At 39.3% G+C, this 71599-nt stretch overlaps 3 protein-coding genes across 3 annotated transcripts; 2 read left to right on the top strand and 1 right to left on the bottom strand.

The window, feature by feature from the left end:
• The first annotated feature begins 20908 nt into the window (after window positions 1–20908).
• LOC134842078 (uncharacterized) lies at window positions 20909–27994 on the top strand. Its single transcript, XM_063858237.1, has 5 exons — window positions 20909–21116; window positions 21457–21644; window positions 21707–22238; window positions 23881–24741; window positions 25523–27994. The coding sequence occupies exons 1-5, from the start codon at window positions 20922–20924 to the stop codon at window positions 26423–26425; spliced, it is 2679 nt and encodes an 892-aa protein (XP_063714307.1). The 5' UTR covers window positions 20909–20921; the 3' UTR covers window positions 26426–27994.
• Window positions 27995–28098: 104 nt separating this feature from the next.
• LOC134841288 (transmembrane protein 184C-like) lies at window positions 28099–40129 on the top strand. The gene is made up of 7 exons (XM_063857176.1): window positions 28099–28627; window positions 34392–34428; window positions 34616–34900; window positions 35306–35493; window positions 35661–35766; window positions 38931–39105; window positions 39304–40129. The coding sequence occupies exons 1-7, from the start codon at window positions 28203–28205 to the stop codon at window positions 39756–39758; spliced, it is 1671 nt and encodes a 556-aa protein (XP_063713246.1). The 5' UTR covers window positions 28099–28202; the 3' UTR covers window positions 39759–40129.
• Window positions 40130–45642: 5513 nt separating this feature from the next.
• LOC134842060 (uncharacterized) lies at window positions 45643–54890 on the bottom strand. The gene is made up of 7 exons (XM_063858215.1): window positions 54399–54890; window positions 50659–50731; window positions 49844–50027; window positions 48393–48709; window positions 47710–48023; window positions 46422–46866; window positions 45643–46088 (listed from the first exon to the last, which is right to left on the bottom strand). Exons 1-7 carry the CDS (start codon window positions 54708–54710, stop codon window positions 45787–45789), a joined length of 1947 nt encoding a protein of 648 aa, XP_063714285.1. The 5' UTR covers window positions 54711–54890; the 3' UTR covers window positions 45643–45786.
• Between the last annotated feature and the right edge of the window lie 16709 nt (window positions 54891–71599).

Raw genomic sequence — 71599 nt, 5'->3', positions numbered from 1 at the left:
AGCTACCCGGCTCCAATTTCTTTGCTGACCCGGGGTCGCTCGTCCTTTCGCTTGGCTCTTGCATCTGGGGCGTGATTAGCTTATGTAGCACACTCAACTTCGCCAGATCTTCATCTTCCGTTGGTGCTAACCTCACTCGCTCGGTGGTTTCCTCGATTAGACTCGCATGGGGATGTGGACACCAGGAGGGTCTTAGTAGCTTCCATATCACTCCCAAGTTCGTGGTTAACAAGCCATTTCCACCGCCCATGTTCACTTCAACTCTCTTGTTTGAGCGCGGTATGCTTATTACCTCTGTTGTTTTCTCAAGAATCAGGCCCAGGCTCGGCCCCTCTTTTTCCACCGCGTCTATTTCCATTATTCTTTCTGTCCAAAACTTCAGTAGCTCCGCTACCTCATGGTTTCTGTGGGCTCCTCCAGCTTCCGAGTCTAAGAAGGGATTGTAGGCTATTCCCATCACTCCAGACACATATTGGTATTCCCCCTTCTCACTGAGTCTCGAGTACTGTTCTGACGAGGCCAGGTTACGGTGAACATCATGTTCTTCCTCGAACTTCTTATTAGAGAACCTCCGTACCTCGTCCAGCTTTCGATGGTTCTCTAAGGATAGTCTGGAACCATCTTCTTTCTCTATTCCTGTACTCTGATATACGTTCAAGATGATCGTTGAGACTCTTTTCTCCATGGTTTTACTTCCACTTGCTCTCTGGTGGCATGCCAGGATGGTGCTATCAGACATCATTGACATTATCCATCTCAAGAAACATGTGGCATCTTTTCTTCTAGCCAGGCTCAAGCCTGAATTGTCCCTGGCCACGTGTTGCATCAGTGCCTGATACACCTCTAGCTTCTTGCTTCCCAACTTCAGCCTGTCATACGAGGTCAATGTCTCCAACTCTATTCCCACCAGACTCCAGGTGAACATTAATTGTCCCGCAGTTCTAACGAAGGGATTCGCCATTAGTGGCGGTGCTGATGAGGATGTTCTCATCGCCTCTTCAAAATGATCCTTCAACAAACTCTGCCAGGACCTCTTCAGATGACTTGCCATCTCTATCTTATTAACCTCGGCTTTTTGCTGGGTGGCCCAATTGCGTCGCCTGCGAGCTATTCCACTGTCCAACTTCTTCAAGCAGTCCTCCATTTCCTTCAATGTTTCGAGGGCCACCCACCACGTCCGGGAAGTGTTCCTCGTCTTGTTCCTCTCCAATGGATCACTCGTCACTTGTTTGCCCATGTCCTGATGTGCCTTCGAGATCCATTCTTTGCCGATCTCCACTTCCCCTACCTGTCCGTTCGTTGAACCTCTCTTCACGTTTACCTTCTGAGGCTTGAAGTCTTCTTCTGACGTCGAACTGGCGGAAACCTCTATTTCCTTTTCTACTTCAAGTGGTTTCCTGAGCTCCGAGCTGTTCTTGTATGCCGCCGTCTTGCATCGAGCCAAAACGATGGGCGCCGTCTCTCTCAAGTTTCCTTCCGAAACAGCATCCACTGAAGGACTACCCCATCCTTCCACTTCTCTCTTCCTCTTGCGAGTCTTCACATCTCTGCTCGAGGGTGTTGTGGCTATCATCATTGATTCGACCTCTCCATCCACTCCTTCCAACTCTTGCCTCCCCCCTGCTCGAGCCTTAAGGATATTAGTACTTTTAATCATATTACTAGTCCCAACCTTATCCCTTTTTATATCATCAACCATTTTATCCACAGTTTTTTGTTTCAGAGTAGAGCTGTCCTCACATTTCTCTTTTCTAGTCTTCGATCGTGCATTCCTCAGCTCCACTAGCTTGTTCAGCAGCTCTTTTCTTGCTTTCTCATCCAGGCCCGTTCCTATCAGGAGCGGTTCCCCGAATCTCACTACTGCGTCCCACAGTTCCTTCTTGAACTTGTCCAGCGTCGTCTCGCTGCCCACTTCTCGATTGAATTCCTCCAGGAATTCCTGCCAAGCGTCATCCTCGAGAGATCCCAAGAATATGTCCCTGTTCCCTTCGAACGTGTTCTTCTCCCTTTCCTCCGAGCTCAAGAGTAACATCCCCATATTGAAGGTCTCACCTGCCAATGGCAATTCCAGATCCTTCCGGGGAGACGGGATCAGGGGTGGTGTGGCAGTATCTGCCCAATTCTCCTCGCTCAAATCTTTCAACAGCTCTTGAGTGGTGAGCTCCTCCCCTGATGGCCCTGGTTCAGGCGTATTCCCCACTTCCATGTCTTCACCGGCTTCACTGAGAGTTTCATCCATACTCTCTTCTTCTGACTCATGTCTCCTTCTCTCGAGAATTTTCTTAAATCGGTCCTCGACGGGTCCGCTCCTCTTGTCTCCAGGTGTGTCCACGGACAGTGGTGATGGTGTCGTAGGATCCAGCTTCTTGTATTCCGTCAGTGCTACATACAGTTGACCTGCTGCATCTAGTTCTGTTCCTTCCTGTCTTATTTCCACCTGTTCCAAGCCATAGGGCGCCTTATATTTTCTCGTGGCAAATTTCATGTCGTCCACCAGTGCGACGTGCCCCTCCATCACGATCATCCTGCCATCATCCCATATGGGTAACATGTTCTCAAGTCCCTCCTTCTCAAGAGTTCTCAAGACCTTCCGCACCTCATACCCTGGGGGCTGCGAACCTCTACTCTTTTTCGCTTGCGTCGTCCACGAATTTACCTTCATCTCGCTGGTATGGAAGTAGACCGCCGCCGTGTAGCCAATGAACAGGGGGTCCCAGCCATCAGTGAAATCCTTCTGCATTTCCTCCGCCGTCATCCTCGCCATTATGGAGGGAACTACCAAGGGACTATTCATTCCTAAGGTCATCCTCCTGACTATTGGGAACTCAGGCATGGTGGCCGGGAGGATTTCTTTCTCCATTATGGTCTCCAGCTCCCTCTTCACCAGTGCGAAGCACTCCTTCCAGGCAGGAATTCTCAAGATTTCTCGTCCGTCCGCCGTCAATGGGTTCAAGTTCCAGAATTTGGGATACATTTCAATGGGACCCTCTCGCTTGCCTCCCATTCTACATTGCATTTGCCCCCTGAAGTTGTACACTATCAGCTCGGCATCTTTCACCTTTCCAAAGAGTACCGTGTTGCTCATTCGCCCTCTGAGCACCTCCTGCTGACACCAATTTAACGCCGTCCCATCCAGTATACTGATAAGGCTCAAGTGCGTTACAGAGTGACGATACGTTGTCACCAGGGGGTCTGGGAACGCGTATGTCACTGCTGGACCATAAATGCAGGTCACCACCTCCTCTAGGCCCCGGATTATCCCCATTGGGTCCGACCTCATTGCCAGGCATAGGTCCGTCAGCAGAGGCATCCCTCTGTTCGTCTTCTTCCATTCTTCTCTCGAAGTTGGATTCTCATCTTCACCCGTCATGTGCCGATTTTGCATCATGAGGTATTGCACTAGCAACGTCTTCAATCCTGCGGCACACTTGTAGGAACTGGTTTCAATGCTCGTGTGGACTCTCCCCATAGACAGAGGCTCTCCATATTCCATTAATCGATGAAACGACACCAATTCCCCATGGGTCAAGAGCACTAGTGCCAGGTACCCATCAACTCGAAGTGTCTCCACTCCCCGACTAAACATGTATGCTGGACCCATGTTGAACAAGTATCTGGGGTAGACCAAATACAGGGCCAAGAGCAGGCTGATGGGCATGCCCAGTATCTCCTGCACGAAGGCTCCAAAGATAGTCGCCGTGGTACCGAATACTCTTGCCAAGAATTCCTTCTCCCAGCAAGGACTCAAGAACTTGAGAATCTCGTAATCCCTCCGAGTCTTCAATTCGCCTTTGGCGTGCTCTCTCCAGAACCCTGCGATCGTCACTTCATTGGCGGCCGAGACAAATCTAGCCACCGTCATGTCTCTTACTTCGGCCAGCTCCAGTTGCTTCTCTAGGAAACTCCAGACTTGCTTCACGAGGAGTGGTGCTTCCTCCCTTGTCTTATTCGTGGCGTTCTCCAACCTTGCTGTCAAAAATGGCCACCAGCCATTCTCTTGAGTCAAACGATATTTCAACGATCCTAATTGCTTTTCCGTCTCGGCCACATTTTTTCTCTCGTTACTGGGACCTCTAGACTTGCTGGTGGAGTTCGTGATCTTTACATCCATACTCCGAAACCACAGGCTGGCCGTTAATTTGCTTATCGCCGGGTGATCGTCCCCGATGACTGGGCTGAACTTGAGCTGCCTGGCAAAGTTCGATATCTCTAGCAAGAGCACCTCGTCTAATACGATCAGGATGTCGGCTAGTCCATAAAAGCCCCTCAGTGCATGAGATATGTCCGCCCATGCCGCCGCCAATTCTGACTTGCGAAGCCTCAGGTTCGATGGCTCCAACTCCCGATTGGGGGCTGCCATTAGAATCCGCCATTCACTCCCTTCTGCTATCAGGATCAAGACCGCGTACACGAACTGTAGGGCGGGTGGCATATTCGCGTATCCAGGGGATGTGGTAAACACCACCTTCGTCTTGGACCCGAATCTCGAGACAACATTCTCTTGCACTTCATTCATCGCCGCAAACAACGCTTGAATGGCTTCCCATATCTTCCTCGATGTCGGAATTTCATCGCCCTTTAGTTGCTCAAGAAGTCCCATCGCGTGCAGGTGATCATTCATCCCTGCAAACAATAGCAGTTCAGGTTCACAGGGCATCTCCGACTTTATTGCCACTACCAGAGTTAACATCTGATTCAATTCAGCTCCTGGCAAAGAGTATATCAAAGTCTCCGGCCAGAACAACTTGGGAGACGTTCCTTCGAAGTCTGATCCCGCCACAATGACTACTCTCGCAGCAGCTGGGTCTGCTCTATCATACACTGCCAGGGTTTTGGCCAGCTGGGTACTCCCACAGGGCTTCCCGTACCTGGGATCTTCCGCCAATTTCGAGCCTTCGTAAGCGGCATCTGGCAATCCCGTTCCTCCCGGATTGAGTAGCTTGTCTACCACCTTCAACTGTGCCGGGGTTGCCAACCTGATTCTGGCGATGCTAGTTTGGTGCTTGGGAGGTTCTGCTATGAGTCCCGGATTCCCCAGCAGCTTGAGAGGTCTGTAATTAATGGGTCCCATGATCGTTTTTGTGGGAATTCCCGTCAGGTCTGTGGTCTCCATCAACTTCGCTCTCGAGAAGTGCGCCTCATGTGCTTTCAACCAGTCCACACAATGATGCCTATTCAAATCCTCGTGTGATACTCGTTCGATCCCCAGGGTTTCCGCCAATTCTTGCCTGCATTCCAAACTCTCTAGATCCAGTTCTTTCACCTTCTCAGGATATCTCAAGCGAGCGGTCTCCATAGACTTATTTTCCCGTTTGCTCTCTGCCACTACCACTGAGGATATCGCCGAGCTTGGAGGTGTTGATGACGTCACCTCCTCAGACTCCATTGGCGTGGCACTCTGCAATCTGGTCTGGCTGCTCCTTGAGCTGTCTCTAGTGTCAACTCTCGGTCCCAAGCGACTAGACAAGGCCCTTGAGGCCAGGAATGGTGGGTTTGGAGGTGGTCCCAAAGTGAATTGGGCTGTCTCTAGCAGATCCGCCTCCAGCGCATTCATGTGTTCTTGGAAGACGTCGTTTAGCCACTCTGCTCCCCTCGGTCTATCAAAATGGATTCCATCACTGGAGGTGTCTTCAGGGAATCCCTCTTTCTCCATGCGCTCTGCCACGTCCAACAGTCTGACAGGGAGCACACTCTTCCGGTGGATGTCTCTTATCCCCTTGTTTAGGTTCCGCACCTTCTCGTTCATCTCCAAGGCGTGCTGATCAAACATCATATTGTAGGGGACAGTACATATCGTCAACAGGATGGGGTCCATCTGAATCCTCAGTTCCTCAAGAAGGCAGCTCACCTTATCGTGCAGCCTTGTTATTTTCCTCGCTTCACCCCTTGACACATCGTTGGTCCCGATCATCAGGGTCACCGTGTATACTTTGGTCATCCCCAGCATGTCAAGCGTTGCTAACATCTGTGGCGTGGCAGCTCCAGCGAAACTCAAGATTCCCGTCTGCCAGTGCGATCGGATACGGGTCAACACCCGCACCAGGCTGTCCCCTATGATTAGATGAACCGCACCTTCTGGTACCCGGGGTGGCGCCATGTATTGCACCCAGGCCGCATCATGAAAGCAGTCTCTCCTAGCTTTCTGCTCCGTGCTCCAGTCCAGCCGATTGTGCCTGTGGTACCTCCCCTCTGTGTTCTTCTTATAACTCAAGATCACGACACTCCTAACCGGCTGCTCCCTCCACGTCGGGGGAAGCTCCGGTCTTGCCGAACTCTCACGACTCTTTTGTCGCAATCTCTCGCCCAGTTCTCTCAAGCGCGATGAGCCGCCGCTCACCTGACCGTCACTCGAGGTCGAGGTTGGGGTATATCCCGGCAGCTCCACATCCATCAGTGGGCGTATGGGTTGCGTCTCTAGGCTACGCAAGGAAGACGTTGCGTCATTCGGTATCCAAACTTCCAACCCTTCACTCATGTGTTCACGGGCCTCGCGGTCAAGGTTGAACCGTGCTCTTGCTCTGGGGGCCTCATCCACCTCCATACGTGACTCTGGCCTCGAGCTGGTGACCACTCGCTCCTTCGGCCTGGCTCCCTTCTGTACATCAAGCTCGCGTTGTCGTTGTTCTATTCTATCTAATTCCGACCTCAGTTGATCACGATTTGCGGCGTTCTCCCGCACCCTTAACTCCTGTTGATGCTCAGCTTTTTGTATCTCAAGCAACCTCAGAGCCTGGTCTCGCTCATTGACCGCCTGGTCCCTTTCCAGCTGAACCTTCTCCCGATCCAGATTTGCCTGATCCCTATCGAGGTTCGCCTTATTCCTTTCCTTCTGCGTCTTCTCGAGCTCTTTCTTTAGAACACCTAGATCCGGATATGCCTCGGTCGTCTGTTGCATTCGTGACATCGATGGCACCCTACTCGAGCTCTGGCTGGTGGACCTTACTGTTGGCCTAGTCGGTAGTGGGAATTCCCCTGCGCCATATTCGGTATTGTTATTCAGGCCAGGATTCCTTGCCAAGTCAAAACCCCTTACTCCTCCATCCACATTCCAAGACAACCATCTGGTCTGTTCTCGGTTCGATATTCCCTCGGTGGTGTAGCCGATCATCAAGACAGCCTCCGTTGCAGACTCCCTGCACTCACCCTGGTCCTCCAACTGGAGGATGGCATTCAGCATCACCGCCATTCTCTCGTCTATTTGGGTATAGTCCAAGTCCCTCAGTCGCCTGTACAGCTCATCAAGAGTGGGCTTCCTCAGGGCCGCGGGCACGGAGTTCCAGAATCGGTCTGCCATTCTTTGTAACTTCGGGATGTATGTAGGTAGATGTTAACCAGCTCAAGAATTACCTTACCAACTCAAGAATTACCTTACCAACTCGAGTATTACCCAATTCAAGAATTCTCTAGAAATGTTCTCTTGCAAGTACTTGCTGTAGATTCGGATTATCGCGTGTTCAATCAAGATTCTCTCTTTCTGTTTCTCGCTTGAGTGTAGTTGGATTTTCAACTTTGTTTTTCAAACTTGATCTGAAAGCAGAAAGCTCATTAAAACTTAGCATGTCACGTTCCTAACCTAGAGACCCCCCTTCTACCCATATGGTTAAAATCTTATCATTCTCATATCACTTAAAGCAATTCGATTGGATTTCCCTTAAGAACATGCAGATACATTTTATGTTTTAGCACCATCAATTCTTTCTTTTAAAATTCAATTGTCATGCCAATCACATCTTAAGATCCCTTTACCTGCGCCGCACCCCAGTACCTAACTCAAGACTCCTCCCTCACACCCGACCTGATACCTCCATGTACCCGACTCAGGCGATGCTCAAGTAGTACTTCTTGTGAAGATGCACCATTATCTCTGTTTCTGCAAAGACCACATGTAGGATAGCATACAATTCCCTCGAGCTCAGTTTGCCCCTGTTTGGGTCGTACACCGGCATCGAGACCTCCACTATTCCTCTTTCAATCATGAAGTCACGTAGTCTTGTCAGTGCCAATATCACGTGTTCGGGATCAATTGTGTTTCTGTCGTTGACTCTCGTTACTAGGAAGCAGAGGTATTTGCCCGGGACTTGTGCCACTGACGGTGGAAGCGCTGCCATGCCTCCCAGTCCTGGCCTCTGTCTGAACAGAAACTCTACGTTCTGGTACTCTCTTTTGAAGTCAGCCTCCAATCTTGATTTGAAACTCATGTCCGCCGTGATGCAGATCGCGCTGGTCCTGTTTGACAGGATGAAGTCGCTATCCGTTATCATGATGTTCTCTGAGTATTCATTGGGTATTTCGAATTTCGTTTTGAAATTCCTTCCTATGGTAGGCTCTGGTTCTTCTTCCTCCAGTTCCAATCCGCTTGTTTCCCTCACTTCCTTGAGCTTCTTTATCATCAAATTTTCGGTGTGGGTAAGTCCTACCCCCACTCCCCGGACAAAAATATTTATCGACGTCCCCGTCGATGTAGTCGGGTCTGAATTGTCCTTAGGGATGTCCAGTGGCCTGTCTGTTGCTGTCCATCCGAAAAGAGGGTCCTCTGTCTTCATGTAATTTGCTGTTGATACATCGATTTGCTGAATGCTTTGTCCTTCGCGGCTCTCGTCTTTGACATCACGCATCCACTCTAGAATCCTCAAGTTCGTGTTCTCCCTCCTTTCTATTTCACTCTGCTCGAGATCCGTCTCCAATTCTGGCGTCGAGTAATCATCCTGCGGATAATGTCCACCATCGTCAATGACCTGCCATTCCTCTTCGGCTTCCAGTTCGCCTGCGCTTAGTAGTTCATCGCCCAACTTGTCTGGCTGTATCTTATCGATCAAGAAGTCATCCCCGTACCTATTGTACCTCATACCTGTTCGTTTACGATTGCCAGTCCTGGTTTCCGGTGGTGTTGGTCGATCCGGCTCCATCCACTTCGGTACCTCGTTTTGCTCTGGGTCGTTCCAGTCTTCTTCTACAAATGAACCTGCATCCGATTCCACTTCTATCTTTTCGTTGTCGTCCAAACTCAAGTTCTCATTACCATCATTTTTCTCTCTAGTACCTTTCTCATTCACTTCGCACGCTGGTTCCACCACCAGGTACTCAAGACCTTCCATGTCTTTTGGTAGGCACCAGTCCTCCGGGGACGGGACGTGAGGCTTCAGATTTTCGTAATGTGCTGCTCGCCCTGTACTCAAGCGATAGAACCGTCCTTGTTGATGTACTTCCGTAATCATGAACGGTCCTCTCCATTTCTTGAGTAGTTTTTTTGTTCCCTTGGGCGGTATGACATTTTGGAAGACCCACACGTACTGGCCCACTTCGTATGGCTTTGCTCTTAGTATCTTTTCGTCATATTTCTTGCGTTGCCTCATTTGCGCTTGCGCCGTGTTTCTCCGACATAGCTCGTTTAGCTCTTGTTGTCTTTTGATCGCTTCCCTCACGTATGCTTGAGGTGACGTCCTCTTCCCCTCGTACTCCGGGTAGAAGAATGTTATAGGCATTGCCCTTTCCCTGCCTGTCAACATCATGAAAGGACTGATACCCGTCGTTGAGTGCTGAGTACTATTATAGGCTCCTACTACCTGTGGCAGGTATTTGTCCCAGTCCGTCATGTATCTCGAGCAGTACACCCTGAGCATGTTGACCAGTGTCCTGTTCTGTCTCTCTACCAACCCATTGGTCTGTGGATGATAGGTCGTCGAGTGTGCTTGAGCAATGTGTGATCTCTTCATCAATTCTTTTGTCAAGTCCCCCACAAAAGCCTTGCCGTTGTCCGACTGGAAAGTCATTGGACAACCATACCGCGATATCCAATGCGTTATCAGGTGATCACATGTCTCCTCTGCTGAGGCTGTCTGGCACGGAACCGCTTCCGCCAACTTGGTGAAGTGATCTATTATAACTAGTATTTGGTTATAACCCGACTCCGTCATGCAGATTTTCTGATGGTCTATCTGCACCACCTCATTGAATTCCGAACTCTCGACAGACTTGAGGGGAAACTTCATCTTCCTTGGGTCTTTTACTTGAAGGCATGCTAGGCAGGCATTCACCCATCTCTCGCAAGCTTTTCTCATTCCCGGCCAGTCAAACCTGTGAAGTATCCTTTGTTGTACTTTATCTATCCCCTGGTGGCCCATCTGGTCGTGTGATCTGAAAAGCACCTCCGTTTGGTACAATTGTGGTAGTATGATGAGGTTGTGTTTGTGTAATATTTTTTCCTCATCTCTTCTCTTGCACGCTACCACCCCTTCAGCTGTGTGATAAAGTAAGTCTCTCTTTTCTTTGTAGAACTGGCTCAAGATCTTGTAGCTGTCTTCCTCAAGTTCCCCCTTCTCCTTGACTCCCGAATGGATCCATTTGGAGAGGTTACTTGTCATTTTGTCATTCTTCTGGGCCCTTATTAGGTCAGACAGCCTGTATCTCGCCTTAACGTGCTCCTTTAGCGCCATGATCTGTCCATTCATCTCACCAGGGTTGTGGATGTCATCGCTCAGTTTCACACATATCATCCTTTTCACGATTTTCATGTCGTCTTCTGGTACCAGATTCGTTCTGACGTTTGAGTTGCACGATAGTTCCCTTAGTGGTTTTCTTGAAACTGCTATTTTCTCGAGCTCTTCACCACCTCGTACCTCTTGTATTTCCAGATTGTACGTCCCTGAAGATGGATCCGTCTGTAATTCCCTGTCGTGCTGTCTTATCTTCACTTCCGCCAGTATCATGCATAGACTGTCTTGGTCTTCGCTGCTCTCATCCGAGTCTTCATCCCATTCTTCACGCTCCCCGGACAATTTCCCTTCTCCGGTTTCGTCTTCTTCCATGAATCTGGACCACTCCCCGGACTCTTGATCTAGTCCCAGGTGTTCAACTTCTTCTCTGAATGTTACTTTCTTATCCCTGACTTTTGTCTGTTCCAGAATTTTTTCGGGGATTTTTTCAACTAGTGATCGCACAACTTCCTTGCTATCAGTGATGCTTCCTTTTGAGACGTCAGTATTGTTCACTGTTTCTTCTCTCCGAAGTATGGTTAGTTCCGGTGCCTCCTGACCTTTCCCTTGGATCACGGGCTTGTCATCTGATAGTTTCTCAAGCAACCTCATTAAGTCTTCATCTATTCGGACCGTTCCCTCCTCTACCTGGATGAGATCATAACCTTTTGCCTTGAGTGTTTCCCTCACGATCTTGGACTTGAGCATTATTCCTATCGGAATCCCTCTGCTTTTCTTCAAGATGGTCTTTTCAAGAGGCTCTTTCGGCAATTCGGGATGATCTTCAATCGGTTTGCCTGATTTGTCCAGCCATCTCGTGAGTGGAAGACTGTCGTACGTTTCTTTGTCCATAAAGGAGAAGCCGTCTTTGATCTCAGGTCTGTCCGCCTCTCTTTGTTCTTGCCTCTCGTAGAACTCCGTCTTCTTACTCAAGCTGTCAGCATTTTGATGTTTATCTCGTGTTCTGTGCTCAATTATCATGTTGTATCCATCCAAGCGAACTATCCACCTCCCAATATAGCTCTGGTCCATTGAGTACGTTTTCAGCCAGCTTAGTGCTCGGTTGTCGACTCGCAGCTTGAAGGGCTCACTGCCTAAGTATGCTCTGTATTTTTCGACAAAGGTGACCACCGCGAACATCTCTGCTTTCGGTGCTCCGTACTTCATTTCTGTGTCACTTAGGACCTTGCTCCCGTATGCTATTGGTCTCAAGACTGTCTTCCCATTCCATTCTTGTTCTTGATGGAGAATCCCAGAAATAGCGACTACTGACGCATCCGTGTCTAGCACGTACATCCCCTTCTCAGTCGGCATACCCAGTACTGGTGCCTCACACAGCTCTTTCTTTATTCTCTGGAATGACTCTTCTGCCGCGTTGTTCCACGTGAACTTCTTGCCCTTATGTCTCATTAATTGTTGCATCGGGTATACCTTGTCCGCATAGCCCTTGATGAATTCTCTATAATAGTTGGCGAAACCCAGGAAGCTCATCAGCTGGTGCTCCGTCTTCGGTGATTTCCAGGTTAGGACTGCTTCCACGGCGTCTGGATCAGGTCTGATACCGTGTTTATCTACCATCCTGCCCAAGTATTTAATCGAGTCCTTGAGTATCTCGCACTTTGATGGTTTACACTTCAGCCCCGATCTTTTCATGCACGCGAACACCTCGTCAAGCCTCTCGATGTGGTCTTCTAGTGTTGGCGTTGCTATTACCACGTCGTCCACGTAGCACATTACCAGGTTGCCGTACTTCTTCGTCACGCCTATCAACGCGTGTGCCATCAGCCGCTGAAACGTGGCGGTTGCATTGCAGAGTCCAAACGGCATCCGTTTCCATTGAAACAGACCCAACTCGCAGGCGAACCCTGTCTTGTCCCTGTCTTGCTTCCTTAATGGTACCTGCCAAAAGGCCGAGCCTAAATCAAGAGTCGTAAAAAATTTCGCATCACCTAACTTCGAGAGGCTCTCATCAATTCTAGGTATGGGATAGGCATCCTTCACCGTGACGGAGTTCAGGTATCGAAAGTCACAACAAAACCTTAACTGGTCGCCTTTCTTTTTGGCCATCACTACTCCACACGCCCACGGTGACTTGGATGGTTCTATCATGTCATACTCTAGTAACGTTTCGATTTCTTTTCTACACGCGTCCGATTTGTGTGGGGTCATGCGCCTCGCCCCCTCCCTGTGTGGTACCGCGTTTTCCTCAAGTTCTATTTCATGTTCAACAAAATTACAACACCCGATATCCGCCTTATGCCTTGAAAAAACCTCCTCGTTCCGCTCTAGTACGTCCTTGATAGCTTCTAGCTGTTCATCTTTCAGTTTGCCCCTTAAATGTTCAATCTCCGGCAGAACCGGTTTATCAGTTTGCATTTCATCTGGTGTGGGTCGCTCTGGAAAGTTCGAACAGCTCGAAATCCCATCGTCCGTTTCTGACTTAAGTGATTTGATAAGACCTGAAGAATTTTTTATTCTCTGCAATCGTCTCAAGATACAAATTTTGTCCCTGTGATTGGGACAATCAACAACTTCATTTTGTTTTGAGTTTTCAATTGTTTCGTATCGAGTTTTAACTGGTAAAGCATATCCCAGCTTCCTCCCTCTCTGTATCGTGATCGGTATATCAAGGGTATTCAACAAGACACTGACGCAGAGGCCGCTCTTCGTTATCGAAAATGATCTTCCTAAAACAGCAGCGCTTTGACTATTGGGATTTGGAACTATACACACTTGCTTGTTGTCACTTAGTTCATTATAATTTTTCATCCTCAAGCTTACGATTGCCGCTTCATTAGCTTTTAACCTCACTCTTCTACTCAAGAATACCGGTGCTTTGTTTTCATTTGCCATTATTAAATTTACCGGTTTGATTGCGTACCTCCTATCCGGGTTCCGTATCCTGAACATTGCATTATTTAGATCAATCGTTACGTCGAAATTCCTGATGAAGTCTCTGCCCAAAATGAATTGGTCAGATTCATCTAGGTTTTCTACCACGATGAAGCTCATCCACAGGTTACGTTCCCCCAAATTGAGGGCTATTATCGGCGTCCTGCCCAACACCCGAAGGGCCCCTTTGTTTGCAGCTGACAGCCGTATTCTCGAGTCTATCAAGTCACCTTTGTCAAAGCCCATCTTTTCCCATGTTTCGATTGGTATGACGCTCAAGACTGCTCCCGTGTCAAGTAATCCACGTAACTGAGTCTTTTTGCCATTTATGTCTAGCACGTGCCCTGTCACGTCTGCTTCCGTCCCGATGTGCATTGCATCTTCTTCAAGCATAGCACAGTGTCCAATCGATCTTACTTTCAATTCCTCTTTCCCTACATAGATTTGTCCAGTTAGGTCTTCGTCGCATGTTATCATCGTCTTGGTATAGATGTTGATTCCATCTATATTTAGCATGACCTTGTGTGGACCATAAGCTTCAGTGTACCTATTATCAACACGTACCGACTTGCTGCCCCCTTTCGTGAGTAGTGCCCTGAGCGCTCTAGAAGTCGTTTGTGGACTTATTCCACTCAAGTAGTCTGCATACACGTCAATGTGCATTATCGTCTGGTCGCTCGGCTCGCTCAAGTTTCTGGTTACCTCGTGTCCGCCCACTGTGATTATCGACATTATTCTTGCTCCGATTTTCGATATTCCAAAAGGTTTACCTGTCACCATTTTCACGGTGTTACAATTCCCGGTCTTCATTGAGCCCGTTCTAGCCTCTGGTATTGAGTTCGATCCGGTTAATGCTTCGTTAAAATTCTGTCTTTCGATCTCCAACTTTAGTCGTTGCTCTATTTCTTTCGCAGCCAGATCTTGTTTCACTTTGGCAATTGCTTCCGTCGCCGCTTTCTCATAATTTATCTCTAGAGAGCTTCCGGCCGCGGACTCTAACGCACCGCTAACATGTGTAACAGCTTTCACTGTCTTCGTCGGCAATTCGGTGTTTGGTGCCCCCAAGTTCCTAGATTCAAACTCGTTTTGCCTGTTCCGCTGATTCTGCACCGCCGCTAATGCCAACTTATGTTTGGGGTGATTCTGGTCCTTGACCGCTTCCCAGAACAAGGGACAATCCATTCTGAAGTGCCCCTCCTGGTTACAGAAGAAGCATCTGGCGCCTATCTTGATGATTAAGCCATTATAGTACTCGTGTTCCTCCATCTGACTCATATCCTCCTCATCCGGTGCATAACCTAGGCTCTTCATGCCTTGTTTGTACGTTGTGCAGTCAGCCACATGATGATCCGCTGACCCGCAGTTCGCGCATGATCTGCGCTTGTCCATATCATCTCTAGGTTTGTACCATGATGACCTCTGGGGTTGGCTTCCCCCTTGCGTGTTCCTGTTTTCAGAATATGAGTACTTCTTAGGTTTCATCAGCATGTATTCTCTTGATTTCTGTCTCATTTCTTCTGGGGTGGGTGCGCTGTCCTTCGACAATGTGTAGTATGTTGCTAACATTGTCCTTAAGTCATCACTTTTCACCCCATCAATGAACTTCGAGGCAATGCTAAAGTTCCGTCTGTTTGTCGACTCCTCTGGGTCACTCCTCCTTCTCAAGCTCTCGAGGTCATCTAGGAACCGATCTATTGACTCGTCGTCCCTCTGCCTTCTCTTTTCAAATCGCATCATCGCTTGGTGACCCTTCATTCCTGACCCGAATCGATTCAGCAATATCTCGAAGATCTTGTCCGCGGTGTCGCGTTCTTCCTCCTTCTTTGCGACCACGCATTTTAATGCCGTTCCTTCCAAGTTGCTGAGTATGGCTGTACATGCTTGTCTTTCGTCACTCAAGTTATCTTGTTCTAGATGTAATCTCATCACTTCCACCCAAGTGTCAATGCATCCATCGGAGTCGTCTTTGAATTCTTTTGGCTTCTTGAATGTCTTTCTTGATTTTCCCTCTCTCCTGTCGCTCGAGTCAGTGTTCCTCGTGGTGAAGGCCTCTAGAGTCCTGTTCATCATCTCCCAAGTGCTGGCCCATGTCATAGCATCCGGTCCTGTGTTGCTGTTAGCTGTTGAATCTCCCGGACCAGTCGTTGTATTCGACGTTCCATTCTTCATTATTGTTTTCGCAGCTGTTGGTGCTCTGCTTATCGCATCCCTGGTTATGGGCAACGGTGTCGATTGTCGTTTGTTCCTTTGTGGTTCTACAAAGTCAACTCTGGTGCCTTGCGTACGATCCGCTGCCGGTCTTTCTTGTGGAGTAGAACCTCTCAAGATTGCATCCAACTTCGCCTGTATTGCACACGAACTCTCGGCCTGACTCTTGCTCATTGTGTCCATTCTCCTTTCCAGGCTTCCTAATTGGCTGTTGACATCATCATATCGGTTCTTCAACTGTTGCATGTCTGTTTTGATGTTCTTTTCTCGTTCTTCATTGGTGGCTTCTACCTTATCTGACATTTCCTTGAGTCTCTCATCTGTTGCCTTAGCTAGGTTAAAATAACTGTCTAGATACTCGTGCTTGTTGTATCTTATCTCCTTTTTTATCACCTCTCTGTCTTCTTCACTGTGCTTAAGTCTTTTGTCAATCTGATTTAATTTCGCCAACAAGTCACCCAGCTCAATGGTAGTCTCTTCATGGTCAGCCGTCGGTCTCTCTTCGGCCGTAGCCTCTGCTTTAGCTTGTTCCTCTCTTGGATTGGCTTCTGAGGTCTTCGTGCTCACTGTCCCAAATGTTCGTGCTCTTTCTGCTTTTGGTTCTTCAGTCACGTTTTCTTTCGTTTTTATTCCGAACATTATTCCCAATTTTTTCCGTAAAAGATGTCCTCTTTACTTGAGAGTCTTCTTTCACCGTTTCTTCGGTGTTGCCTATTGCATCTTCCGCGTCATCTATCGGTGAGAACTCTATGGGTTTCTGGTTCGGTTCCTCTGCATTGGGCATTGGAGTTGACTCTGTCGCCATCTTCCTTGTTTCATCCACACTTTGATCGGGTGTCTCTAGATCAATCTCGATGGTGGGTTCTACTCGCTCCCCTTCCGTGCCCTCTTTCGCCCTGTTCTCCGCTGTACTCCTTGTGCTGACCATGTTAACTGAAAAGTTCTTCTTCGTTATCTTTGGGCCCGTTGATGTCGTTCCGCGCAGCGATGAATTATATTTCGTGTTTGATCCACTTGACCTTTTTTCGAGCACCGGTACCCTACTCCGCCTCATTATTTCTATTTACAACTGCTTCTATTTACAATTTTATTATATACACGATTCTATTCTAAGGGTAAATAATAAAAAAAACTAAAAAAAAATTTTTTGTGGTAACAAATTCTGTACAACGTGTTAAAAACCTTATCCAATTCTCTTTCTAAAACCTTCGAAAAATTTCCCTTAATGTGGTCTTAACCGTACCTATTTCGATTTGTCTTATTCTGTCTTAAAACACACTTGTTGTAATTTGACTTCAATTTCTATACCGTCCCAAGACTATTCGTCACTATCACAGTACTCTCCGCTAGTGTCCTAAGACCCTTGTACCAAGGCCACTGTTCCAAGACTACTGTCCCAAGACTAGTGTCCCAAGACTACTGTCCCAAGACTAGTGTCCCAAGGCTAGTGTCCCAAGACTACTGTCCCAAGACTAGTGTCCCAAGGGTAGTGTCCCAAGACCAGTGTCCCAAGGCTGGTGTCCCAAGACTAGGGTCCCAAGACTAGTGTCCCAAGGCTAGTGTCCCAAGACTACTGTCCCAAGACTAGTGTCCCAAGGGTAGTGTCCCAAGACCAGTGTCCCAAGGCTGGTGTCCCAAGACTAGTGTCCCAAGACTAGTGTCCCAAGACCCTTGTCCCAAGACCACTGTCCCAAGACCACTGTCCCAAGACCCTGTCCCAAGACCCCTGTCCCAAGACCACTGTCCCAAGACCCCTGTCCCAAGACCCTGTCCCAAGACCACTGTCCCAAGACCCTGTCCCAAGACCCTGTCCCAAGGCCCTGTCCCAAGACCACTGTCCCAAGACCACTGTCCCAAGACCCTGTCCCAACACCCTGTCCCAAGACCCTGTCCCAAGACCACTGTCCCAAGACCACTGTCCCAAGACCCTGTCCCAAGACCCTGTCCCAAGACCACTGTCCCAAGACCCTGTCCCAAGACCCTGTCCCAAGACCCTGTCCCAAGACCACTGTCCCAAGACCCTGTCCCAAGACCCTGTCCCAAGACCCTGTCCCAAGACCACTGTCCCAAGACCACTGTCCCAAGACCCTGTCCCAAGACCACTGTCCCAAGACCCTGTCCCAAGACCACTGTCCCAAGACCCTGTCCCAAGACTTCTTCGGTCTTGTCCCAATACTCGTCGCGGAGTGTCTTCCTCGTTGTAGGGTCTTCTTGAATCACCGTACCTTGTACCACCACTCAAGCTCTAGTAAAATTTTCTCAAAAACCCTCTCTTAAAAGCCAAATGCTGACCCCCCTCTTCTTTTTGGTTGTTTCTATTTCAATGTAGGTGCGCAGGTATCTTGTGATCACCTGTTCGTATTAAACCAAACACAAATCCTCACTAAAATGCAACAAAAATCTAAGTAAGAAAAATAATAAAAACAGAAAAATGAGTCCACCTGAAATTCAAAGGTGACCAATGTCTACCTTTCGTCTAAAAAATATGTCTGGTACCTAATTGCCACGCGTTTTCCTCCCCCCACTAGTGATCTTATGGGGTATCACAAAAGCTGTCTATATCCGGTCCCCCCTACCAAACCAACCAGCGTACCAGTCTTAACTCGAGTTGAATTTTGGATATTCACCTATTATCACCAACGCGTGTTGTGGCTAATGTAACTAAGTCGACGATGTCGATTAATTAGTTACTCTAGTTTCTCCCTTTTTACAATTTACAACCGCCAACCTCTAACTTAACCAGCCCCCTTTCTAACCTCTCCTCTTTTTAGCCCCCCTTCCTAAGCCTAAAATTACCTTAAGCGCCGGGTGCTAAACCTCTCAAGAGAAAACCGTAGACCTGTCTCCAGGCCTGCTCAAGTAAAAACGTTCCTCAAAACCGGGGGATGTCGCTTATCCTATTTTACGCTTATCTCCTATAATGTAATGTGGATTTTAACGATACCCGTTCTGCCCAACTTGAGAACTCGAGAATTGCCAAATCCTTCTTGGCTGCTTTCCCACTCGACTGGTCACCTGTTCCAGTCCAGTCTCCTATTGGTTCAGCTCAAGTGTCCCTGAACCACTTTCCCACTCGGCTGGTCACCTCTTCCAGTCAAGTCTCCTATTGGTTCAGCTCAAGTGTCCCTGAACCACTTTCCCACTCGGCTGGTCACCTCTTCCAGTGAAGTCTCCTATTGGTCCAGCTAAGTTCCAAACTATCTGAAAACCCTTGACAACGCCCACACTCGGGCACTTTATTACGGTTACTGGGTTAAATTGCTAGGTTGATCGAAACGATCGAACTTATAAAACAGTATGGGTATACTATTTGATTAATATAAAGGTTTGATCCAACTGATCTGGTGTCAAAGTCACTGTCTTTTTTCGTTTTATGGTTTTTGTTCCTTTTTCTTTTCTTTTTTGGCTTTTTTGTTTTGCTTTTTGTCTTTTTGCTCGTGTTTTTGTCCCCCTAGTTGCCCCCCTTTACTCGGTTAGCTAAGCCTCGTTCGGAGAGCGTACCAGGAAATTTTCTCGAGTTTTCTTAAAAAGCTATCACGGTACAACCGGAAGGTTTGCACGTTCCTGTCGAACCGTACCGCCGGTACTCTAGAATGGGCATTCAGCCCGAAGCTGTCTCAAGTGGGTTCGACTCCGTAGTCTTGATGTCGTAAACACCCAGGAGCGCCATAAAAACACTATGTAACATTCGTCTACTGCAGTCACACATGAGGCTTAAGAAAAATAGGCCCTATAACCACTGGCTCAAGGGTCAGGGACACTATCTCTTGTGTTTTTCTACCTCAAGAACGGTCGGAGCCAGTTCGGTTCGCTTGTGACATGAGACTACGACCCGTTACAGCTTAAAGGCTACTACTAAAATATCCCACCACTCTAGAATTAGAAACGTCCCCATACTTAGGTCTCTAGATACCCAAAATACATGAACGCCGTTAAAAACCGGGTTGGAACAATCCGTTAAGTTACTTTTTATTAGACAGTGGAACTTTGATCCATTTCAGGTGGATCAACCTAAAACTCACCTTACCTCAACATAACAATCATAAAACACACTCTAGAATTTAAATTTGTACTCACATAGTAGCACGCTCAAGAAGTGGGAAATAATCCAGTCGGTAGTTAACTCAAGAATTAATAAAGTAACTAAAATGAGTTTAACGTTAGTCAGTTTTAATAATAAGAACAAGTTTTTACTCTAGACTGTAAGTTCTCGTGAACCATTGGGACACTCTAGCTGTCCACCTTTCCACCGAAGGTTCACTCTGGTCCAGTTAATAATAGTTCTCCAGTCACAACAATCCAGTTCGTGGGAATGCTCTCGTCTCTGTTTTAGATGGGACAGCTCTACTCTTGTTCTATTGTGACAGAAATTGCGAATAGCAATTTCCCACTGTTTTATTTAGTAACTTTCCCGCGATTGTCACTCGATCGTTCTGAAATTGTTCTGATTTCTTTTTTCTGATTTTCAGTTATCGCGAGAAAATCGTGCATGACAGGTTCCATTCGAAATTTTGAAAAATTATATTTCACTCCAAAATCAAGTGTTTTTTGCTCCTCTCAAGGTCAAACTTCCAAATATGACCGACTGGCACATTGAGGTGCTTGAAAAGTTTAAATTTCGGCCTGAAGTCCCTTCGGCTTGAAGTACCGTCGGCTTGTTGTCCTAGACCCCCTATTTGCCAATGAAATCACTAAAAAGTTTTCGAAATTTGTTAGCTATCAGGCTGTTCAATCAAAATGAGTCTCAATTTAGTAGTGAAAAGTTTTCCTATTTAATTTAGTTACAACCGGAGGTATTTTTTTTCGGCTATCAGAAAATGCGGCTCCGTGGGTACGCGTGGGTATGCATTTTGTAAATAATTATCAACATGACGCGCACTAGCAAAATGATTTCTAATCTTATTTAGCAGTTTAAGGGTTTATTTTTTTCTGATTTTCTTAGATTGCAGTTATTGCGAAACAATGCGTTGTTCCGTGTCACACCACAGTCAGTCGGGTTTTTTAAAATTTATTTATCATCTTTCTTCAGCCTTCTCTTTCCTTCTCTTCTAATGAACAACGCTCTTAAATGCCGTTTCTCCCGCGCAATTTTGATTATAACCGTCGAGCATTCTGGTCGGATGGCACTCTCAGCTGTTGCTATGGACAGATTTAAGAAACCGTAAACATTATACTTTGAGTGAACTAAAATAGCGAAATCAAACTCTCTTAAGTACTTGCCCTAATTTCTTTGTTAATTTTTTTAAATTATTTTTATACTATTTCAAATGCTTTCTTAAAATATCGTGTGTTATCTTTTTGAATGTTAGCTTTTCCAAGAGTCTCTATTTTAGATTAGATGTAGCTTGAATGCCCCGTGGACGCACCAAAGGTGTTTTGCCTGGTGCTGCACAGAATTATACTTGCAGAGAATGCGGCAAAACTTTAAGTTCATCTTCGGCCTTACAAAATCACGACCGAATCCATACTGGAATTAAACCGTTTGCCTGTGACATTTGCGGGAAGTCTTTTTCTCAAAGATCATCGCTTTCAGTCCACAAACAGGTAGGTAATTTGAGCGATGTTTAGTTTGATTGCCCGATTGACTTGAGCGAAGAAACTCCTAAGCAAAGAATCATTTTTTGTCAATTTTCCTGTTTTTACCTAATCAAATCAAACAATGTAATTCAGACCACTTGACATTTTTTGTCTGGGACATGTTTTTCGAAGTTTTTAGAATACGAATTACGACCACTAGGGCTTTAAATGGTCGTTTAAATAGTAGGGCTTGTTTGAGGTGGTCCAAATTGGCTGAAAAAAAAAACAGACACTACACTATAATTTCTTCCATACGTCGGAGGTAGTCGGAGCAAAGCAATAATCATACTGGAAGTTTATGTTTCAGACACATAGCGGTAACAGACCTCATGTATGTGCTGTTTGTCGAAAAAGGTTCTATCAGAGTTCAGACCTTAAGAGGCATATGCAGTCGCATTTGAAACAGGTTGCCAATAACAACTCTAAATTCATCAACTTAGGAAGTCAGCCTTGCTTGAATGTATCGATCGATTTGGAAAACCATCATAATATTGAGTAAGTTGTATTTTTTTTTAATTTCAAAGACTCAATTCTTATTATCTCTATCTTTTTTTAAGAACTGACGCTTCGGTGACTGAAAACAGTGAGCATCTTCCATCTAAGGCTGCTAGTGATGGAACGTTTTCTACCCAGAGAGCTTCGCCAGCTCAATATTTGAACCCTGTGCAGGAATTGATCACTTCAAGTGGCTATCAGGCCCTGAAATCTTCAAGCGGATTAAATTTACACATCGATGAAAGGACTGAAATTCTCAGAAGACACGGAGATCTGTCAAACGAACCTCTGAAACTTAGTCCACCGGCTTCACAACAACTTGCTTCTGTTTCTGACGGATTCACTGCGATCACAAAGACAAATGGAATTCACTCCCCAAGTACAGTGAATAGTACTGGGCCTTCATCAAGTGCCTCAAAACAGATACAGCTTTATCCGTCTGCATGTCAAGTACCCTTTAATACTGCTAAGATAGAGCACCCAAATGCTTCATGCAAGCAGCTAGTAAATGTACCAGCTGTCAAATTCAATAAGAATGCAGGGTCAATGAATTCTAACAATTTGGAACGAACTCAAAAGTTGACAACTCTGCAGGTAATTTCTCCATTAAGGCGTGCGATAAAAGTGAAAAACCTTGCCAAAAAAAACTAGTAAACCCAACTTTTTGCATTTCTTGATAAAAGAAAACCGGGGGCCCAGCTAAAACTGGAATTACGTATTAGATATTTTTTGAATGTGTTATACCGATGTGGGATGAAATGGGTAATTTCGAATTTCAAAAATTGGACTTTGCCTTAGTTGCTTCTCTGCTAAAATAAGTTTGAAACTTTTTTTCAAAAAGTTAACCAGTCATCACTTCTGCAGGACAAATTTTTGCAACCAGTTCTTTTAATTGAACCCATCATCTCAAATTTGATGAGTTAGTTTTTCATAAAAGTCAAAAATATTCTAAAAAACAGCCAGAAGTTTGAAAACGTGACTTTCCGAAATCCATAACTTTTTTTCTGCAAAAAGTATATGGTGGCAGCTTAAGCAGATAAGATGTCTCTAACTGGTTTTCTCGATTGAACATTGAAGAATCTAAGAATTGGCAGGGTAGTTTTCCCGAAAATTCAAACGGTTTCCAAAAAATGGTCAACTAACCAAAAATTTGAATTTTCCGAGAATCATAGCTTTTGCATTTAAAAAATGGGTGTAGCCGCTTGTGCAGAAGAGATTCACATGACCTGTTAGTTCGAGTGGAGCCAAAAGTTCAAACCTGGGAGGGTAGTTTTTGAGAAAGCTCAAATAACTTCAAAAAAATTGAATATTTGACTTTTTCAAGGGCCATAAATTTTTGTGTAAAATTATTTGGCGTAACCGCTCATGCATCGAAGCTTACTACAATTCCTCAATGCAGGGGAGCTTCTCATGACTTGTTTTGTTTTTTGAATACAAAATCTCAGATCTGGAAGGGTAGTTTTCGAGAAAAGTCAAAAAAAATTGAAAAAATGATCAAAAAAGTTGAAAATTTGACTTTTCCAAGGGCTCAAAGTTTGTAGTAACTTTTTTTTATCAATTAAAAACTCTTGGAAAACATGCGACGAAAGACATTGAAATTTCAACTTAATAACGGAGCAAATCTTACGAAGCGGAAACAAAGCTGAAACCAGTTGAGCCGAAAAAAAATGATTTCGTAGAAAACACTTTAAAAACTCCCGTGAAACTTCATTGAAAAGCAGTTGCAACCACCTCGAAACTTGCTTATAGCTCAAGAAAACGCCGTGATGTGTCACTTTAGCCGATAAAGTATGAGTCTCACATTTGATTTTTTGAGTCTTACAATTAACGGAAGTCTTACAATTATTTTTTTACCTGAAAAAATTTTCAATTTACATACTGAAAAAAATTAAGGTCCTACCGGAACTCAAACCCCAGACCATAGGGTGCAAAAGCAAATGTGTGACCTCCAGGTCAAGTAAGAAGAATTCTGGAAGCTGTTTCGGTTCAATATTATTGCAATTTCAATTTCTTCTTAGAAAAGTTGTTTACGGGAAGTCTAGTTCCCGATTACAGTACAAGACTCTTGCTAGTGTAAATATGTCAATAAAGAACTGAGAAACTACAATAATATCCATTGTCCCCATTTTGGACGCATGGAAAAGCAACATGACAGGAACTAATTAGCCTAAGCTTGTTATAATTTTGAAATGATCAGTAATTGATGTGATATTCACTGGTGCGCTTTGAAATTTAGGTAGTCACCCGAAAAGATGGATACCAGCAGGCCTCGAAGTACGGAACGCAAATAACACCAACTGGTGCACCCGAAGTCAGATTCCAGTTGCCTCCTTCAAATAACGAGGGACAAAATCTACAGCACCTAGTAAATGACAGCAGCTCGAATAACTCTGAAGTACCGTCGCTCATTTTTCGAGAGCATCAGCAAACACCTCAGCTTGTCAACTCATCGTCTGAAAGTTTGCAATCTCTCCCTTTCTCGCAATGTGTTTATTTAACTTCAGCAAATGAAATCCCGAGGAGCTCGGGTAGTTTACTGCCAAATCAAAATGTAGTGCTTAGAAATATCGGGCCTGGTAACAATTTAAGCCTTCGATGTGTCCCTGTGAACATAGTGCCTCGTGTCATTCATCCGCCTTCGCCGTCTAAAACTGTGAACGAATCAAGTGCTACTGTGCAATCAATTGAACACCAAACAAACGAGAACTTTGGACCAATGCTAACGCTGTCGCTCACTCCTTCAATCAAACATGTAAGCAGAACTCTGATTGACATAACCTCCTTCAGAGAACCCGATCATACCACCCTTTCGGAGAATCTTCAAAGACAATCTGATGCACTGACAAAATCTATCACAAATTTAGCTCCACTTGGCTCCTTTATACAGTCGAATTTCAACCTGAGTTCAAATGAGTGCAAAATGAATACGCAGTCTAAAAACTTTGATGCGAACTCGAGTTTGAGAAGTGCAAACAACCACGAGATAATTTTAAACGATGGCCAGTACAGGCAAATGGACGAAGTTGATATTGTTTTACGCCAGCAGCATGACATTGACAGAGCTATAGGAACCGGAAAATCCTCCACGGGCCAATGTGTAAGTTAATTTTTTATCTTAAAATACCCGCATTCACGATTGGTTACTACACTTTCGAGAGCAAATGTCTCAAAATCGGATACTAGATTTTTTTATGGCTCAGACATTCTGATTCTATTTTTAATGCCACTTCTTTTTTGGCCTCAAGAAATGGCTGAAAGTCTTGAGCATACAATTTTCAGCCATTTATTGGAGTTGCGGTTTATGATATGGGTTTGCATCTGCTGCAAAGGTTTTTGTTCCTGTTATATCATAAACCGAGATGATCAACAAGAAAGAGATCTCATCTACGACCGTGTCGCATATTGTGGCCGTACAACCAGCTTGCGAATTGTCCATTCCGGTTTTCTAATGAAGTGACCCAAATTCTCGGTATTTTCGTCTTCTTGCAATTTTTGACTTTTTAATTAGTGAACTGAAAGATAATTTTTTGATACCATCTGAAATATATGAATGTCCTGAGCCAAAAGTTAAAAAATAGTTCAGACCAAATTTTTCATTAATTGAAACAAAGAGTTTTAATTGAAATGTTAGTTTTTTGAAGAAAAAAATTGTCTATCAACGAGGATTGTTGAAAATCAAAACTGGTCGGAACGTTTTGTGATAATTCTACAGCAAACGGCTAGTCACAATGTTCCGATCACAATGTCTAAAAAAAACTGATATGAAGTTGTTAAGTTTTTCTTTGTTGGGTGTCTGATAGTAGCAAGAAGTAAGACAAAAATTGTATATTGTGGTACCCCTTTGCAAATTGTTGAGTTTGTTCGAAATTTTGTTTAAGAAGCGAGAGAATACGCATCTAGGCCAGATGGAATACAGAAGGTTCGAAAGTGACACAAAACCTTATCTACTTGATGGCAGCAATCATGCAGCTCACAACAACAGTTCGCTTCCAAACTTGGACGAAGCATTTCACCCGTCGAACTCACCTGTTAATAATAGTAATAGTAATCAACCTATCCCTGTTCAGGGATTCATAACAAATGGAAATTCTACGAGCAATCACCTGATTGGCGAAAGTAGAAACGGGCCTATTGTAAGTTGCTATGATACGTCTCGCTACGTTCAGAACTACCAGCCAATACAAATGGATTTTGGAGATGCTAGTGGCGAAATGAACTCATCTAACCAAGGTATTCAGTTCATGGCTCATGAAAATGATTTGCCCTCCATAAGTCCTGAAGATTCGATGTCGCAAATGTCAATGGTTTCTAATTTCAACCAAAATAACCAGAACTTATATGTCACGGAGAGTCCGAGAATTGAGAAACCGGATAGCACGACCAGCTACTCATCTGTTGGACGAAACATTTCGATTGATGGCAACAGCTCCTCTCAATTACAGCAAATGTCGGTGATTGGATATCGAAATAACATAACCAACGGCGAGTCTTCCTTACATAACAGCAGAAGTTCTTCGCCAATGACGCCGCCGAATACAGTTGCACCAGAGACAGAGGACAATTCGCCACCCGGACCCATATACAGAGAAACTGCTCACAGTATATTTAGGTCTACTTGTGTAGAAAACGATCATGAGAGTGTTAACACTGCCGACGTGACTAGACCCATGGGCTTAAATGGGAATGTGATTCAACAGCAAAGTGGGTTTCCGATTACAGAAGGGACTAAAAAGTACACGTTACCACCACGGTTTATGGGAAAAAACAGTCGATACTTTTGATTTTTCAAGCATGTACTAATGCACACAATGATGGATGTACCCTTCAAAACTTGCATCCTCTGTTGAAATTGATTGAAAATATTTATTTAATTCTGATTGAAATTTTTGAAGACCGTTTGAGTGGTCTATGATAGCGTCCAACTAATTTTAACTATTTGCAGTTTTTTTTCGGTTGTTTTCAGAGCCGATTGCGTGTTTCTATGTGCTACTGGTTTTGGTGCTAAAGCCAAATGTATACAATTTGAACCACTTTTAAAGGAGATTGTCCGTTTTTATACTGCAGGTTATAATAATAAGTAATGCTTCGAGAGGAGACGGGTGTCTCAATTTTGTTATCGTCAGGCGATCATTTTCATCAATTCTGATTAACTGCAACATATTTTCAATGGATTATGTATTATAACCTGCTTCTAATTTGATAATTGGCATGGAATTGTTGCTGGAAGCAAAAATGGAGTTGAAATGACAGTTGAATCATTATAAAGGAGCCATTTTGGAATTTTGAAAGAGTCATTTGAGTTATTTTGGCAGCTCGAGAATTGACGTTTTAGGGATTTGCTATACAGCGCACGGTGGGGATTCACAAGTACCAAAATGATAAATCAGTCCCATTTGTACCAAAATAAAAATCAATCCCGTTAGTACCAAAAAATATTCAATTGGACAAAGACTACTAAGCCGACTATTTTAAGCGTTTGGTTTAAGGTCGCCGGTGGGCGCGCTACGCGCGCGTCGCTGCTTTGAGGCGATAACCGGCTCTAATTTTCGTATAGAGTCCTACCCTCTGTTGGCAAGCTCGCAACACGTTGGCGCGACTGCGGCGGTCACTATTCTGCTGTTTAGTTTTCTTCTGTTTGAACAGTAGAAAATTAATGAGATAATTCGTTGGCTCACAATTCGACAAATCAGAAAACGAGTACCGATGGTACAGTACAAATGGGACCGATTTTTCATTTTGGTACAAATGAACGTTGGTACAAATGTAACTTCACCCAGCGAACGACCCTCTTACTTTCAATGTATTTGAGAGTGAATAGTTTCTGCGATTCAACCTTCAACTTAGTTTCCCTTTTGTACAGTAGTGTATCTCTTAAGTTTATGAATTGTACAGTACAACAATGTATTACTATTAATAGTCCAAATCATCAATTAATGGTCAGTCCGAGACTGATTCCACTTCATGCAATTTGGACTGGGAATAATTATAGTTGATGAACACCAATAACTGAAAATAAAACGAAGGAAACATACTCTTCATAACGGTTTCATAATCAAATCCACGGTTTCCTGAATATTGCATTTCCAGTCCCGTTAAAATTGGTATTGATGGTTTCCCATTTTTGTAACAATTGAAGTGCAAATTATCAGAAATTTTGATTAGCTTTCTTAATTTAAAATCGCTTTCCAAATATTTTTAAATTTCTGTTTCGTGCATCTGCTCTGTCATTGAATGACTTTTCTATCAGCATCAATTTGTGCTAATCGAATTTTATTTGAATTAAACTGATGAGAAAGTTTCACTCTAGGGCTGCGAATGCAGCCAATAATAAATTAATTCTTTCGATCTTGTTTTTGTTTTCGTAAATAAGCTGGAAAACTTCTGTAGTTCTTACTGAATTCTGTGGTGAATGAAAATGTCGCGGAGTTGCTAGTTTATTTGTAACTTTTAGATGTTATGTACGTAGAACAAGGTCATTAGTAGGCCTTGAATAGGAATAATTAGCTGGATCATTACGTAAGCTTCAAACATTTTGTGTCAAAATTAAGTGTAGTTAGCATGGTGATCAACAACGACGGTCATAGCGATGGAAGTGATGATTACACTGATGGATACATCGACCAATCAAATATCAATACAGACGACGAGTTTCTAACGACAGCGAGCAGTAACCAATCAGAAAGCTCGCCAAATTCGTCAGCCAATCACTATTCAGTGTTTCCTGAGCCAACATGCTGTACTTACTGCCTAGCGTCTTGGCGTGTATGGCTTCGACAACTGATTATTTGTATATACATTATTCTTTTTGTAGCCGTTTCTATTGTGCTTTTGTTGGGAATGCACTCGTATAATATTAATCAGTTCACGTCGGCAAACTTTCTGGCAGGTATCGCGATGGCGTTTACAGTGCCAATGTCGCTTTGGGGCATTTCACAACACTTGATTAATTACACGAAGCCTTCTCTACAAATGTACATCATACGGTGAGACAGTTTTCAAAATCATTTCACCATGCGTTGGAATGTCATAAGTTGAAAAGAATGCTTTAAGGCAAACTCGTATTGGAATGAAAGTTTGTTTACACTAGCAAGCTTGCGAGAGTAAGTGTATTAGTACGAACCTTCTTTTTTCTAACCTAACTCGCAAGTAGAAGTGTTCTCTTAATTGGTGGCTTTTTTGCTATAATCACGATCTGTAGCATTGGAAATATTTCATAGCATCTGTTCTCTGCTTTATTTGTGGCTAGTGTTTGTGATAAGTTAAGCGTCCGCGGCTGAGTGGTTAGTGCGTGAGACTCAAAAGCTCTAAGTCGCAGACCGAATCCATGGCGTAGCCGAACTTTAACTAATTCTAGGCTTATTTCTTCTTTTTTTTTGCTTTTTATAGAGCGGCTTTTTGTCGTGTTCTGGCTACTGTTTGCGAAGCGCAGCTTCGCCTCTGTGTTGATGTTTAGGCTAGCTTATGGCTTCTGCAATGTTACAGATCTATTTCAGCCTTTTTAAGAATCAATGACCGCAGTGAAGTCTCTTCTATAGGTCGTGATGATTTTCAGGTTCAAATTTCATTTTTTGCGGGTTGACTTTTGATTTTTTTTTCAGTTCAGCTCACGTCATTTGTTAAACTCCATTAACGAACAGAAAAAAAAAGTTCATGAAAAACGTGATCGATTTCTAATTTCGACAGTGGATTTTAATTTTTCCAGCGGAATAAAAACAGCCTATTGATCCAGTTTTCTCCAATTGAGTTAATCTAAACAAGACAGTGTTAATAATAGTTTTCTTGAATTTCAAAAGATCTTCAAGGCCATATATTTATATTTCGAAAGTTTTTTCAAAAAGAAGTCATTTTTTTCTTTGCGTTCATTTACTTTTTCTAACTGTCTATTGGGCATGTTTTAATTGCTCTCACCAAGTTTGAAGTCAAGGGGATCAATTTTAATGAATTGATAATCGCGCAAAGTTTTCAAACGATATCTAGTTACGATTTACTTATTACTCTTGCGATAAGCAAGGGTATTGCAATCGGGTACAAGAATTTTTTCCCTTTTGTTCGCTGAAAGGTCGAAAGGTAATTTTTTTAACCTCTGAATTAACAGCATGGTTCGAGTGTTTTAATTGCATTGTACCGTTGGGCATTAAAAGCTGCAGATGAACGCTAGGATTTGCAAAGTTTTTTCTATCTGTGCCGTAAGTTTTTGGTAATTTTTCAGCGCCGAGGTCGTTCGGCTTTTTTCCCTAATATTTTTTTTGTTTTTGTATATATTTTTTGGTTTTAAATGAGACCGGCTTAAGATTAATAAGAATTTTTTGAAAAATCTAACGCACCCTTTGAAGCCCTCGATTAAAGTTAAAATGAGAAATTGTGAAAAAAAATCAATCGGGTACTAGACTTTTTTCCCGTAAACAACTTTGTCCACAGGATCACCTCTAGAGGATCTCCTCTTCGAGAGGATCTTCACTTCTAGTTTTAATTATTATTTTTATAATCTGGTAATAATTTTCTTCAACCTAATTTTTAAAGCGTGGATTTTACTTTGGTTTAATTTTTTTTACTATTTGAAAGTTCTGTAATTTTGCCATTTTACCACGTCTGGTTTTGAATAAATTTTCCACCAAATTTTTTTCGATCAAAATTTTTTTCGATCAAAATTTTTTTCGACCTAAAGGTTTCGGCTGATATTGCATTGGCGTAGTCATCTTATATTTTGTGATTTCGACGGCCAAAAATTCCTGTTCGACAAAATCAGGTATGATGAAAATTTAGGATTTTTTTCGTTTTTCTGGATTTTTGGATTTTTTCGTTTTTCTCAAAATCTACTCTCGCCTCGCAAATCTGAGATTTTATGTTCCATGGATAAAAGGCGCTATGAGAAGCTCACATGCATAGCGGCTAGCCCAAATTTTTTCGACAAAAAGTTATGGCCTCCGATAATTGGTTTTTCTACAGTCTTTTCAAAATATTTGACGAAACTCTCAAAAACGAAACGAATTTTTGCGTTCAATCGAAACAACACCTTGTGTGAATCTATTCTGATAAAGTGGCTATGCCCAATTTTTTTGTACACAAAAAGGTATGATTCGCGGAACGGTCAACTTTTTGATTTTTGATCGTTTTTTGGAAACTTTTTGGTTCGTAAATTACCCTGCCAATTTTTAGGTTGTTTTCAGGTTCAATCGTGAACCCCTTTTTGATAACGTTTAAGTAGCTACGACCTTCTCATTGTAGAAAAAAGTGATAGATTTCTGAAAGTCAATTTTTTGAATTTCTAACCGTTTTTTTTTTAGAAATTTTTTGATTTTCATAGAAACTATTCGATCAAATTTGAAATGAAGGGTTCACTGGAAAAATTTGGAACGAGAAATTTTCCTGCGGAAGAGGCGGGGAATTTTTTATGTATTTGGGAAGATAGCTTTTCCTTCAAATTTTCACTCTTAGTTATGTTAGTAGAGAAGCAACTAAGGTTTCGGGCAAAGTGCAGTTTTTGAAATCACCCATAAGTAAAACAAATTCCACAAATATCAAACAGCTACCTGCAAGTTTTGTTTGGCCCCTAGTTTTCTTGTATTGGTTATACGAACGTTTTGGTTTTTTTTTTCAACTTATATATATTTTTTTCGACTTATTGGTTTGTTATGTTGCCTCTGTGTTAAAAAATCATGTTTCGGTGTTTAAGTTCGTTTTTTAACTTAGGTCGCAACTATTATTAATATGTTTATGCAACTTCTTTATGTTGTTACGCTGGTGAAAGGCAAGCATTAGGAAATCGGAATATAGTTTTTTTTCGGGTTGAACAAAAAAAGTTGAACCCGTTGCTCAATTGCCTCTATTTACTTCATTTGTACATCAAGGTATTGATATCAATTTTGCCTGTTTAGTTTAGTGGTAACGTCCATACTTAAAACGATAAAGGCAATGCTTAAACCCAAAGTAAACTATTTGCCGAAAATAAAAATTTGCATTAAATCATAACCTACAAAACGACATCAAGCAACACTCTTGACCTCATTTTTATATCGAAAAATGTCGATATTGTTTCAATTGAACCGTTTCAGCCTATTGAAGGCCTAACTTCAGATCATTTGGCATCGGTATTACTCTTTACTTTTAAAAACGATTTTGACCTTCTCAAAATGGTCAAATCAACTCCTAAATTGAGCTACTGCAACGCGACTACAAACAGTTAAGTCTCACTATAAAAACAGCTCCTTTTCAAATGCTATTGTTGGTCAAATTTTATTGGATCCTACAGCGCATAGATCAGTGCATTCCAAGGCGAAACGTTCATCGAAATAACCTCTCTCCTTGGATAAATCCTCAAAACTCAAATTTAATGAATCGTTTAAATAAGCAAGAAAAAAGTAGTTTCTCTTGAAACGGAGGTAAATACTTGAATCGAAGAGGATCAAAAGATGTATGAAGAAGCCTTGACATCTGTTAGAAACACTGTCAGACTTTTTAAATTTTAACGACAATTAAATAAGTCAAGCTTACCATCTTCGATGTTTTATAAGAAGAAGATAGCACACACAAGTTTTGAGCGAACCGATTTATTCGGCGATTTCTTTTTAAGTGTTAATTCCAGCGTCAAGCTAGTTTTTCCCACATACCAACATACCTGAATGTCCTCTCCCAATCATAAATAGTATAATAATTACAGACAGCGATATTGAGAGCTATCTCAATATTAAGCAGGTCTTAGTATCAAATCATAAAAGAAGTCACTCGAGTTAGGCGAGTTCCCTGACATCTGGAAACGAGCCACTGTCAGTCCAATTCATAAGGAAGTAGCAAAGTAAACATTGAAAACTATCGAACTGTATCACTAACCTGTGTGGGCGCTAAGTTTTGTGAAGCAGTTATTTTCCCAACTTTGTATGATCACGATCGTTCTTATTTGAATGACTATCAATTTTGTTTTAGACGAAGGAGATCACAGAATCGTATTGTTTCTCTGGACAAAGTTTATTCGGCATTAACCGAGAGAAAAATTGACGTTCTTTATACCGATTTTGAGAAAGGTTTTGATTGAGTTATAAAAACAGGCATTAGAGCGAAAATACATAAAATCTCATCTTGTGAACAGAAAACAGCAAGTCAAAGTTGGTAACTCCATTTCAAAAATCTACATTGCTAGCAGTGGCGTTCCTCAAGGGGCTATTTTATCACCCTTGTTATAACATTTTCATCAATAATCTGCCTGACAAGGCCAAATGCTCGCTTACTAATTTATTCGCAGATGATGCCAAGTTCTTGAGCATCAACGGAAATCAAGAAGCGCTTCAATCTGAGTTCGATAAAGTTTTCCATCGGAGTCAGGAGAATAGAATAATTTTGAATGCAGACAAATGTATGTTGATGAGTTGTAACAAATCAGAGAGCTCTACTTTGAGCTTCGAAATTGAATTCCTGACAACTGCTGACTCGCAAAAAGATCTTCGGTTGATTATTAACAGCAATCTAAATTGGCTGGATCATTTTAAGCAGAGATCGAGGAAAGCCATCCAGGTGTTTTATATGGTGAAGCGAAATTCTCCCGCAATTTCATTCCGTCTAAAACTAATTTTTTTTGAAATCAAGATTCTTCGGATTTCGATCAAATTGTGATAAGAGTTCATTCCAAACTTCTGATACTTGAAGTTTTGAAGTTAAAAGGAAGAAGATTTTTTCTGTTGGTTTTTCGTCAGAACGGTTTTTCGACCTGAGATCGCTATTTTTATGCTTGATTTTTATTTCGATTCAGAAAAAAATGTGCAATTCAGCTTCATTAGTCTAACAATGAGTTGTATCAACTCCGTTCATAATTGAAGATTTTTGTTATCAAGTTATTAATAACTGAAACTTTCGTGATTTCTTTTTAAATTACATTCATTTTCTTTGATAAAAGGAATGCAAACTCCACGATCGAACGCTGAATGTGTAAAGGTCACTAAAAACGTGATCGACTTTTAGTTTGGAAAGTTGAATTTATTTTTAGATTCCCAGCCAAAGAAAACATTTACTCATTGATCCAGTTTTCTCAAATTGAGTTATTTATTTAAAAAGTGCAGGTCATAAATTGTTCTAGAAATTTAAAAGAGCTTTAAAGGCATCTATCTGTTTCGTTGAGATTCGAAAATTGAGATTTTTTCAAAAAAAACTCAGTATGTTTTTATTTTTACTTGCATTTATTGACTCTTTTTTTAACTATTTTTTGGCTTTGTTTTTAATTTCTTAACATTTTTTCTTGGAATTAATCCAAGACGAAATAAAGACAAATGTTGAAAAATTGTTTAGATCCATTGTTTTGATTTTTTTTTGCGAAAAAATTCTGCGGTTTTTATTTGTATCAGTCGATTATTTTTTCATGCTATGTATGCGTTTAAAGCGCTAGTAGTGCGAAGCTTCGCTTCGCTTTGTTTGTTAATATTTATAGGTGCAGGTAATTAAAGATTCTCTTTATAAGGCATTTATATTTTTGATTTGTCGGTTCATCTTTAAGTAGTGATAGTCATTCAGTTTTCTATGGCAAATGGTGCGATGCGAAGCTCTGCTTCCCCCCTGTGTATAAACTTAAACAAATATGAATAGCATGGGTGAACACCATTAGGCCAGAACGGCCCGTTTTTAATTGTCTCATTAAGCGGAGAACATAAACATGTTTTACTTGTTAGATCGAATAGATCGTGCTGTTGGTAAAACATTTATTGAACTTTAACCTCTTTTACTCCTCTTTTACTCCTATATTTCCGAAATAATAAGTGCTTTTAGGGTGCTGTGGATGGTTCCAATCTACTCAATATTGAGTGTAAGTTGATTTTTCATATGGTTCAAATGGAAACAAAGACATACATATTTGAGGGCGATTCGAGTAGAAAAAAATTCAATTTAATTCATTCCAGGCTAGTAATTTGAACGTGATGTTAATGTCTCCAAATTAACTTTAAGGACTGATGTGTAAATGTATGTATATTTGTGCCGTGTTTCTATTGTAGTTTTGTGGACTGCACTTCACAGACAAGAATGTAATCCTGGACGCCATCAAGGATTGCTACGAGGCATTTGTAGTGTACAGCTTCACCTGCTATCTCGTCAAGTACATCCAACTGCAGAGTTCGCTCGACTTTTCCACGAAGAGTGCCAAACACATCTTCCCCTGCTGCTGCATGAGTGGCTGGCAAAGCCATGACAGTATAGTGAACTGTACCATTGGGGTGCTGCAGTACACGCTGGTGAAGCCAATCATAACTGTCGTCACAGTCATAACGTCCATATTTGGTGTTAGTTAGTTGTTCTGAAATAATAAATTCCTAGTTTTTTTTAATTTTAGATATGCTAACTTATCACGCATATTGATAACTAATATAAATTTCCATATTATGCAATTTTTATTTAATCTCTTTCTCTTGAGATTTTTAGGAACACCACGCTAAGAAGATTTTTAGGAACACGAAGATCGCTCACCTCAAAGAAATCGTCCATTTTTTGTTTTGCTCGGCAATTTCAATAACGTATTTATTCCACCGTCAAATTAGTGAAGATTTGTAAACGCTGATATAAATTAGCTCAGTTTGAAAAAGTACTCAAGATAGCAATATGGAAAGGTTTAAGAACCGAGTTTAGGAAAAAAAATAAGGCGCAGATGTTATAAAATTGGGTGATTTTTTTGTCGGTTCTGTTTCCAGGTGTATCAAGAGGGCAAGTGGGACCTCTCCTACGCCTGGATCTACTCTATGGTGCTCAACAACGTCTCCCAGGTGTGGGCACTCTACTGTCTCGTGCTGTTCTACCGCACCTTCAAACAGGAACTGAAGGGGTCTCGCCCTGTAGCTAAATTCCTCTGCATTAAAATGGTCATCTTCGCCACTTGGTGGTAAGATTCGCTTTGCGCCATCATATAATTTTTCAGTATCTGTAGTGTGCGTCATTCAAACGTCGCTTTACTGTTCTGAATTATATGAGTGATTCAATCAATGATCATTTTATCATGACTAAGATATGACCTTCGAATTTCGTGTGATTTTGTCTGGTATCTTTCAGGCAAAGTTTGGCAATCAGCATCCTTGTGCAAATATTCAATCTGCAGGAAGTGAAGTGGATTGCGGCTAAGAGTGCGAGTGACGTTGAGGTCTCACATGCAATACAGGTGAGCAAAATAATGATAATTGGTGAACGCTTGCGCTCTTCATTGTATGATGTGGTTTAAAAAAGGTCGGATCCACAGTTGTTGTTCCCGACCACTGGAAGCAAAATCAGCTTCAAGCCTTTTTCAGTTGTGATTCGAACGACATTAAAATTTTCAAAAAAACTTTGCAGTGGCGAGAAAAGCCGGTTTGAAATTTTGGGTTTTAGTTTTTCGAGCGAGTAGGTCCTTGTCATTGAAGCCAGCGAGTATGTCTTAAAGAATTTTTTTTTGTTTTAGTAGTGAAAAACTGTTTTTCTCCAGAAAAACTAAGTTTGGAGCTTTCAGTTGGCGTTTCCTTTGCGATAAAAATTTTTTATATCAAAAAATTATTCTGCAAAAAAAAAGAAGAAAAAAAGTTAAGAAATAATCTTTTTCATTGTTTTGTTCGTTTTTCATTTTTCGACAGTTGTTGACAAAGTTATGATTCACTAGCGTTATACGCGTTCTTTTGACAAGCAAAGCTTGTGAGCTCTCTTTTTTTCCAACCTAAGTCGCAAATATTAGTGCTCTTTTTGAAAGTGCTCTTTTATTGCAGTATATGCATAAGATCAATAACCAGCGATTAAGTACAGCCAATGCTAAGGGTATTAACGCAGACTATTATATTACAAATACCACTTTAGCTTTAAGGCATCATAGATCTGTAGCGTAGAGGAAGGGAAGGAGACCAGCAGCAAAATAAGAGGGTTCGAACCTGGGCAGGGTCGGATGTTTTTAATGAACTTTTCGTATACTATTTTAAATGCGTCCGCTCTATAAATTGAGGCTTGTTAGAGGGTAAATTTTATTTTTCAAATTGACTGGTACTGCTAATGCGTCTTAATTGGCTTGAGTCACTTCGCAATTATCTAGACTCGTAATTGGCGTGGGTCACCTATGAAATTTTGTAGGTTCAAAGTTTTACCCATTCAGTATTTCCCAGTAGCGTTATCGGTCATATTTTTGCTTGTGTATGCGAAGTGCAACTTCGCCTCTGTCTTTAGGCTTCTATCACACCACACACAAATTTTGAGAAAACTTTTTCTAAAAAGTGTATGAATGAGGAACTTTCTGTGCAACTAGTACAGCAGCCAGCTATCCTTGTTTCTTACTGTTTGTATTTATTCAACTGCTCTGTGAGGTGCGGGCAGCCATGTTACACGGTGAAGTCAGCTTTTAGTTGTTACTTCAAGTATTTTGAATTAGATGTCTGTGTCTGTTGGATCTATTTATTTTCTTAATTTTTGGACCACTTTACTAAGGAGTGAGCTATGACCTACTTTATTTTTAGACGAATCAGCGGGTTTTAATAGGGCGATCCCTTGAATACTTAGTTTGACTCAGTGAAATTAGTTGTTGAAGTTTTTTAGCGCCTAATCGTGTTTTCAATTTTTTTTTTCATTTTTCGCCGAACACTGTTGTCGAATATGCTAAATTTACTATCGAATATGACTAAGTTCTAATCTTCCTCTCATCACATCACGAATTTTAAACAACACAGTATGAAATTAAAAGCAACTCCTTTACACATGCGAGCTGTAACGGGCGTAGTGTAATAGTATAAATCTATTTTTTTTTTCAGCCTAAGTCGCAAATACAAGTGCTCATTTGGCGGATTTTCTGCTATAATCATGACATGTGGCATGAGAAAATTCATAGCATCTGTTTTCTGCATTGTTGGCGGCTAGTGTTTGACGATCGTTAAGCAACAATGGCACAGATGTGAGACTCTAAATTTACTGCTCGGAGGATCAATGCCCCACGTACCGCTGATTTTTTTTGTGTAATATCGGAAACTTATAAGCATCTGGAGCTGCTTTATTGGTGGTTGGTGTTAGTAACCTTACGATTTCGGTAGTGGACGATTTCGATAGTGGATTTTAATTTTAAAATTTTCAAGCGGAGAAATATTTCAACCCATTGATCTAGTTTTTTTTTAATTTTGGTTCATTCTATCAACTAAAGTACCAATCATAGTTTTTTTCCTGAATTTCAAAGAGCCTTAACCTGCTTTTTTCTTAAGTCAAAAAATGGTCTAAATGTTCTATCTTTTTTACTTTCTTTATTCTCTACACTTATCCAAGCTTCTGTTAGCTATTTTTTCAGTTTGTAGAGCTGTTTTTGTCCTTTTCTCGCGTTTGTTTGCGAAATGCAGCTGCGCATCTGTGTTTATAGTTTTCACGCTCAATTTTTACAGAAGCATAGATTGTATTATAGTATGAACTTTCTTTTTTTCCAACCTAAGACGCAAATATTGTTGCGATGCAATTTTTGCGATAAACTGTGTCATTTTGAAAGTGTTCATTTTGATCCAGCTATTAAGTACAGCCAATGCTAAGGATATATACGCGGACTATTATATTACAAATGGCACTTTAGCTTCATGGATATGTAGCGTAGAGGTAGGGAGGGTGACAAGCAGCAAAATAAGAGGGTTCGAACCTAGGCAGGGTCGGATGTTTTTTGATGTTTTTAATGAATTTTTCGTATACTATTTTAATTGCGTCCGCTTTATAAATTAAGGCATGTTAGAGGGTAAATTTGTTTTTTCTTTTTCAAATTGACTGGTACTGCTAATGCGTCTTAATTGGCTTGAGTCATTTCGCAGTTATCTAGACTCATAATTGGCGTGCGTCACTTATGAAATTTTGTAGAATCTAAGTATTACTCATTCAGTTTTTCCTAGTAGCGTTATCGGTCATGTTTTTGCTTGTGATGCGAAGTGCAACTTCGCCTCTGTGTAATTTGTTTGTATGGTTTGACTTTCTATTTCTTTTCGCTGCTAAAAGAAAGGCAAATTCCAGCATCGAACAGTAAAAGTCTCTGAAGAATATAAGGCCATGAACTACTTCTAGTTTCAAAAATGAACTTAAGTCTTCTGCATTTCCAGCGGACTAAAAAATTCACTATTGATCCAGTTCTCAGAGTGGGTTAATTTTTTTTAAAAAAGCCTTTTTTAAACAGGTCTTGAAATTTAATTCGATATATTGTTTTCGAAAGTTGAAAGACTCTTTTCGGTTTCCTTGTTCTGTTGGACAGTTTTCTACCCGTCAGTTGGCAATATATTTTTTATTGTCGTCGGAACTTTCTGTGCTACTTGCACAGCAGCCGAATATTCTCGTTAGTTTGTATTGTTTGTGTTGCAGGACTTTGCAGTGTGTTTTGAGATGTTTGCTGCAGCCATTGCTCACCACTATGCCTTCACCCACCGAGAGTTCAAAGACACCACTCAAAAAAGGGTGAAATTCGTCACCGCAGTCCAGAACATGTTCGACATCCGAGATGTGGGCAATGATGTCATTAGTCATGGATACATCGTCCGTTAGTATTCGGTCCTCTTCGGTCTATTTTATGAATTTGAACCGTCTAACCTTAAAAATGTCGGCAAGACTTTTTATTAACTTCCTCAATCAATTCCACATGGTTTATTTTTTGAAAATCAGTTTGATCTTTCTGAAACGTCTTTTAAAAATAGATTTGGTCTAGCTAAAGGTGGTTCGAAAACCCCCCTGGTTTCAGGTCAAAAAGTGAAAGACAGAATACGGGGTAATGGGCGCACCCGATTGGACGACGAAGGAAACGGCACTACTACTCCAAGAACGCAATATCCGAATTCGAATCTCTCGAGAACAAACGAAGGCTTACAGGAACGCCTGGTTGAACGCTCTTCTCACGGTGTTGACAACCCTAGTCACGATACTTCAATTTTATGCGACGTTGCTGTTTATGAGGATAATACCGAGTCACTGAAGGCTGCAGAAAGTCAGATTTATATGGAAGATGATAGCATTTCAAAACACACGAACCGAACTGAAACACAAACTCTCTCCGTAAATGCAGATGTTAACATGCCGACCACACAAATTAGGGCTTCGCCTGTAATCAATAAAATTGAACCAAGTCACGTAGAGTTTTCGGTCACTGCGCACGGCGACCGTGTCACAGAAAATAAAACTGAGTTATTTAATATTTAGTATAATGTAGTGGATTAGCTAATAATAGTAGCTAAATCTACATTTGTGAAAAAATTTTCTAACAAATGCTGATTAGTTTTGAATGTTTTGCTAGCAGAGCCTTCATATATATATGCACAATGCAAATTTGATTTGCAGTAAAAAATTAGGTTGCACTGGTGCAAAATTTGCACCAACATCCGATCATCTCGATTTTTCAATATAATGAAGTCGCTATGTAGTAAATTTTTTATAATTAATTTACAACTTGGAAAAGTTTTTTTTCCTGTAGATGCTGACTGTAATTAGTGATCCAATCTTTGTATCTGTTTGTCTCATTTCTATTTAGTTGTTACTAGTTCTTGTAAAGAAATTATGGTTTTGTATGTAAAGATGATATCTTGTTGATATACTCAATAAATGATGATTGATATTTGTTTTGAAGCTAACAAATAATTGTTTACTCCCACTAGCATAGGAGCAGAATCGGAATAACTTTTTCTCATTGCTCTCGTGGAAGGCCATGTTGGTGAAATTGGTTAGTTAAGTTCGTATTCAACATGTTGGTAATAAATTAGGAAAATAACACGCTGTAATCCGACCACCCTCTAAAGCTAGTGGGAAGCAACTATGGCGTAGGGTTTTTCAAATCCAAGAAAAACTCATTGAAGTTTCTCTCGGAAAAAGTGGGCTAAATTTTTCGTTTTCAGACTTAATTAGCCGATATTCGATTTAAAAGTTTTTGTAATTTTTTTTAAATTCTTGTAATTTTTTTCGGTTCTTTAATAATTGTGTTAAAAAAATTCTGAGCTAGCTGCAGAGCAACAGGCCCTTATTGTTGCTTTATATTTAGAGGAGGAAAAGGAGCGCAACTAAAACTCTAAGCACTAGTTAAGTCCAACCAATTTTCGAATCAAATTTGCGCTAAATTAGTCCTAATATTAAAAAAATTGAAATAATAATAATAATAAATATGAGTATTGGTTACTTTGAGAGTCAGTGAACGCAATTTGTTGGAAATTGATGATGAAGGGTATTGTATCTGGAGTGGCTCTCGTGGGTAGGTAGTTGGGTATATTCAATTTTGGAGTTTTGATAGATGAGGTATTGTATTTTAAATGTTAGAGGAAGTTGAGGGTTCCGGGTGAGGTAAATTGTACATGAAAGTGCCTGAGGAGCAGTTAAGTTTTGATGTAAAATCTCTCTAAAGTAGAGGTCACCACATCTGAAATGTATCCAAGCACAGTTGTGCCACCAAAGTCTCGCTCGGCTCGGTGTTATATAGAAGTTACAATGGTATTAATTGCCGGGACCTGGATATTGATTTAGGCTAGATCGTAGGAGTTGTTTAACTAAAAAAAAGTCATTTTTGTTGTATGCGATATGACTCTCTTGCAGTCGTGGTCGGAAGCTGCAATGGGAAATTGCGAAGGGAATAAATTCTAACCTGCAGCCCACCCTCAAGTTTTTTGTTAAAATATATATTTGACTTAATACACGATTTTTTATGGCAGTCAAAAAGGACGGAAAAAATCATAGCTTTTTAACAGAAGAAAGTTTCAAGTTCCTAAAAATCTAAAAATCCTTGGTCAGACTTGTATTGAGTAATTTTAAAAGCAGAAATGTGGAGTTTAAATTTTTGCCCAATAATTAATCGGAAACCGTAGCTTCAACTGGAAATACTTAGTAACATTTTTTTAAAATTGCGAAATTGAAATGCAGATCATGTTTTGATCAGTGGTAGCTCGAATCATGGGACAGTCTTGTGTGTTGTATCATGTAGGACCCAGTCAGGATAAAATTAAAGAAAAAAACGAGTGGTTGAATGATAAAGAGAAAATGAGGGAAACTTGAAACTGTTTTTTATCCATAAGCACTTAAGTACTGTGATTTTTTCAAAACAATAAGAAACTCAATGAACTTTAGAAGTAGTAGAAAACTAGAAACGTTTAAAGCAAAATAGTTTTTTTTTGAAATTAAATGGCAAAACACTCAAAAACGAAGGAAATCATGAATATGTTTGAGCAGAACACAGACTGTTTTATGTTAAATCTGTGTATTTTTTGTTAGAAAACACGGCCATTGTCAATTTTAAAAAAGGAATCGGTGAACGACTTAGTTGTGAAAAATTGACAACTTTTTCTAGCGTGGAACCTTCTGAAAAAAGCATTTCTTTTAAATAATGCAGTTCGCCTTTGGACAAAAACCAGAAATGTAGATAACAATTTAAAAAATCGAAAGCGACGAGGGTTATAAATATATTCAGTGGAAATTTCAAAATATTCCCGGTAAAATTATTGATCAACGCCCAACCATTAGAGATCCACCAAGCTATAAAGAAGTATCTATGCCACGTGACGAAATACCGAGAACTGCATACCTGACTTAAGGTGCTGAAATCTATACGCATGATTTCTATCAGGTAGAAATTGCAATTGCCTTACAATTGCTTCCGCAAGTTTCAAAAAATGACCCTAAACTTTATTGACAATATAAATACATAGAGGATTCAGAGCGATTTGGACAAAATTGTCTGTTAGTTTCAGAGCTCAAGACTGATTATCAGTACGAAAAATGGAAAAACAGAGTTCATGGTGACAAAAAAATCACGGCTAAATTTTTGTAATTGGAATTTTTTTGATGAGCGGTACAAATTCTCAGTGTAAAATTTAGCGAAATATGCAAATTGCTTGTAACTTAGTACTGACAGGAATTAAATCTTATAAAATGTAAGGCAGGGAGCGTTATATTCAACCCAAATGAAACCATTTCAGTAAACTCGAGATATAAAACATGTGCAGTTCTGAGATCAACTTTCGTGAACGTAGTTATCTATATGAATACTGCAAAGGATTGCATTACACCTTGCAATAGCCTCTAACTTACTGTATGTCAAAACAAGAAGTTCAGATTTTATTGAAACATATTTCGGACGGCGTACATCCTAAACCGTCATCAGTTCAAAAAATATATCGCGATTTCCACGCTGCCCTCAATTGCTCATAATTGCACTTATTTACGTTTTGAGTGCCCATTATTAGCGCATTTTTTTGTTTGATTGATAATAGAATTCTAAAGACGTTCGCGTGAGATCTTTTGCATAGTTACAAATCTGTTATTAATTTTGATAAACAGTTATAGATTTTTTTATGGAATCATATGGCCGCATTAGACTTATTACACTTGCCTGAAAATGTTTTGTAACCGTGAATTTAAAATTTTTTCTCGAGAACTTTTCATTCAAATCTGTAAGAAATTGAAGTCGCTTTATTAGTGAATCTTATTAACTTCGAAATTCTCTCCCACTCAGTCTACAGCTAACGCGATTGCCTTTGTACCCTAACGCTTAAAGTTCGAGCCCCTGTAGGATCTTTTTTTTTCTTTTTCAGGGAAGTTCAAAAAAAATGGGAAAAACTCGGTTGTTTGTTTGTCTGCTTATGTTTTGTCGACTTATTTCACGCATCGCGGAATTTTTTGTGCTACCTGCACTTGTCATTGTACTTGAAATATTTTCCTACTTTTTTCCGCTTAAAAAGTTTTTCGGCCCGAACATTTTTCAGTTTGAGTTTTTATCGGCTTCGTTTCTTAATTTTGTTTTGCTCCAAAATGACCGCGTCAGCAATCACAAAATGACCGCTTCAGCACTTTAAGATGCAAAAAAAAACTTTGAAACAAATGACCACATGAGGTTTTTCTTAATCCAAGAGCAACATTTGAATGGGAATAATTTTATGGATATCAGCAAAAGGCCCGCTTCAATACTTTGCAATAAAACAGGGGCAAATCTAGGTTTTTCTCGAAGGAGGGAGGAAGATAGGAAGATCTTCAAAAAAACTTTCAAAAATTTTGTTGATCTTTTTTGAAGTTGACTGAATTGATTCTCTGAGCTCTGATATAAAGACCCTGTTTTGGCCAAATTTTCTGCGCCTGTAGAAAATTTTTAGGGTCCGTCAGTCAATATCTCAATTTAGTACAAAGGGGGTGGGAAGAAACGCCGAAAAGCCGCGACAGAAACCGATGACCCCAACGTCGACATCAAGATGCCGATGTAAAACTATTTGATGATGATGATTGAATTTGTGGAAACTTTTAAAGTAGCTGTAATGTTTTTTGCTTTTTATGAACAAGAGCCGTCGTTTTCTGATTTGAATCTTGCTTTTTACAAACTCCGAAAATTTTTTGCAAGATGTTGATGTTCTAGCCCATTAATAAATTTTTAGCAAAGGCAATGAATAACTCTTACTGCCAAAAACACTACTACTCTGCTGTCGTTATGGAATTTTTTGGGTTTAGTAGCCTGCATTTTTTCATTCTTAGTATAGCTCATTGCGGCTTCGTCTAACTTTTGCCAATTAGCGAATTTATTGAAATCTATATTTGTTGCCATAATCGGTCCATAATAATTTAAGCGAACAGTTGATACGAATGAGAAAAAAGGTAATGTTTAGCAAAACTATTTATGCTTGTTTGCAACCAACTGTTAGACTTTTCACATTAAGAAACTCAGCTTGTTGAGCAAACTCAAATTGTTCTATGTTATAGTTAGTTTTCGGGGCAGACGTCCTTGGCGAATATTTATAGGCTTACTTGCCAATTGATTGCTTTCAAATGTTCAATTGGTGTAGAGTTGAAATTTTTGGCTATGTAAAACTTATTATAATTTTGCAGACATTTATAGAGATTGACCCTCACTTTCGCAGATTTTTCTGAAAGACTGATGATAATCAATCTCTGATTTTGCTACGCGTACCTTTAAAATATAGATTTTATCACGCAAAATTGGCTACATCATTGAGCAAATCTCATCGGGAATCAATTGCGCTATCATATCAAAAAAAGTTTACTCTTAATTGGGGTTTCGAAAAGATATTTTTCAAATTTCTCTAACAGTCGGAAAACTTACCGAAATTGTTCTGTTTTTAAAAACATTTCTTCAGAAAATTGAATGAGAGACCCTTATCTAAGTTTACTGCACCTTTGATGTTTTTTAATTTACTTTTGACTCACTTAGGCAGCTTTATTCCAAATTCAAGTCCCCACAATCCTACAAAAACACTCAAAAAACTTTCCGAGTTTTTTTTCCATAAAAACACGACACATTTTATGTTTTGGTGTTCTGTTGCTTGTTTTTTTTTTTCAAGTGCACTTGTTAACTCATTTTCAAGTTGTTTGTAGAGCTCAACTCTGAATTCTAACAATGGTCAATTGGGATGGCTTTGCGTAATGAAAACAAATACGTTTCGATCCCGTTGCTCAAATTGGTATTTACGCTTGCGATTAGCAAGCTTTATCAAATCGGAATAATAACTTTTTTCAGCTAAACAGCTAGTTTAACATAGTCAGTTGAATCAATTGCTGCTACGCTTCCGACATGCTCAATTTCATGAAATTTCAAACAAGTACTTTATCTAGGTAGTGAATAGGTGGAGTACGTTTTGGGCATTAAACATTTTTTTTGAATAAATTTTTTGTTCATGTTAGTGTTTTGAAAATGGTGTTAACTTTATTTTATGTTATTACCGTACTGAAAACGCGGTGTGTTAAAACATTCCATGAAAAGTCAAATGTTTTATAATTTTTTTCGCAAACAATATAAAATAGCTAGTGGCGCATAACTTTCAACAAAAAAGGGTCATCAGTGTTTTGGAAGAGCTCTGAAGATCTTTGGTGTTGACCTGAAAAAAAAAATCAACGAAATTTATCATATTTTAAACTAAAACCGCCCTTGCTCAAAAATACCTGCGCGCGCCTTTGGCCCTAGCCAACTTTACCATTTATTTTGGACAAAGTCTTCAAACTATCGCTTCTTTCTTATCAATCGAAAATGATTTGTACAAAACTAGCTTCTATTTATTAAACAGAAAAGGGAATAAATTATATATGAAAAACAAACATGATAGTTGCAGCATTCGAGTACTAATTCGACGAAGTTGTTTTTATTTATTAGTTCGAGCAACATCAAATATTATCAAGTTCGCCTTCAACTCTTATTTGAGGCTTTTTTCCAATTTGATTATTACACGATTTCGTGGTTGTATTACGAAAATGATCACATGTTCTGTGCAGCTATTTCACTGCCCAAGTTGTGAAAATTTGTTTTCGATGACGGCGACGCTTTTCCATTTTGTCTTGAGGTTGGGAACACTGGATAGCTGCTCCTAGGTGCTAGTATGGACTGATTTGGGTTAAATGCGAAGCTCCCTGATTCGGTTGGCGATATGGTTTGCGGGGAAGAGGCGTTGATGTTGTTTTGTACTCTAAGTGTCCCTTCGAATACTTTTCCGTCCACTGTAATTTTCAACGAGACTTCACTAGGCGAAGATCGTTCTACGAAATTAACTCGGACGTTTTCTGAAACAGGTAAAATACAAATTGAAGGCTACCTTTTCAAATTCAAACTTTCTAGCTCTCATTTTGAAAAATCTAATTAGCAGATGTAATCAAAAATATATCGCATTTCAAAATGTGCAAACTAAATTATTTATACACACCTACAGTACAGCTTATATACACCTAGTTTATAGCAGCCTATTTAAGCTTAAGTTTTTAGTTTCTGTTCACTTTTTCCTGATAAAAAAATAGTGAATAGATTTTTGAGATGAGTGAAGAAAAATAAAAAATAGTTTAAAGGGCTAAAAAATCAATTTGCATATAATTTGTCCGATCGAAAAAAAACTGGCTTACCTAAATTGTGCTTCAACGAGAGCTGGTCAGCGATGCTATTCGAGCCTTGTGAGACATGGCCAATCTCTTGTTCGCTCTTATGCACTTTCAACTCCAGTGGCTGCTGTTGGATCGGAGACTCAAACACGAGTCGTCGCTTAGTCGGCGGCGAACTGACGGCCGACAAGTCACTCAAATGTCGTTTCAATCCACTAAACTTCTCCTCGCTGGGCGATTTAATTTCCGAATTGTTTTCACTCGGTGATGGTTTTTCAGAGTTGACTATTGTGACATTGGGAATAAGTTTTTCCATTTCCTTAAAAGGAGAAGAAACTGCCTCTTTCTTCTCGCTGCTTGATCTGGCTCCATCCTCATTTTGTGTTTCGTTGTAGTTCACGCCTGAATTACTCGAGATAGTTTTCTGAAGGTTTTCGATAGCAGATAGTTGCTGCTGCTCGTAAATCGCCTAAAATGAAAAAATTGATTTTTTTTTTTACAAAACGATTGTTTTCAATTTTTTCTATTTTAGGTTTCTTCAAGTAGTGAGCGTCATAAAACCTGTTTGCGTCACAATTTTTGAAACTGGAAGAAAAAAATTTAGATTTTTTCTTATTTTAACTCAGCTGAAAAATATCTAAGTGATCATAGTACGAGATATGAATATTGTTTGTTTTTAATCGGCTGATGGGTTCATGAAATGCTAATTCCAGATTTTTTATGAAAATTACTTTTATTTCTCTCAGCGAAAAAAGGGAAGGTTTATGCTAATCTCGTTATAAACTTGTTATAATGAACTTATTTGTGACGTCAATAGAAATTTGCATGCAGTTTGAGCTTCTAGATAAACTTAAACGGATGGAAAAAAAGGGTTTCCTACGAGTTCACATAGTTGGAAGGTACTGCGCCTTAAAGGGGACTTTTTGTGCAATATGGGAAAGAACTTTGTTTTCAGGTGTGTGTTTTTCACAAATTGATGCCAGATAGAGCCGAAGGAAAGATCATATTTCGGCCCTTCGAGCTGCAAAAAAAAAGATTTCAAAAATCTGCGCCGAGCGAAAAGCAATTCGTTAGTGTAATTTTTTTTACATCGATAATTCAGATGCCAATCATTGAATTGCTATGTTAACTTAACGAAGGAAAACGAAAAAATGCGATTCTCTAATGTTATTTGAGCATCAGCTCTCCATGTTTTTAAGTGCAAAACTCTTTTTGTGTGTGTGTGAAAAAGTAATTATGTTCCTTGTACTGCAACCGACTATTTCTGTTTTTTTTTTAAAAACTTTGATATAAACATTACATAAGATTTTACCTGCATGACTGCAATCTGTTGGCTTTGGGCTAATGCGACCCTCTGTGATAAAATATCAGCTGCAGTTGCGGCCGCGGAGGGGTAACCTGATCCGCCATTTGTGCCCTGGTTCAAATTAGCCCCACCAATGCTCGTCGGAACCGGCACACCAGCTGAGAGGCCGGCCGCCGAAGAAGCGAATGAGTTCGGGTTGTTCAGATATTGATTAGCCGAAAGTGAGCTGAGGAATTTGGCACGCAATGCAGCAATTGCTGACTGGTTGAAAATATCTGGTGGGTTCGGCTTCATTCCAAAGCTGAATTTGTTTCGGTCATCTGAAAGTTTAAAAAAATCAATACAAGTCTAATTACGATATGAAAGTGATGGGGCCTAGGAAATTAGACGACAAGCAAATTAGACGACCGTAAAGGAACGGAATTTACGGACAACCAATATTTACTCAGCCAAAAGTTAATTTAAGTCTGTAAACAAAATTCACGCAATTTGCACGCAAGTTATTGTCTAAATTTCGATATTTTGTGATCGTCTAATTTGCATGTCGTCTAAGTTCCTAAACCCTGAAAGTGTTTACTAATTTTTTTTTCTAATTTTTTCTCACTAATTTTTTTTACTATAACAAATTAGAGTAAAAATTGGCTCATAGTATTTGAATGCAGAATCGAAGTTTGGACTTTTTAGCTTACCACTTGTGGTTATATTTTTGGCTGTCTGTAACATCCCATGTTGACTAGGCTGAAAACCCATTGGGTTCACACCTGGCATTCCCGGAAACCCAAATACTCCAAACTTGTTCATTCCTCCGTCAAAGCCGTACGGCGGGCGGCCGAAGCCAGGGTGAAAGGGCATTCCAAATGCACCCCCTGGGTTCAGAATGGGGGAGGTCGGAGGGCTCTGGATGTTGCGGGAGTCCCGACGGTTCCCATCAATTGCGGCGTTCAGCTCCTCCATCGTACTTAGATTGTGTTTTTCGCACTCGTATGGGTAGAGATACTTCATATACCTGGAAAATAAACAATATTAGACCTTTATATTGTGATATAAATCCCAATACCCCAATCATTTGTCGTTTTTTAAAGATTTTGTAAAATTTGAGATTGAATTAATGCAGAGATGATCTTTTGTTTTAACCCACTGGGGGTTGGGTGAAGACAATACGTTCAAGTGATGTCTTTGTTTTTTACTATTTGGGGTAAAATATTTTTTTAAACCCAATTGGGGTGTTTTTCTTTTTTTGCTTTATTCAATAAATATCCCCTGAATACTTCTGAGTTTAATCTTTGAAGTGTACATTTTTTCCAATTATGGGTCTATTTTTCAAAGTTTTACAAGTATCTCCCAACTGATAATGAGTTACTTTTGAAATAAAAAAGCCCCATTTAATAATTATTTTCCCCAAATGGGAATTTCAAGCTATCTTTTTAATAACAAAGCCGTAATTTTTTTGATATGATGAGTTTAATTACCTTGATTTTTGGGTGACGTTTTTTCAACTAATGCTTCAACTCGAGCTAATGTAACTTTGTTAAATGCTTGGAGAGTTCTAGTTAAAACAACTGCTTTTCTAATCATCTATTAGAATGACTTCAAGTACATAAAATTGTGGAACTTGAACAAAGTTTAATTGGACAAAGACCAGCTTTAATCATTCCCAATAAAGTAATTGATTTGCAAATCAAATTTCCGAAAATTTTCACCATAATTGAATCAAGGGAAATGATGTCATTTTGGACCTTTATTTTTCAAAAACAAAGAAAACTCTTACGATTTTAGCAATTGTTGGGCTATAAAAAGAAAGTGGAATTAGGGGCGTCAAAATTATTCAACAAGTGCCCAAAAACGGCATGTTTGGCCCGTCTTCGAGAAAACCTTGGATTCCGATTCGTCCCTACTGTAAAACTTTGATCTATCCTCACAGAAAAATTAGGTAATCTAAAATTTCAACAACAGAACGGCATAATACTTAGTTGTGTTAACTACTACGGTTCGCACAAATATATGGAGTCCAAACATTTAAAGAGATCCGCTTTGTGCAGTGTCCCATCTACAATTTCTGTACCATTATAACTTCATAATCAGAATCGTGGAGTTGTCTAATGTTGACACCCATGGAGTAAAAGGATTGAAGGTGACTCACTGTGTTCGGAGGGTGAAAGCGGCACTGGTGATGGAATGGGGGAGGTTGAGACCCTTGGTGATCTCCCGCCACAGTTTCCGGTTGATGACCTCCACAAGTCCCCCCTTGGCCACCACCAGTTTGAACAGAAGGTGCAGATCCAGAGTCTGCTTAGCCATGATCGGGATTCTGTTCACCGGAGTGCCTGAAATTAGCATGACCATCTTATCTTCATCAGGGTTTTTTAGCTTCCAATTTGTCTTACGATGATTAGTTTTCTTTGCTGTAAATGGATGCACAAACAATGCAATTAAAACTAAAAGGATTAAATTGTGCCATTTGAGAGAATAATGGAAGATTTGTTTAATTTGTTAAAAAACATTTGAATAATGATTTCAATTTTGGGGATTTTTCACGGATTTCGCGCATTTAGAATGAGCGTAGAACAAAGCATGCATTTTATTAGGAATTTTTCACTTCATCTAAATCAATTTCGAAATTAAAATCTCATAATCTCTTCGTAGCTACTGAATTGTGACTAAAATGCTTATTTTTGTAATCTCAAAATTGTTGTTTTGTAACAATTTCTATCAAAAGACATTTTTATCCACTTTATCCTGGCTCCATCAGGTTTGCAAATGAAAGTAAAATATGCAAATCATCACTTGCTAAAATAAATCTCAACTCAAGCGAGCAATAACTTAGATTGCTTTTGTATTTCACAGTCTGTATATTTTTATGCAAAGTCTTTTTTATAAGATTTAATATTTTTAAGTCATTATTTCCACCTACAAGTTGAACTTTTTGGATTGAATGATTTCAATTTAGGTACCGACCTCTTTTCTGCATAAACGCGAACAAATCATCTAGAAACTTCTTTCTTTCGGGATCGCTGTCGATTTCGTAAAGCTGAAACGAAAAAACATGGAAATAGAAATTTTTTTCAAAGCGAATCGGTTAATATCTATCTAAAATCTAGTAATATAGCTTAGATCTTTTTTAATAAAAAATAATAATCTGCTTTAATGAATGAAAAAATCAAATTCTATGAAACTAACTTCTTGAATCATCTTGAAAGAAAGTTTGCAGCAATTGAAGTAAGATTAAGCAAGTGTAATTTTTAAAGTGTGATCAATTAACACCGAAGTTTCAGCTGTTTCAAAGAGTTAAACTTTTCGTTGGTTTAAATGAATACACAATGGTAGAATCTTCCAGAAATTGATTAGTTTATTTCGAGTTGGTTAAATAATTAAGATGCTGTCGCAATCCAATTTATTTTAATTAAAATTGCCAATGGTGAAAAAGATCGGATTCTTATTATCGGATTTCAATTAATCCCTCCTAGTCGCAGCGATTTCGAGTCTCAAACAATTTCTACACAAAGAAAACTCATTTGAAGCAAAAATGCATCGTAATTTGGACAAATTCGACCATTATAAATTTATGAATTGGCGTAAATTGTGACAAATTTAATAATTAAAATTTACAAAAATCGTTAGTTTATTAGCGAATTGGGGATCTACGATAGATAAATGGATTAGAGGATTTAAACGGGATTAAAAATTTAGACATTCGATACATTAGCAATCAAATTGTTATTAGAGATTTATTCATGGCTAGTTAATGAGACGTAGACGAGGATGTCTCTTTACTAGTCTCGTAGGAATGTCAATTTTAGAGAAATGACTGATTTTTGACGATGTCGACTGAGTCGCGTTTAATTGTTTTGATTCCATTTTCCACAATATTTTGGAACTGTATCTTGGCTTAGATTGGTTTGCAGATAAAAATTAACATCTATTTATTTGTTTGGACAAACAATCGAACCCTAATGCAAACGAAGATGGTATGAATTATAGATTATGGATGAGAAATACACACGATGGTATAAGCGGCGCTCGAACAGTACAGTTCTACAAGCCAACCAGATCATCGAGCCTATAATGATTTACCCTACCAAAAAGTCAAAAAACCGAAACAGAAGTTCCAAGACTATATTTAGATAACTATGTCATAAGTGTTGCATATCTTTTAATTGCTCATTTCTGTACTCAACGAAGAAACAACTGTTAAACAAGCTGCCTTTATTAGGTTTTCTTTTTTTTTCTATCAATTTGTTCTGATGTTTTTCCGGCTCTCTTTAGATTCAAACAAAGATCGGTTTGATGATACAGAGGCTTATTTGCCATTTCCCGATGAAGTGTGATCTAAAATGAAGACTAAAACTTCACCCAGCTAAAAGACTTCATTAAATGTCACTTTCGTTGATTGACACGCCTCCAGGTCTAGAAAAAGTGTCTGTGATGTTCAAACTGGCCCGTACCTTTGAACCCGATCGATTTGATCAGGGCTTCTCATCAAGATGTTACAATTGGGTTTCGGATGGATCAAGACACTTGATGATTGGATATGCCTTTGTTTTTGACATCGCCTTGTATAAAATTCTCATATCAATGTCTGCAAAATGAAGTCGCTGCGGTTGCAAAAACACCGCTCAGCCTTGAATTCGAAGTCTCAGAAAACTTTCTTGAAAATGATTGACAATTAAAGAGTTTTGACAGGTGTGCTCTCAAAAACAGTTTTGACAGGAGGGTTTTTTAGGGTATTCTTATTGAAAGGGGTGACCGCGCGCCAAAAAAACGCAGTTTTTGACCAAAACCTTCAGAAAGTGCCGAAAAAAGTTTAGCCAAATGAAAGCACTGTCAAACAGCTGTCTTGAAAGGGATTTTTTAAATGTTTTTAGTCTTGAAGGGGTTTAAGTGTTTTGGCGATCCAATAAGATGGCCAACAAAAATCTGTTCGACCCAAAAAAGGTCGAGTAATGTCGACAAAAGATATTTCGAAAATACCGCATTTGATTTTTTGTGGGCTACTAACTTGCTTGAGGGCTATAATGGTAAAGGTGAAGTGGCTTTCATTTATTATATACAAGAGAACCCCCGCTATGGAATCTACTAAAAAATGGCCATACTATAAGTAAAAGCAGTAAATTAGCATTAGAGCGCTCTATTCATAATTCGAACTTTGCTGCATGCTGATTAGTCGAAAAAATTTCGGCTATCCGGGTATTCGGCTCTGTGATACCCAACGACAATAAAGACTCCGAGACATAATTACCCCTCCCCACCCGCGCCAAAACGTAGACGTGAGGTCTCAACTAAATGCCAGCGAGGACATAACGACAGACTAGACTTCACCTTTTTTTATCTCACCTCAAACCGCAAATTAGCCCAAATACAACCAAAAGGCCGGCTTGCTATAGCGGATAAGTGATCGCTACTTCAAATGGCGACTACAGCCTTCTAATGACAATAACTACGGGAAAACGGATTGTATTGTACAACAGTATGACCGACAATTAATTGGGCAGTATTATTAGTATTACGCCGATTGTTGAGTTCCAAAGAAAACAATAAACGAGGGTACCTCCACCGCATTGTGTATGGTTTGAGGTTTTGTTTACTTTCCCAAAAACAGTGGTTGATCCAGGTCTATGTATGTGAATGGGATGGCGTTAAGTTGAGAGGGCAATGAAGAATGAAACAAAAAAGATAAATGGCCCTATTTACTCTTTGCCGAACATTTTTGAATACTGCGCGTGAATCAGTGTTCCCCGTTTATACTGTAAAGCATTGTCGCCCCACGTTTGAAAAACTGTCGCAAAAGTGGGATCATCGTGTCCGGGGAGAAGGATGTTAACTTGACCCTAAAGTTAAACTTAAAAATTGAAAAATTTTATTAAAATAGCCAATCTTAAACCAATCAGATCTTCACGAATGAGTTGGTTTGACAGTAATTATATAATTGGATGAAAATTTATTTGTTTTGCCAGCTCCGGCTCCCCATTTTGGTGGGACCTACTTAACAATCTCCCCCCCCCCCCCCCTATTGTACCAACTAAAGAATCGGTTGTGGACCACTGTATAATTTCCGTGTGGTCGCTCCTCATATAAGTCTCGCCATTTTTGTGAGCACTTCAAAAGTAAAAAATGAACATCTTGTTGTACAAGTGTGATAGAGGGGTCTCCGAATCACACTAATTTGGTACAAGTATGATATTTGGGTTCCAAAAATTTAGATGGGTCCCTGAAGAATATTTTTACGCCTTAACATCTCCGAAAACATGGTTCACATTTGTTTACTTGTGTTTTTGAAGTTCTCACAAAAAATGCGGGAGGACCCAACTATCATACTTGTATCACAATTTTAAGCTAAAACAGCGATTAACTAATCCATATGCGCCGGTCGATCATTTCAAAACTTTTTCTCGAACGTAATTAACCTGCCGTATTTGCGCGAACTTATTCGATAGTTCACTTGACATCACTGAAGCGATAAATGGAACAACAATTTTATGGCACTTAAATTATATCAGGGACCCGGTCACTTTCTTGGGACCAAACCGGTTACTTTCTTGGGACCCATCTATCAAACTTTTACCCTTGCATGTTTCCAAAGATTTCAGGGTTCTAAACTTTTTTGTGGGGAGCAATCTCTTCATCTAACTATCTACCGTACACAAGTTAGTAGTCCCTGTTGGTGCGCTGAAACTTATAGAAGGAGAATCAAACTCTACCTGTCTAAATTGCTCCTCGAAAGTCCAGATTCTCGACTGGTCTCCTCCACATGCATCCTCTGCCTCCTCGGTTTGCTCCTCGGATCCCAAAGTTGTCTCGTCGTGCTCCAACAAAGTAGTCGGACTCACTTCGTGTTGCCGCGACTGCACTTCGGACCCGACTTGACCCACAGTCGGCCTTCTTTCTTCCTGATGTGGACTTATCAAATCGCGTTTGAGGGTTTTTTGAGGACTGGTGTTAAAAATGCCCTGGTTGCAAAGATTCAGTGGTTGATGTTGGTGTTCCGGAGAATGCTGGAGTAGAGAATTCATAGCTTTTTGTTTGAACTTTTTACCGACTTGATTATTGCAAAAACAATTACAGATTTTGATATTGTTATTTGTTGCGTGATTTGAATGACTCCAATAAGGTTTTTATTGTAATTTAATCCTGTTAAAAGCGGCCAAAACTAATTGAAAGATTTCAAAAGAGTGAAATTTAATTTAGCCCGATTGCTGCCTACGACTTAGAGAACAAATTGGGATGACTATAGCCTTGTGATTGGTTGACTCTATTAACCAATCAGAATGCTTAATAATCAGAATGCTCAGACATTTCATTTGAAGAAGATATTGCAATGGAAGACAGGAAATGGCATTTTAAATAACGCTTTCGCAACTACAAGTGCATAAAACAGATATAATTTTCCATTTCCGCGGACTTTTGAATGCTAAAAATTTCAGGTAGCGTCTTGATGCTCCAAAAAACTGAGAAAATTAAATGAAATTGATTTCATTTATAACACAGCAAAGTTATACCGCTAATTAATGCGCGCTCCGATGCATCGTTAAGTTAAATTTGAAAAAGCATTTTGTTAAGGAAATTGACTTTGCGAAGCGAGGAAAAGTTGATCGGTTGAGCAGCGCCGGAAAATTGAGTAAAATATGAAATTCGTTTGAATTGTTATTAAAAAGCACTCCCAAAAATTGATTCGGAGTATTTTTCATTATCGCTTATGATGTAATTAGCAATTATTTCCCGATGCGTTTTCAAGCCATTAAATGATGAAAATGGCAAATTGCAACCAATTAGGAACTAAATGATAAAAATCAGTGGGCTGCAAAATCTTCTTTTGCTCTAAGATCTTCTAACGTATCAAAACACCGCTTTGATCATACCTAAATATGGGAGTCAAATCTTCAATGACTTGTGAACCAAATTACGAGTTTCCAAATTTCGGGTACATGCTATCAGAAAATGAAAAAAAATGGCATAAAAAGCTGAAAAAACTTAGCATCAATGTCGTCATTGTCGTCTTTAAATCATTTGATTGGAAACAACCCTCTGAAACATGATTCGAGTCAAGATATCCGATTGAAAACTGGAGGTACGAAAATATCACTAAATCTTCTTTTTTTTACAATTGAGCGAGCAAAAAATTTTCTTAATTCCTAAAAACAATAACCTCTAATGGCAGCGATTTCCCGCTTACGATAGAAAACGTTTTCATAGAATTTTTTCCACGAGAAAAAGTCATAGACTAACGCAAGAGTTAGTTTTTGCTGAGAAGCTTTGTTTTGTTGTTCTGCTTTTTGAAGAAAGCGACAGATCGTTTGTGCTTATCTGTTTTTTATCCAGACGAAATTCGATTTTTAACCAACCTGTTTTTTGCCATATGGCGCTAGAGAAAACTTCGAAAATCTAGATATGTTTATCGAATTTTTCTATCGTAACAAAAAGATTAATAGTTTATTCCATTAATTTTTATCATTGACAAGTCTCATACGTGTTTCATCCTTTAGCACATATAGTTCCAATTTTGCCGGTTTTTCTGCTTCTATGCGCTCAGAAAGTTGTTTTTAGAACCTTCTGCTTACTGGTTATGTCCACCAAGTCGATTTTTCGAGCTCTGTTTTGGCCAATGTTTTGGCCAACATAACAAGCGAAAAAAATTTTCAGACTTTTTTGATCGCTCCCCCCTCAGCAGGCGCCTTTAGAAAAATTTCATGGTCAGCCAGCTAAAAAAGGAGGTTTTAAATAGCATTACATTGGGGATCCTTTGGGTAAGCAGGTGGTCGAATCTGTGCAAGAAAATGGCGTCTGCCCCCACCCAAATCCGCTACTGATAGCAAGTTACTTGCAACCACCTACTAAAAAAATGTACACAAATCTCAGCACTTGATTTCATTAATATAAAGTAGACGCCGTCCATTTAACTGATCCCTCCGTTGTATTTTTTCGATGTACACGCCAAAAACTGATTTGATTTCTTGAAATCGATTTTTTTGTTTTTCATTTCTCTTTTTCGAGATCCTCGCGTGTAGTTAAGTTCTGTCGGCTCAGTTTCAAAAATGTTTACGAGCCAACTAAATAGCTTAGCTATTGACCATGCATAGAGGTTTGAGCACTAAACAACGCTTTAATGTATAAGCTGCATTGCATCAAACTGAACAATTTCTTAACAGATTTTTGGCTAAAATTGTCGAATTTTTTGCTCATCAGTTTTTTCAGAAGTTTAATTGAAGTTTCATTGAATAAATGGCTTAAAAATTTTTTAAAAAGTTTTTTTTCAGTTTTTACAATCTTAGTTTATTTTAGACGTTGTACTAAAATTGTAGAAAAAAATTTAAAAAGGCAAATTGGTGGTTTTTGTATTTTGGTTCCTAACTGACTTATCAAATAAAATCTAGAAATTTGGAGTTTTTACTTAAAAACTGTTTTTATAAGAAATAGGATTATTAAATGTAGTACAGTTGATAGTGTACTCAGACATCGAAAACAATGATTTCTATGCAAAAAGCAGGAAAACTCAGCCTCGAAACTTAAAAATTTTCTGATAGTCAATCATTTTCTTTGTAATTTTTGTGACTAACCAACATGAAGAATCTTTTAAGCATGTCAACCGCCAGATCAGTTCAAGCTAGACCAGAAAACAAATTTTGTGAAAAAGTTAGCTAACTAGAAAACAAACGACTGCTAGGATTTTTTCCTCACAGTTAGGTTCCTCACTTAAACATCAGAACGTTTCGAGTGGTATGCCATTTTAAACCCCTTTTAGTCGTGATTTAAACGAAATTTCTCATTGAGCTGCCTAAGACTTTTTGCTCTTTGTCTAAATTCAAGCTAGTAAAAAACCAGGGTGCTTTGATAAAAATGGTTCTTATCAAGCCCTGAAAAAATTTGCTCGGGAAATCTTTCTTCAGAACTGTTTCATGAAACAAAAAAATGAGAAAACTAACTCACAAACAATTGTTGAACTTGGTTTTGAAATGCTTCTGAAATTATTTTTACGTTCATTGTTTGGTTATTCATACTAACTGTTTAAGAAAACGGTAGTCGATTATGCGTACTTTGCAACATGCTAACCCTAATTCTAGTTGCTATCATAACACCTTGCTCAAAAATGACAATTAGGTTGTCATCTATTGGAGTGTGACTGCCAAATCAATTCTTGTTAGACCAGAAACAACTATTTTGTTTTATTTTAATCTAAATCGCTAATTATACGAAACGTAAGCTTTTCTTCAAGCACTGCAAAATCCATATTATTCTTCGCTGGAAGGTGAATCCCAAAAAAAGCGAAAGTTTTGTTTTCGGTAATTTTTATTTTTAATTTTGTTTCACGCATTATCAGATACCGCACATTATCAACAGAGTGGGTCGAAAACTAAATCTTAAATCGAACCAGAAGCGATTTGTACTATTTTGAGATATCCGTTTTTGGCTGACTGACCTTTAAATTTTTTTAAAGGCGCCTTTGGCGGCAATATATACTAACTTTGAGGGGGAGGCGCGCGTCGAAAAAACGCAATTTTTTTGGTCAAAATTGTCTAAAAGTACCTAGTAAGCTTTTTTTGGCCTGTTTTTTCAAACTTTTAGGGTCTTTATAGTGGGTCGGGAAAGCTCAGAAAATCAATTTGGTCGAACTAAAAAAAAAGGTCGACAAAATAATCAAATTTTTTTTGAAAATCCGCTCCCCCCTCGAGAAATTCCTAGATCCGCGCCTAATTCGAACAATTAAGGTTTTCAAAAAACTACGAAAACTCCTGTGTTACTACTCCTAACTGTAAACTAAAAACACATCTGTTTCACGGCGGGTTTATTTTTAATTGCTTATAATTATTTTTTTAGTTTGATGGAAAGGTTTAGACCTTTCACATTTTTTGTTCAATAAAAAGTGAAAATATGTTTTGAGATAATGACATTATAAAAAAGCTGAAAAAAGTGACATAATGCCTTGTCTACTTTTTAAATTGAGCCTTAGAAGACATAACTTTCAAATTTTTCACAAGGAAATTTTTTTCTTTCAGCTCTAAAAAATGCTAAGTTTCAATAGATTTACAAAAAAATGACAGCAAATTGGCCTACATTTAGACTACAGGCAAGCTAATTTAACATGAAATAAATTGCACTTAAAATCTATTTAACTATCTAGAACAATTTGAGATACCTTATCATGTTCAAATTTGGAAAAAAAATACTCATGCACAGAGAAAATTTATTCGTTTCTATGCTAAAAACTTGTTCATTTCAATTTCTGTTTTTAACTGAAATGAAGCTGTCTATCATATAGACAGAAGTTTCTTCATATGACATACACTTCTAACTGGTTTTCAATCGGGAACTTTTTAATCTCATTCGCTTGTTTTCCCGAAATAATTAACTGACAAAAAAATTAACGTCGTTCCTCAAAATTTTTCAACCACTGAGTTTGACAAAAAAAAATTTGAATTTTTTTGTTCACAAGAAAAGTTTGAATGTATTTATATATTTTTTGAGATATCAACTTCAAAAGCAAGCTGAACACGAAAGGACGTATTGCATGATTAATTTTTTTTAAATTGAGTTTTAACAAACATGATTCAAAACATTTTCTTTTATACATTATAACATGATACTTTTTCTAACTTAGTATTTAAAGAAAATTCTTACTTTTTTGTTGTACTTGCTCAACAACCAGCTGTTGTTGTTTTGGTTGCTGTGATAACGAAAAAATCTGAAATTTTTCAATAAGACTAACATTTCAGTTAAGCTACGTCAAATAGTTATGAAGCCAACAAAAAGGTACATTTTTAACTTATTGCAGGCTGATAATATTGCGTATGGTTGCAAATAGTTGTCTTAAATAATTCAGTCTCCACAGAAGAGAATCAACAGACATGGTTTTCGCCAAATGTGAGGTATTCAAAAAAAGACCGTTACAGAGTACGGGTTGACGCGATGCCTGCAAAAACCTTAACGCGCAGAAAAAAGTTCGAAAGATTTTATTTTATGAAAGTCAGATCATTTAAGATGCTTTTCTTTGGTAGCCCTCTATCACACCCAATTCGAGCTAAACAACTCAACATTTTCCTGAAGGCATTCTTGGCACTCATTCCTACTCAATTTGTGGACACTCAATCATGAATTGTGGAGACTCCTAGGGATGTCAGCTGTTTTTTAATATGACCGGCATTTTGGTTTGACCAATTTTCCAGCTTATCTGAATGTACGTTTATTAAGTTTTTTAAAACTGTTATTTTTTGTATTGCAAGTGGTGCGAATCTTCGCTTCACTTTTGTCTTTAAAATTTTACAATATCAAGGAGAGCTGTACAATTTTTTGATAGAGCATAAATTAAAAGCTTTTTGATTGGAAAATGGCGAACTGTATAAAATCTAAGGCTTTCTTGATACAGGGTAATTTTTATTCTTTATTGTTAGAAGTCAAATTCTGAAAGTGACTTTCTTCAACAAACAAAATCAAGTATCGTCACAAAATTAGGTATCGCAAATAATCCTCAGAATGGAGCGCTTAGCAAATCATATAAAAGACTTTCACTCGTAATTCCAACATCAATAAAGTATTTCCCAAAAAACTATACGGAAATGATAAATATGGATCAAAGTAGCAAAACAAAATCATCAAAATCCCCTGTTTTACGGCTTCTTGTTGTAAAAATATTATCTAACATTTTTTCTTATTAATATCCATTTTCTATAATAATAAATGAGTCATAATATTAAATTGTACGGCTTTTGGTTGACTTATTCAACTTGAGACAAATTGCGCTCAAAGGCTATTTAATTATCTTGAACAGTTTGAGACAGAGGCGGATCTAAGATTTTATCGAAAGGAGGGGTGCGTTTTCAAAAAGTTTGTCGACTTTTTTTTTAGTTGGACCAAGTTGATTTTCGGAGCACGCCCAGAACATTATTAGGACGCTAGTTGACCAAAAATTAGTACATTTTGGCGCCAAAGGCGCCTTTGGAAAATTTTTAGGCTTGGTCGCCCTAAACGGGATGTCATAAAATAAAACCAAAGGGGGGACCCTTTGGTTGGCGAGGTGGATGAATCCCTGAGGGGTGAAGCGTCCCCACTGAATCCGTCCTTGATTTGAGGTAATCTATAGAAAATATATAGATGCTTGGGCCAAAACAACAAAAAAAAGTATGCGCCTTGATTAAAAGATAACAAGTTGCTCATTTCCATGGAATTGGAACGTTTTAAATGCCTGATTGTACAGTCCTGAATTCAAATTAAAATTTAAATGAGCCCAAACAGATTTTTATAACTGGATTGAACCCTATCTATCAGATAGACAGCAGTTTGCTTAAATCAATTACCAATCTTCTAACTGTTGTACAGCTCAGGGGCGAAATTGTGGGGACGGCACACACATCTCTCCCTTCAAGTATTTGACCCCCTTCCAACCAAAGGGTCCCCGCTTTGGTATTATTTAATGACATCATATTTCAGCCGAACAACTCTAAAGTTTTTCTAAAGGCGCTAATTCATACTAGTCTTAAACGAAGCGCGCGCAGAAAACAAGCGAATTTTTTATCAAAACTATCAAAAAAGTACCCCAAAACGCCATTTTCGACACATTTTTTAGCGTAGAATTTTTTGTCAAATTAGGGTTTTTATAGTGTTCCGGGAGCACTCGGAAAATCACTATGGTCGACTAAAGAAAAAAAAATGAAGAAAAAGTTTTTTTTTAATATTTCAACATTTTTTGAAAATATAACCCCCTCGAAGAAATGCCTACATTCACTCTGGCTCAGCTTAGTACTATTTGATCTCATTCCCACAATTTTTTGTTTGAAAAATGGCATGTACACTCAAAAATGATATGACGTTCATGTGCTATCAACTTCATTTATCATTTTATGCTGTACCGAGCACTGAGTTTGGGGGAGCATTTGTCGTAGGGTTATTTGACATTTGTCGTTATTTTTTTGACCATTTTTTTCCACGCTAGGTACCACACATAACTTATTTGGTAAATAAATAGCAAATTGTACGAAACAAGACTTGACATTTTTTTTCTCACAGTAGGGTACTACCAGTAGCGTGCCGAGGGGGCGGGGGGGGGGGGGGGGCGACTGCTCTTTAGCCTCAATTCTGGTTGCCAAGTTTTTCCAAAGGGTTCCCCCTTTGGTATAACTTTACGACATCCATTTTTGACTGACTAATCTTAAAATTGCGTTTTTCGGGGAGCGCGCACCGAAAAACGCAATTTTTTGGTCAAAATTTTCCAAAAAGTGCCTAAAAACTCGTTTTTGGCCGGTTTTTTGAAAAATTTGCCTGCGGCGCAAAATATTATTGACAAAATAGGGTCCTTAAAGCGTTTTCCGAGAGCTCGGAAAATCAAATTGATTGACCTATAAAAAAAGTTCGCAAAAGTTCGCAAAATGATTGACCTATAAAAAAAAGTTCGCAAATTTTTTGAAGACATGCGGAAGATTATGCACAATTAACAAAACTTCTAAGCATAAATCTAGTGCTCAAATACTTTTCATTTATGAATGTCAGAGCACTGAAAGTGGCCACTTTGGGTACTAATTTACGACATGAACTTTCCGCCAAAAACCATTTGAGTGGATCGCGCGCATAAAAAAAGCGATATTTTGGTCGAAATCTTCCAAAAAGTGTCAAAAAACGTTTTTATAAAATGATTCTCTGTGTTGTAAATATTTGGGATCTTTTTGCCGGGCTCTCGCAAAGCACAATAAAGACCCGAATTCAACACGAATATTAAAACCACAGGTGATTTTATGATCGAACCAAGAATAAGACTCCAGCTAAATTTTCAACTGTCATTTGAGGCTGTTAAATATTCGAATCCTTGGTCATTTTTATTTGAGCACATTATCTAAAATTGACTTTTGTTTTTGCAGTTTCTCTTGAAATGACATGATATTTATATGTTTTGTAATTTTGATCAGTTGTCAATCATAAGCTTTGGTCCAAAAATCAAATTTGCTTTTAGAGCGCAGTGCATTTAAGACATTTGTTTTCTCAATGGGACAATTCATCAGTTCAAATAAATTCTTGGTCTTAATCGGGGATTTGAGCAGCAATTGTTAATTGTCTCGATCTCTAAGTGAACTATCGGTGGGGGAAAGCTAACAAAACAGGACATCTGCAAAGAAAACACCAGAAGCATCTCTCTTGTCCTTAATCAGCTGCAGATTACATAAACACGCTCGAAAGACATAATACACTTTTCGATCGCATGTTTGAATAAGAGATATCACGCCTTCAATAAAACATGTCCGGTTTATAGACGCCAATTGGGTTAATATAAGTTGCAGAAAATAAAGACTTTAGGTACCATGAATGGAACGTAGAAATACGAAAGATTCCTTGCATACTCCCGCTGATTTTTTTTGGATCCTTATTTTCATAATTTATATACCAAAAAAATTTCCCATGTTTCGACTTTAGAAGCATTAAACAAAGTTTGTTGAAATTCCGGTCGAGTCTATTGAATTCTAAAATAATTAAGATATAACAAGGATAACCGGTTGCTGGTGCAAGTATCACAGAAAGTTCCGACCACATTCAGAAAAAGACTACGAAAAAATCAACATTTCTTTTCAATTTGCGCCTTTTTTAAGGTGTGGCGTGATGAGAGAAAAAACAAAAGCTGAGAATTCAACCAAAAGCTGAGAATTCGACTGCATTTTTTCCAATATTTGGCTTTTCTAGGTTTATTTGAATTTTGAATGTTTGGAAAATTTTTATTAGCAAGAAAGCTCTAAATTGGGCTTCAAAAATTAGTTTTCTTTAAAAAAATGAAGAACTTCACGGCTTATGAAATGTTTTAATTAAATTACCAATTCGCTCAAGATATTTTTGTTATAAGTTAACAGTTTTTGTCTGAACAGAGAATAATTATTTTAAATTTTTTTTTCCATGTTTTTCCAATCAGAACTAAAAAAGCTATACCATTTAACCCCCCTTGTAATGATTATTTGTGGTACCTGCTTTAGCGCGGAAAGAATAGAAAAAAAACTATTTCCTCCCAACCCCAAAGGTCGAAATAAAAAATTTGATTATACGAACTGCAAAATTTATACCAACAGCTGCTACTCTTTCGAAGGATAGTCAGTTTGTATCATAGTAGTGACCATGTCTCTAGTTACGAAAAAAAATATATGTGCAAGTTATGGTTTTGTCTCAATTTTACTACCCCAAGGATTACTCATACATAGTAAAATTTTGTGTTACGAAAGGCTTTTTGGTTGTGATTCGGATTCCAAAAACATAACTATAAACAACGTTAAACAGTCTTAAAAAGACCAAGTTGTTTTTTCTTCAAATTAGTAAGTTAGTGACGTTTTTTCTGTGTGGTGTGATAAAAAACCTGAACGAAAAAAAAACTTATGCAAATGCGACAGTCATAGACAAATAGGCCAGTTAGAAAACAATTTCCGTAGAAAATTGGCTAGAAAAAACGTTTTCTAAGTTTTTTGCAGATGTTTGAATTACTGAAAATTTTGATTCTGAAAATGGCGCTAAGAGCTCCAAAAACTAACTTTACTTGAGTTAAACTAAATTTTCACGGCGTAGTTTAAGCTTAAATGAACTAATGAGCTCGAAATGGGACCGAAAATTAAAAACTTCGAACCAGTTCTTCTTTGAACCCTTCAAGCCGAAAAAAAAGTTAAACCCACAAGCCGACTTAATACTTAAAGAAATTAACATTTCTTCCTCGCCCTTAAGACACACACACACTTTTATTTTATTGTCAAAGGAAACAATATGAGACTTTAAAGCCAACAAAATATCAGTCGAAACCTATTCAACAGAAAATTAAAGTAGAAAAAACACAGAAAACCGAAAAAAGTTGAAAAAAATAAGACCAAAATTTTTTTTTTATTTAAACAACAATTTCCATTACGACTATTCTAATTCTAGGTCTGTATATGTACAAGTACTGTACATAAACTTAAAAGACTAAAACGAATAAAAGGAAGTATTTGAATTAAGAACGTTAAAAGAACAACTGAACTTCCGATCATATCGACCAATGGTCGTAACTAAATTGGTTAACAGGTATTATTTAAATACCGAAGGTCATCTAAGATACTAATACAAAACACAACCTTTCCCACCGGGAAAAAAATAAAACTATAAACTAACTACATAACTCTATATACACCCTTTTCCCCCTTCGAGAATGGAAAAATTTTACAAACTACACCAAGAAGGTAAATATACAGAAGCAAAATAGAATCCACAATTGAGAGAGAATGTACAATGGACAGGGTGACTATACAGAATTACAAAATTTACAGGATACAGTACTAACTAAATTAAAACTAATCAACAACATGTACATTAACATGTACAATTGTATCTACAGGTAAAATTGAAAATCCGACGGTAATATATGAATCAAGATTGTTTTGTTCAGTTTGTTTGATATGTAAATTAATTGAATTGGTTGTCAAAATTGTCCAATTTAGCCCTCATCTCCGAATCTATAGTCGAGGAGATCTCGCTACAGTTGTCCACCTCTAGCTGGGGGTCCTTCGTGGTCTGGTAAGCTGCAAATGAGCCCGAGGAATTTTCGTGTAAATGCGTCTTCGTAAGGGAGGTTGCTGGTCTGACCGTCGGGAGGGACTTTTTTGAAGAGCAGGATAAGGTCGTTTCCGTCCCGAGAATTTGTCGGTGAGGTGCCTCCGCTAGTGGTGTCAAAAGGTCGGATGGTGAAGTAACCGTGAAAGTAGCCCTATGGGAGTCGGGTGACGAGGAGAATACTGAAGTTGACACCCCTGGGTTGTCTTTTTCTAGAACCACTTCTATAAAGCGGCGATTTCCAAAAAACTGCGGGGGGCCCACATTTCTGCGCGGTCTAGAATTTCGAGGCTTTATCTTCGGGCTGTCCGTGTGCTCTGGAATACTGTCTACCAGAATTGGATTTTCTTGCGATCCTTCTGTCATGGTCGCGTCATGGATGATAACAATCTCCCGGGGGTCGGTGTTCGCTGACCTTTCTGAGCTCGGGTGTGGGGATTCGACGGTACCTGTAACACTTAAGCCCTGGTTAGATTCGGACTGAAGGCTTTGAGGTATATGGTTATTGGTCACATCGTCGAAGTAATCGTCGATTATCCCGTCCCATGAATCTAGGTTTAAGGAAGAAGATGAACCTGAAGAGATTCTTGAAGAGTCTTGAGTGGCCGCGCTCACCGTCGGTGTACCAGTCCCTGCTCTGGTGTTGAACATTCTTGAGGTGCCTTGACCCGAATGTCCAGCGGGAGTCGATACGGCTTTCTTTGGTGGAGAAAGTTTTCTTTTCCCTGCTAAACTCGAATGGGTATGAAGTTTATGCCCGGTGGGTTTCTGATTCACTATTATCTTTTTGGGTCCAGGGAGTATTTTTCCTTTTATAGCGAGATCCGATTTACGTAAAACGTGACCGTTGTCAAGGGTTATGGTGTGCTCTGAAGAATCGATGATATCCTTTTTAACCAGATTAAAATATGGTTCCCTATTTTTCTTGTTAGACACCTTTCTATATAAGTTACCTCCCATTACTGATTTTCTTTTTGCCAGAGGTTTTGAAGTTTGGTTAATGTCGTCCGGGGTTGTATTTAGGGTGACGGTCCTAGATAGCGGCAAGTTGTCCTCTGAGTCTGACGTGCTGTCTTTTTCCTCATCCAGGTATCCATCTTCTGCCCCGTCGTGGAGTTTCCAGTTAGTGGCCCGGTCCTTGGACATTATAGCTTTCCCTTTATCTAAATGGCCAATATCGGACATCAGATTTTTCCACCTAGTGTTCGCTACTCTATTAAAATGTTTTTCAAACGGTGTACAGCCGATCGCTGATTGCTTCGAAATTCTCAAATTCCAAATGATTTTCTCGATCGACTCATTTAGTAACGGCTTGGGTAATTCGAAGGACATTGCCAGTGGTTTCGATTTAATTGTGTACACTAATCTTTCCACTAGCCCATTGGATCTGTGATCGCCGACTGTGGAGTAAATAATTTCCATATTAAATTTATCGCAGAAGTTTTTGAAATCATGTGATAAGAAGCATGACCCATGGTCGACTCTAATTTTTCTTGGGAAACCGTGTAGGTGACAGTAATCGTTAAAAAATGAAATTACATTTCTCGTAGAAGTGTTGTTAACGATCTTGGCCGAAGGAAACTTTGTATAACGGTCAATGCAAAGAAGGAGGTATTTATTGTTACCCCAGAACGCGTCCAACGGTCCCGCAAACTTCAGAATAATTTCTTCGTTCGCGAATGTCAACTTCGGGAGTTTCGAAATATTATCGGTACCTAGTAACACTTTAATGTTCTTACCAGCCGTTAGACATTGGCTAAATGTTCTCCCGTGATGGTAAATTTCCCGATAGATGTGCGGCCACCACAAGCATTCGGCAAATATTTCATCCCAAATTGTCCAGGATGCGTCTCATGTAGCATCGAGTTGAAGGTTCCCCTGATAGTAGCTGGGAAGACTAATTTATTGTCCAAGAAAAGTAGCTCGTCCTTCACGTGCAGATCTTTGGCATAATTTTTCATGTATGCTCCGTGTATTCCCATTGGTCGATTCCTCTTGATCGTCTCAATTAAATCCCACAGCACCTTGTCTTCTCTGATCATAATTTGAAACACTTTCTTTGAGCAGTGGTTTTCCGGGCGAATCGAGGAAATTGGTAGGTTTAAGTCAGCCTTGTATCTTCTTACGAGGTCTGCGTGGTCGGGTGGAAGTCGATCAACTCTGAATTTGAGGGCGATATTATGTTCTTCAGGGATGATCAGTAGCGGTTCATTCACTTTATCCATTGGGAGTTCTATTCGTTTCTTGCTGGATGATAATAATTGTCTGTTTAGTAATAAAAATTGTAAAAGGACTTTGTCCGAAAAAGTAATACTTTTAAAATTAAATTTTGAATTATCGACAGGTTGACAATTTGTAGTGCAATTTTCTGTTCGAGAATGTTGATTATGACAAATTTTGATCGACTGAACGATACAAGATATGATAGCAACAATAATCTTGAGATTAAGTAAAGCTAAAAAGCTATTCAATCGAATCTGACCAATCACGTCGCTTGAATTTTCATTTCCCGACGGGATTGTAGTGACTCGAGCATTAGCATTTACAGCGACCGCTGGTCGATCTACAGTATTTACAGTAACTATTTTAGAATATTGTTTATTCAATAAAATATTCTGAATTTTGTCGATTGAAGCGACTACAATTTCGTCGTCATAATGGGAAATTGGAAGGGCTTTGCCCGAAGGAAGTCTAGATAAAAGGTCTGTAAAGCCCATGTCCTTTCCTGGTAAATGTGAAATTTTAAAATTGAATGGTAAAAGTCTGTTTACCCAACGGGTCAATCGACTATGCATCGTTTTGTTTCCATGATTTGCCGAAAGTGCTGATAGTAATGCTTTATGGTCTGTTACTATTTGAAATTCCGTTCCGTACAGGTAATTTCTAAAATGATGTTTTGTTGCCCATACGACTCCCAGCAACTCCAATTCGTTAGTAGAATATTTCATTTCATGGTTGTTTAAAAATCTGGATGCAAACGCGATTGTTTTCCACTGGTCGTCCTGTAATTGTTCTAGGGTCGCCCCTAGTCCGTTATGTGAAGCATCCGTTTTCAGTTTTGTCTTCTCTTTTATATCGAAGTGGCTGTTTTCTGTGATATTTATAATTTCCGCTTTTAACTTCTCAAACGCTATGGAATGGTTAATGTCCCATTTGTAGACCGATTTTTTGTTTAGTAGTGGTCGAAGGGGGGAACTTAAAGTCGATAAGTTAGGAACAAATTTACGTAAAGGTTTATCGAGCCGAAAAATGAACGTAGTTCGGAGATATTCTTCGGGGTTGGCAAATTTTTTATTGCGTCTGCTTTACCGACCAACTGTCCTACTCGATCGCCGGAGATTTTGAAGCCAAGCCATTCGATGTCAGATTTAAAAATTGCGCATTTCCCCCATTTAACTGCCATGTTATTCTTATCTAATATTGATAAAATTTTATACACTATTGATTTGTGTTCTTCCAAGGATCCACGCAAGGCTACCAGGATGTCATCTATGTAACAATTTGTGAAAGGTATATTTTTCAACAGTGAGTCCATAACCCGTTGGAATTCGTTGGGCATGTCTCCCAATCCGTAGAATCTTGTTAAAAATCGATACGTTCCGGTAGTTTCACCGCCTATTATGCTAAAAATGCACTGTTTACTTGTTTGTTCGCATAGTTTAAGTTGGTTATACACGTTTTTCAGGTCTAGATTACTAAACCAAACTCGTCCGTTGGATATCGATCAGTTCATGGATAATTGGCATTTGGTATTTATTTTTAAAAATTTGATCGTTTAATAACTTGGAGTCTAACGCCAATTTTATCGAGGTATCCTTTTTCCGAGTAATTACAATTGGGCTGATAAAACAATCTTCATCGCATTTCTCTAGTTTTACTATGTGACCTTCTGTTGCCATTTTTTTAAATTCTTCGTTCACTCCCGCAAGTAAATGTAGTGGGACTCTTCTCCCTTTGGACTGTATTAGTTTAAAAGGTGAGTGGAAATGAGTTACCTTTCGGTCGTTGGGTATTTTTCCCACTCTAGTGAATAAATCTTTGAACTCGTTAAAAATCTTGTCAGATAAAAAAGGTAAGTTTTTGTACTCACTCTCGAGTGTGGGTTGATTGACCATGCAGATTGGTTGGGGGCATTTCCTCTGTGTTATTTCTATGCCCAGCTTGGGTAAATTGTTGTTCCCCAGAATGTTTCGCTCGTGTCCGCTGCCGCCGGTTATGAAGAAAGGGGTATCTTCGGTGATCCACGCATTGGACTGTGTTCTGACAATTATTTTTACCAAGATATTGATTGTATCGTTGGTGAATCTGCAGTATAGTTCTTTTATTTTTTCTCCACTGGGTGTATCTTGAGGTTCGGGTATCTCAGTTTAATTTCGTGTAGTACATTCTGTTTTAAAAAACTTACAGGGCTAGCTGAATCTACAGGTATGTTTATATTTACAATCATATCCCAGCCGATGCCTAGGTTCAGGAGTTTCTTTGTTTCGAGACCGTTTTTGTCGTAAATAGTTCTAACGCTCAACACCGAGAAATCGTCATTGTCACTCCGTCCGTACTCATTTCACGCATTTATAACATCGCACGATTCTTGTCCTTCCATCCACGAGTTTTCCGGAGGTGTGTATGTACAATTCTAGTTATTTACATAATTATCTGATACAGTATTTACAGTTGGTCTCTTATTGCGTGATTTACATACTTTGGCGAAGTGTCCTCTATAATTACATTTTTTACAGGTTATGTCTTTCGCTGGGCAGACGTTTAAGTGCCCTTTCGTAAATGTATTCCCGCATTTCATGCACGAGTTACTCCGTTCGATGTTCAGGCTCGGTTCCTTTTTGATCTGATTGTGATTATTAAAAGATTTAAAAATTGTCCCGTTGGTCGACGACCGTGACATAATTGTCAGTTTCTGGTGGTTGAAATATCTCTTTTTGTCGATTAGGGCTTGATTAAGTGCTTCCGACGGGCTTATGGTTGCTGATAGTAGCTTCCTCTGGAAATCTGTGTTCTTCATATTGCAGATGAAGATGTCCCTTATCCATTCCGCCTTGTCAGATTCCTTGATGTTGCACGTGCTGGCCAGGTCCGTCAGTGCTCCCCAGAATTGTTCGTACGACTCGCGATCTTTCTGCTTTCGATTTAATAATTTATATCTTTCGAACGTAGTGTTGGGCGGTTTGTTAAATGCTGCGTCTAGTAGAGTAAAAATCTGCAGTATAGTTCTGAGTAAATCTGCAGAAAGTGCTGAGTAAAAATTAAAAAAACTCACTAGACTCTAAGAACTTCAAAAACAATCAGAAGAGATCAATTAAATTTACTTGCATCCAAATTTAGGCTTAAGTATTCGATTATAACGGATTATAATGTTGATTTTTTTGACAATATTATTAAACTATATTTAGCAAATTAAAAGTTAAGAGGACTTATAACTCATTATACTCATGATAGCTACCACGAGACTATAATCCCTTAAACTTTACTATAAATTCTTATGCTTCATACAAAAAAAAAACATTTTAAATTGATTATAATCGATATTAATCCTTTATTTTGCCAAAGTTTTTTCACATTTTCATTTTATCCGAAAGTACTTTTTCTTTTTATCATATCGAGTTTTATTTTTCTGGCAAAATGAAACGCTCTAAAAATGAAATGTCTTGTGGCACTTTGGTGCATCTGAACACAAAGTGTTACCACTAAAAAAAAGTTTTTGTAGAGATGCCTTCCTATTAGTTTGAAGGTTTTTTTTTCGGTAGGTGAAAAACAACTATTCTAATAAATTAATGAAACTATAAGAAAGTGCTGTCAAAAACACTAAAATTAAAACTGTTCATCCTAAAACAACTTTAATGAAGAAGTGATAAAAAATGTTACAAAATTGAATTAATTTGAAAAATGACAACATAATTTTCCCGTTTTTTACATAAAGCAACGTCTAAGAAAATTTAAAAATAAAACCTATTCAGATGCAAGGTAGACGACAAAAGGGCAAACATAAAGGCTTACAATTGAATACAATCGATATTGAATTGGATTGTTGCGCATAGCAAATGAGACATTGATCTAAAAAAATTGAATAAACTTGTATCGAAAAATAGATGGAGTAATAATAGATTCTACTCAAATAAACTGTACCAAAAATTCTGTCAAATTTTTAAATTGATTCTTAAATGACTTAAATGAGGTATTTTTTAGCAAGACTGGTACTTAAGTCAAAATATAATCAGTAGTATATGTAGGGGCAAAATCGCCCGGGGTGCTGACCCCCCATGTAATAAGACAGGCTCTAGAGTATCCGGTCAGCACCCTATGCATTATGATAGGGCAAAAATTTCCCATGTATTATGATAGGTTATAGGTTTCAGATTTT

The sequence above is a fragment of the Symsagittifera roscoffensis genome, chromosome 3, assembly GCF_963678635.1.
Source record: "Symsagittifera roscoffensis chromosome 3, txSymRosc1.1, whole genome shotgun sequence".
Lineage (NCBI taxonomy): Eukaryota > Metazoa > Xenacoelomorpha > Acoela > Convolutidae > Symsagittifera > Symsagittifera roscoffensis.
This window is presented reverse-complemented; position numbering and strand designations above follow the sequence as displayed.

Excerpts from the sequence above, each read along its gene's own strand:
- LOC134842078 (XM_063858237.1), top strand. The coding sequence starts at position 20,922 with ATGCCCCGTGGACGCACCAAAGGTGTTTTGCCTGGTGCTGCACAGAAT. Across the intron at positions 21,117-21,456 it reads CGCTTTCAGTCCACAAACAG|ACACATAGCGGTAACAGACC; the intron begins GTAGGTAATTTG and ends TTTATGTTTCAG. Across the intron at positions 22,239-23,880 it reads AAAAGTTGACAACTCTGCAG|GTAGTCACCCGAAAAGATGG; the intron begins GTAATTTCTCCA and ends TTTGAAATTTAG.
- LOC134841288 (XM_063857176.1), top strand. The coding sequence starts at position 28,203 with ATGGTGATCAACAACGACGGTCATAGCGATGGAAGTGATGATTACACT. Across the intron at positions 34,429-34,615 it reads CAATCTACTCAATATTGAGT|TTTTGTGGACTGCACTTCAC; the intron begins GTAAGTTGATTT and ends TTTCTATTGTAG. Across the intron at positions 35,767-38,930 it reads AGGTCTCACATGCAATACAG|GACTTTGCAGTGTGTTTTGA; the intron begins GTGAGCAAAATA and ends TTTGTGTTGCAG.
- LOC134842060 (XM_063858215.1), bottom strand. The coding sequence starts at position 54,710 with ATGAATTCTCTACTCCAGCATTCTCCGGAACACCAACATCAACCACTG. Across the intron at positions 48,710-49,843 it reads GCTTTCACCCTCCGAACACA|GTATATGAAGTATCTCTACC; the intron begins GTGAGTCACCTT and ends TTTATTTTCCAG. Across the intron at positions 46,089-46,421 it reads CTCGTTGAAGCACAATTTAG|AAAACGTCCGAGTTAATTTC; the intron begins GTAAGCCAGTTT and ends TACCTGTTTCAG.